This window comes from Amblyomma mixtum, chromosome 4, assembly GCF_055824585.1.
Source record: "Amblyomma mixtum isolate Tamu chromosome 4, ASM5582458v1, whole genome shotgun sequence".
NCBI lineage: Eukaryota > Metazoa > Arthropoda > Arachnida > Ixodida > Ixodidae > Amblyomma > Amblyomma mixtum.
The window spans coordinates 45,714,575-45,786,663 of record NC_143015.1 but is presented as its reverse complement, the minus strand read 5'-3'; the positions used below and the strand labels follow the sequence as shown (position 1 = coordinate 45,786,663).

The 72,089-nt window shown below is 46.9% G+C and overlaps 2 protein-coding genes across 2 annotated transcripts in view; one reads left to right on the top strand and one right to left on the bottom strand.

The window, feature by feature from the left end:
* Nucleotides 1-25,824: 25,824 nt before the first annotated feature.
* Nucleotides 25,825-57,645, top strand: LOC149346407 (b(0,+)-type amino acid transporter 1-like). Its single transcript, XM_089585394.1, has 7 exons — nt 25,825-26,094; nt 36,164-36,313; nt 38,464-38,565; nt 48,783-49,043; nt 51,345-51,470; nt 52,078-52,174; nt 55,812-57,645. Exons 1-7 carry the CDS (start codon nt 26,076-26,078, stop codon nt 56,704-56,706), a joined length of 1,650 nt encoding a protein of 549 aa, XP_089441520.1. The 5' UTR covers nt 25,825-26,075; the 3' UTR covers nt 56,707-57,645.
* An 8,327-nt stretch (nt 57,646-65,972) lies between these two features.
* LOC149346406 (uncharacterized) overlaps nt 65,973-72,089 on the bottom strand; it is a 17,434-nt gene continuing 11,317 nt past the window's right edge. The window contains exon 3 of the mRNA XM_089586405.1: nt 65,973-66,362. Coding sequence (XP_089442531.1) covers nt 66,056-66,362 — 307 coding nt within the window. The 3' untranslated portion in view covers nt 65,973-66,055. The remainder of the gene's footprint in view (nt 66,363-72,089) is intronic.

Below are 72,089 nucleotides of genomic sequence, written 5' to 3'. Positions count from 1 at the left end.
CGCTGAACGCTTCTTCTCTACAGGTCAGCCTGCGGCTGACGTACTGAACATGGTGCTCTTCGTGGCCGTCGCCAACTTGACTTAAAATAGCACCCAGTCCTCTATCACTGGCGTCACACTGAACTTCTTTAACAAAATAAGTGGCCCGAATCAAAGGTCTGGACACGAGCGCTTCCCCCAGACGAGTTTTCTTTTCGGTCATTTCAGTGTATGTCAGTGAGGCTCCCTTTGGTAAGGTGTCAGACAATTAAGGGATCAAATCTCCGTCTACGCGACTCTAAGCGTAGTTCTACGCGAGCTGCACTCCTGTGAGTGCCGTTATCTCTTGGTAGCATGGGAAATCGACACCTGTGATTTCTAAACCAGTGACGCCCTAGCCTTTCTATCTCAGTGACGCCATAGCCCTTGTCTAAGGTAAGGAAAAACCAGTAACCTCAGATCAACTCGTTTTAACTCAAAAAGTAGCCTTTCCCTGCCTGATTTCATAAACACAAAAAAAAAGAGGAATAAAAAAAACGAAACAGCCACTTCGAGTCGCCACGCGGGGGGGAAAGCTGACTCCCCGCCGCCGAGTTGAAAGGATTAGTCTTTCAGACGCGCCCGCCGGGGTCGCGCTTTGACTGATTGTACTGCGGTCAACTTGTGACAAAAGGCTGCAGAAAAAAACGATCCCCGACTCTCCCTGTCGTTTCCGCGCCCCCTCGAGGCTCTCCGAAAACCTTGGTCGCGCCTACAATGTCGATAACCGACTCTGGCTCTGGACAACGAGCGGTGACCAGCGCGAGAAGGTGCCTCTTTCTCTCGCTCCAAGCAGGAAGCTCGGCTACCCATTCGCCATGCACGCTTCCTAGAATGCGGTGCCAAATGTGAAGGACGATTCCTTTTCAAGTGCGCCCGCCGAACACGCCTGCATGTGTCGTCTCGGTTGTTCGACGCCTGCGTTCGCATGCGCTGAGTGCCGCGCAACCTTACGGTTTCTGATCTCTTGGGTCGCTTTGCCTTTTTCCTAACTGGCTTTTTGTCCGGACGGCGCGGTCTAGTCTTTCTTGCAGGCCGATGCCCCTTTATGCACTTCGCGCCTGTTTTGCTTGGAAGACGCGCTCTCCCCTTTTCATTACTGCGGTCAGCCTTTGACTTGCGTGCCGCCTGACCAGTAACTGCAAGCCTAAGTTTACGAGGCGCAACGCGGGAAGGCTTCGCCTTTCTTTCCACCGCATTTCTTTCTTTCGCACCTGTCTGCGCATCCAAATTTAGGGCTTTGAATTTGATCCGTTTCCTCTTGGTTCTTGCCCTTTCTCTTTTTCTGCGCCTAGACTGTACCGCGTGCGTCTCCTGATCACAACTAGCTATCTCTAGTTTTTCCGTCGCACTTTGGAAATTTTCCTCGAATTCAAAACTGGCCTCTGTGCCTTCGCAGCAGAGTGCCAGCTCCACGCAGCTGACAGACGGACCTGAAACTGCGCCTGAGATCCCCAGCTCATTCCTTTGGGGTTTGTCCTCTCCAGCTTGTCTGTCGCTTTGCGCTCCCTTCTCTGCATTGCAGTGCTCAGCTACAACTGAGCCCGCCTGGCTGTCGCTCTGCGTGCCATTCCCTGAACTGCAGTGCTTAGCTACAACTGAGCCCGCCTGGCTGTCGCTCTGCGCGCCATTCTCTCTACTGCAGTGCTCAGCCACAACTGAGCCCGCCTGGCTGTCCTTTTGCTCGGCAGTCTCGCCTTCTGCTTGCGCCAGCACTGCCAAGGTAGCCTCTCCGGAGCCTTTGTCACTGAAGCCACTGTGACATCCCAATTCGCTCTTACCGCGGTTGTTACTCTCAAAGGGGGTTTCCGCTGTTTCTACTTCGAAACCTTTTCCGATATTAAAATCTCCCTTTTCGCGGTCCTGCCGGTTTGACGCCTGTATCAGCTCTACTGAAAGTGTCGCGCTCGCAACTGTCCCGACAAAGTTGTCCGTTGCCACTCCTACCTCTCTCGGAGGAGAATCCTCGCACTCGTGTCGTTGAGACGCTATCTCGGAATGCTCTTTCTTAGCATTACGTCCAACTACACTGGACACGGTCTCGGATTCTGCGGCATTCCTTGGACTACCGCACCGGTTGAACGCGTTCTCTGCCACTTCCCTCGTGGTGTCGCGATTTACCAACGCGGCTACGTTCACAGACTTTTCGGGTCTTATCTGCGGACCTATTTCATAAGCATCGCTTGCTCTTTCAGGACTTCCGGCTCTCACACTACCGCCCTTTCTTCGTATTTCGTTTTGAAGTTCTAATATCTTTAGTTTCCTTGTTTCAATTTCAACCTTCCACTTTTGCCGTTGCCGTTCCTTCTCTTTTTCCCACTCCCGATCAGCTTGCTCTTTACGCGCTTTTTCCTCTGTGCGCGCTTTTTCCTCCTGTACCAAGTTCCACGTATCTACCAGCAGCTGATCGTTATTCTTGACCTGTTCATGAATGAATTCGCACAGTTCAATTTTGGTTATTTTGCTAGGCACTTCAAAAGACAGTTCCTCGCATATCAACAGCAAGTCCGACCTCCACAATTCCATTAGTTCCATGACAACGCCTTCTCCGCTTTGGCTCTGCTAACTCCACAATGCCTTGAGAATAACCCCTCTCAAACGACAAAGCCCTGATTCCCAGTCAAGATTATTCTCTGAATCTTACAGCCTGGTGAATCCCTTAGCAAAAGCCAAAACGCTCACCCGTGGAGAAAGTACGATGTCGCACGGTCCATCCCACCTGCTGCCAACCAGTGTTAAGAACGGGGCCACAGGCCCACCGCTGGAACCCGAGTTGAAGACGGAGGGGTCCTGGAGATGACTAACTCGTTTAGCCCCGCAGGTACCGGCTCCGAAAGACGATGTCGGACTGCGTTATCGAGGAAACTGTACAGAAGGGTTTATTCTACATATTTACAGATGAGAATCGGATCGAATGCAATGCAATGCAATGCTCCGATCACACAACAACATCCCGTTAAATACGGTTCGCGTTCCCCAGATCCCTGACTAGGGAACTTAGGTCGAATAACGTTGTCCAATCGGATGGGCCATTGATGACGCTGGCGGTACCACCCCCGGCACGGGGCGGTGCTGAAGCTCTCTCGCTCTATCACAGCTTGGGGGATGAGAAGGGGAAGACAGTCATCAAACACAGATGCGTCACCTTGACCACTGCCGCAAGTGTTCTGTGCGTTGCCTCCGTGGGAAAGCCGAATCCCGCAGTCTTCTCGCAGGTGGTTGAACCTTCTCGAACTCCCCCGCCGGATGGCCGAAGCACGAGACCCATTCGACACAGCGTCTTTCAATTAGCAGCCTCGCTCAGCGTGACCTTGCGTAGCATCATCCAGTCCGGTGACCCGAAGGCCGACTCGGCCAACGTATACCGCTGCTTCCGCCGTGCTGCTGTGCATCTCTGCTTTCACTGTTGCCGCTGCCGTCGCAAGCTGTCGCCGCATCTTTGCCTAACGACGACACTCGTCTGACAGTAATTTCTCCCAGGCCCGTGGTAGACAGCGTCCTGCGATCGGTTCGGTGATTTGGAGAGCAACAGCCCCGGCCGTCGTCGTCTATGCTTCTGCCGCCGGCGCCAGGCCTCGTCATATCCCTTGCTTTGCGATGAGTCACACCCGGCTCCAGGACCACGTTGTCCACTCTTAACACTCGTTTCCTGCCAGCCCCTGATGAGCAGGGGCCCATATAACGTAACGGTGTGCGGGGCATGCAATTTTGGTAGATTCGATAGGCTAGGAAGGGAGTGCAGCCTTGTTCGACGTTCCGACAGGGCCCTCGCGAGTCGTTGATTATGTATTTTGAATCGGAATGTGAGGCCGCGAGAGCAATCGCGATCTCTTCTGCTTGTGTTGCACTTCTGGCTCTGAAGGTGAAGCCGTTAACTGTGTTGCTCTTGTGAACTACCGCGACCGTGTACCATCCCCCGTGGTGAGGACCGGAGGCGGCCACGTAGTATACACCTGTTTTGTTGCCATAATGTCGGGCTAGCGGTTCCGCTCGTGCCCAGCGCCGACCATTATGGTCTTCGTTTGACATCATTGCTGGAAGTGGCCGCACGTGGAGGGCACGTCTCCACAGTTCCGGGATGCGAAACCTGTCTTCCATTGGAGGGGTGTGTTGGATATGGAGTCGAGCAAGAAGGCGGGGAGCCGACTCCGTTTGCGACAAACGCGTTTACTAATTTCTAAAGTGCGCCTCCCGGAGCTCTAAGAAAGTAATCACCACACCATGAGCCATAAGCCGGCTGTTTGAAGTAGTGATGGGGAGGCCAAGGGCACGCTTAATAATTTTGCGAAGGATGACCTCAAGCGCATCCTCCTATTGTTTCCGTAGGTGGAGATAAGGAGTCGAATAGAGAACTCGACTGGTTACAAAGGAGTTTGCCAGCCGCAAGGCATCCTTACTTCGTAACCCCCCGCGTTTTTTGGAAACCTAGCGGACCATACGGCCCACCTGGTTCCCCACCTTACGGAATTTGGCCAATTCAGTGTCTGGCCGCCTGTGTTTGTGGATGTAGAGTCCTAGTACCCGTATCTCGTCACTTTCGCGTAAGGGACCACTCTCAAGAGAAAGAGAGATTTTAGTTCTGCACTTTTGTGAGGGGCGGAGGTGCACAAATTCCGATTTTTGAGGGGAACATTGAAGACCGCAGCGGCGGATGTAGCTGTCTACTATCGTCGCCGCTGTTTGCAGACTGGTTTCAATGTCTCCTGTGCTGCCCTACGTGGCCCATAGGATGATGTCATCGGCGTACAGGGCGTGCTGCACGCCGGCGACACCATCCGGCCGTGCCGGCAGGTGCATCATAGCCAGATTGAAGAGCCGCGGGGAAAGTACCGCCCCTTGGCGGATTCCCCACGTGCCGAGTAGATAAAGACCACACTCTCTGTCTTGGATGCGGATGTGGGATTGAGAATCCATTAAAAATTGGCATATGTATCGGAATGTGTTGAGGCCACAGTCGGTCTGGCTTAGGTTAGTATTATCTCGTGTGTTACGTTGTCAAATACCCTTTAAGATCCAAGACGAGTACTACCCGGTTATTATGGAGGCATTCGAGGGAGTCAAGGACTTTCCGATTAAGTTGCAGGAGGACATCCTGTGTAGTGCACTGCACGGGCTCGGGCCGGTACATGATTTGTTTTGCCGGGCCTGGGCCGGGCCCGGGCCGGGCTCGGGCTTTAAACTGCGGACCCGAGCCGGGCTTGGGTCCCTATAGAAACGGCTAGCTGGTGTCCGACTATTCATTCACTACTGCAGAATGAAGTGCACAACTGCAGCATTGGAGCAGAGACACGAATGAGCTATGGGTTAGAGTACAGGCTGAGAAAAAAAAACTAAGCTTTATTCATTGACTTATTTATTTCCTTATATCCACGCCGCGGTGGCTTAGTGGTCAAGGCGCTTGATTACTGAGCCAGGGAACCAGGGTTTGCTCCTAGCCTCGGCGGCCGCATTTCTATTTAGGTTTGGTTTGGTTTATGGGGTTTAACGTCCCAAAGCGACTCAGGCTATGTGAGACGCCGTAGTGGAGGGCTCCGGAAATTTCGACCACCTGGGGTTCTTTAACGTGCACTGACATCGCACAGTACTCGGGCCTCTAGAATTTCTCCTCCAAAGAAATTTTAGCCGCCGTGGCCGGGATCGAACCCACGTCTTTCGGGTCAGCAGCCGAGCACCATAACCACTGAGCCATCGCGGCGGCGCATTTCCATTTAGGCGGCTGATGTGATCGGGGTGGTCAGGACCAGGGTCTTCACCGCATTAGGGCAAAGCAGGCAGACTACGGAGGGAAGCCTTCGGGAGGAATAGCGAGCTTGAAGGTTTATTTTACATTTTGGACAGTAGCAAGGAGGCCAAAGTCAGAAAATGAGGGAGGATGATCTGGCACCCCACAGATTGCTGCTTAAATGCAGTTCACATTCCCCAGGCACCCAGCTAGGGACTCTGATCTCTGGTTGAGCGTCCAATGGGCCGCTCGCGTCTTCTTAGGCTCCGCCTTCCCCACGTGGCACCGCACCCCGCACAGACACACACACACACACACGGCAAGGAGGAACTTGGCGTCTCTCAGTCGCGAACTGTTTGACCAGGCCCAAAGGTCGTTCCTGCTGTGTGGTGATCCTGATCGATGGGGACGCGTACGCTGACCGCTCACACCGGTGACCTCTTCAGTTCGGTGGAAGGGACAAATCAGCCGTGTCGCCCATCCGCTTTGTCTGCTGCCCAGGGTGCACGCGGGCAAAGAGTTAGCGGCGCCGCCGCCCCGCCGTCGTCGCCACTGGGTCTCGTCGGTCAGTCCACGGGCAGTCCGGGAGAAACACCGCGCTCAGCCTTCCCGGCGAAGGGGATTAGACGCCTTTGTGTACGCCGACGCCGTCGCCAGTAGCTGCCCCACGCAGTGTCTCTTTTGTCTCCCCCGAACAGCAGCGCTTTCCGTCGCAGTAGCCTGATGACGCCGGACTGGCTCGCCTGTTTCCGCTGCCAGTCCCCAGGAGCGCAGTTCGGCACCAGAGCCGCATACAGCATCGCCGGCGAAGGGGATTAGAGCCTTTGTCCACGCCAACGCCGTCGCCAGAAGCCGCCCCCAGGCCAGCTTTTCCTTGCGTCTTCTCCGAGAAACAGCAGCGCTTTTGGCCGCATACCTGATGGCGCCTGACTGTCTCGCCGTTCTCCGCTGGCTGGGCCTCCGATCATTACACGGCAAAAATGACAGCCATGTACATTGTAGTATCATTGCCCGTTGAAGAAACCCAGGTGGTCGAAATGATCCAGAGCCCTCTGCTTCGGTGTCTCTCACAACCTGACTCCCCTTGGGCCCTTAAGCCCCAGAAACATAGCTTTTATTTTATAGCTATATTTTTCTCATGTGAGAAAGTTCACAAACTAAAACGCGTTTGGTTTATTTCTTTTTGATCAGCTGACCGGAACGTCTCGTAAGTGAAATACCTACAAAAACTCACGCCAGTTTGTAAATCTCATCTCATAACCACATCTATCCCTCCTCGCTTCTTCAGCCTGGTTGTCATGGCAAGTGTTTTGTCCTGTAAGTTATCATGTGGTTCACGCGTTATCTTCTGCTCCACCAGCAAGAGTAAAATTTAACCGGTCTTAATTGGCCATTGATCGTTCGTCATCCCAAAACATGCCTATACACTATTAAAAATTCATTCGGGAAGGACATATTAGTTTAGGATGCTTATAGTCTTCAAAACACACCGTAAAATACTCAAGCCTTTTAGCTTTTCGTTACTGCTGAAAGGCGACCAGTTCGGCTATGAGTTCAACCTGTGAGATCGCGTTCGCTCAAAAAATGTCATCCTACTGCTTGCTAGGCAGCTTTAATGTTTATACTTCGTGGGTGGCAAAATATAACTGATTAAAATCATGGGAGAATGCAAAGTAGTCTATTACGCGCCTATGCAGCCCTTTTTATTTGGCTCTTGGAACTTCCGAGTTTATCTTTGCGCACCTATACATGAGATCACTGTCCAAAAGAGGGCCTGGCGAGCACTACTCTTAATCACTTCCTTCTGGTTTAAAAAGAACCAACTTTCTGCAAGCCAAACTGTGGTTGCAGAACCTTTGTCAGCCTGTTTCTTACCGGTCTAGTAACAGTCTACTTGCCCAGAGTGAGCAGTATACCTCAAGCGTTACTGTGAAACGGGCCGGGCCGGGCTCGGGCTGGGCTTCACTCCGGGATTCACGGGCTAGGCCGGGCTCGCTAGAGCGATAAGTTAGCGGGCCTGGGCCGGGCCCGGGCTTGATGTCGCGGGCCTGGGCCGGGCTCGGGCTTCAGGTCTCGGGTCCGGGCCGGGCTTGGGCCTCAGATCGAGGCCCGTGCAGTGCTCTAATCCTGTGCGGATCTGTGTGGGCGGAATCCGAACGTGGTGCTCGCAAAGACATGTTTGTGTTCAAGATATGCAGATAACCGATCCCGCACCATCGTCTCCATTAGTTTACCCACACAAGAGGTGAGAGATATGGGCCGAAGGTTCAATTGCTTGCCTGCTTTAGGAATAAAGGTGACCAGAGCCGTTTTCCAGTCATTTGGCAGGGGGTGTCCCCGCGCCAAATTGCATTGATGTAGTCGAGGACGGACTGGTATGCCAAGTCACGCAGGTTCGTCAAAAGCTTGACGGTGACCTTATCCTTTCCTGCCGCAGTGCCCCGTTTCTACCAAGAGGGCAGATACGCCGCCTACCACAAGGCGGTCTTCAGACACGTACGAACGTATGCCTAAAATTGGAAAATGCGCCTAGTAGTGCTAGCGCACTAGGACATTTTTACTGCCTAGAGAAAGTCAACGCGAGACACTAATGCTACGTCCTATTATTGCGTTTTTCGAAGCTGAAAAAAAGGCTGGTTGGTTGCACATTCTGTAGGAATGACGTGCGCTCTCCTAACGCGAGAAAGCTAACAGGAAATGCGCAGCACAGAGACAGGTAAAGATCCTCGTCGTCTCCTTTTCGCTCTTGTGCAAACGTACCGAGCGCCTCATACGTACAGAGCCCTATTACAGCCGAGTACGAAGATACGCACCCTACAGCCCCTAGAAAATCAGTTTTATTTCACGCTTAACATAAGGCTTAACATGTGACGCAAGAAGCGCTATTACAGAGTAAGCCTCAATTCAACGAGAGTTGTGTATTGAAACAAAGCGCTTTCTACCATGACTACACGTGCAGAGAGATAAGCATTTAGTTAAAGTAGGCCGTTATAATAACTGCACAGGTTGTCAGTGCTGACGCCTTCGCTGTACATGCTGCAACTGGTCCCTGACACGAAAACAGCGCCGTGTTCCCGTTGCCGTGCAGACGCGTTGCTGCCGCTTCCCGCCATCTTGCTACGGTGCCACATGCTGGGAGTATGTGAATACCATCTTTCGAACTGTAGCTTTTTTCTGCAGTCGGCGCAAATTTTTTACGACCCACATATAATATGTGCCTTAAAACTATGTCATATACAATCAACTAAAATAGATACTTGACCATACGTATCAAAATCTTAACCGAGGCAAACACGTTATAACCCTACAAGCACACTCTAAACTAGTTTTGATTCAATAATGACACTTTCAGGTATATGCGCTTAACCCATTTTTACCCATTCGAACCCATACTTTCCGCGGACTATACAGGAATAGAATGCGTTGAACGTGTGCATTGTTAATGCCTCATTACTAAATTTATTTATCGCGCTTGTTGAAAACGAAAGCTGCAATTTGAGCAATTCTTGTTTTAGTTTGTCGCTGTCAATTTCTTACTACCTTCTTTGGGCATTTTGTGGTATAATTATCTCTCGAGCCCAGTTCTTATAACATACACTTCATTATAGTTTTTAACTTTCCTCTCAAGTATGAACTTTATGTAGTGTATTAATGTGTATTTTAAATCTTTGATCACTGTCAGACTTGTATATCATTTTACTTTTAAATGTCTTTCTGATACGATGCCTAACGACAATGATAGTATGAAGTAAATAAATAAATATGAATTTCAAACTTTCAGCCCCGCCATTGATGTTTATACAAATGTTGATCCAGTAACAATAGGTACTGCGCAGTTAGCAACTGTACTAGGTAGCACTAATCCCTGCAACAACAAAGTGAAGTACGCACCCTGTTAGGCGTGCGAAATGCTTGAGTAAGGTACCATTGCATGCAGACACCGTTTTGACCAAGAATACAGCGGTTTAAGAGAATGAATATTGCCGCAAAGATCATGATATTGATCTGCCTTTTGACTCTTTGTCATACGTAGTGGTTCTACACTTTAGTTCCTTTATAAGCATTGGCCAAGGTGGTTTCACAATGAGGGAAGTGTAGTGGGAAAACAGGAATTGTGGGGTTGCTTTGAGAGCAATATGTTGCAATCAGCTCTTGTAATAAATGAAAGCATTGCGTAGACACCTTTACTGCTTATTTTGTCCCATCTTTCATTCCTAAATGGTGAAAATATCTCATCATCATCTTCATCATCTTCCGCCTGAATAAGCCCTCTGGAAGGCAAAGGCCTCTCCCGTTTCTCTCCAATTAACCCTGCCCTTCGCCAGCTGCAGCCATTGCATCCTCGGAAACTTCTTAATCTCATCCACGCACCTAACTCTCTGGCGCCCCTAGCTACGATTGCCTTCTCTTGCAATCCACTCCGTTGCTCTTAAGGACCAGCGGTTATCTTGCCTTCGCATTACATGCTCTGCCCAAGCCCATTTCTTCCTCTAGATTTCGACTAGGATGTCATTAACCCGCCTTTGTTTCGTCACCAACTTCACCCGCTTCCGGTCTCTAACGTTACACTTATCGTTTTACTTTGCTTGGCTCGCTTCGGTGTCCTTAACTTAAGCTGAACCCTTTTCGTTAGCCTTCACGTTTCTGCCCCGTAGATGATACCGGTAAGATACAGCTGTTGTATACTTTTCTCTTGAGGGATATTGCTGAACTATCATTCAGGATCTGAGAAAACGTGGTCGTTTCGCCTAGTCGTTTCCCTCTCACGATCCGGATCAGCAGCTACGACCTGCCCTAAGGGCACGTATTACCTTGCCACTTCCAGCATCTCGCTACCAGTTGTGAACTGCTGTTTCCTTGCGAGACTGTTGAACATTACTTTGGTCTTCTGCTTGTTAACTTTAAGACCTACTGTTCTGCTCTGTCTTTCTAACTCACTGATCACGCTTTTCAGATCATCTCGTGAGTGAATTAGCAAGGCAATGCCTTCAGCGAATCGCAGATTAGTTACGTATTCTCCGTTAACTCTTATCCCCAACTGTTCCCAATTCAGGCCTCGGAGTACCTCCTGTAAACAGACGGTCAATAGCATTGGCGAGATCGTGTCTCGCTGCCTGACACCCTTCCTGATTGGAATTTTATTGCTGTCTTTGTGCAGGACTACGATAGGTGTGCAGTCGTTTATAGACATCTTCCAGTATTTTCGCATAAGAGACTTCTACACACTGGATTCGCAATGCCTGCATTACAGTTGAGGCTTCCACTGAGTCAAATGCTTTCTCGTAATCAATGAATGCTATATATAGGGGTTGGTTATATTCTGCGCATTTCTCTATCACCTGATTGATAGTGTGAATGTGGTCTATTGTCGAGTATCCTTTACGAAAACCTTCCCGATCATTGGGCTGACTGAAGTGTAAAGTTGTCCTGATCATATTTGCGATTACTGCAGTAAATATCTTGTAGGCAACAGGCACTAAGCTGATCGGTCTGTAATTCTGCATGTCCTTCACGTCTGATTTTTTAAGAAATAAGGTAATGTCAGCTTTCTTCCAAGCTTCTAGTACTCTCGCGACCATAAGGTACCGCGCGTATAGGGCGGCTAGTTTTTTCTGGCCCAATCTCCGCTCCATCCTTCAATAATCTGCTATTACCTGATACTCATCACCTGATTTCCCTTTTACATTCCTCCTAAGGCTTGCTTTACTTCCTTTTTCGTTACTGCCGGGATTTCCCATTGGTGTGCTCTACTGCCTCTATCATTAACGTTCTGATTGCATTCGCAACTGTACAGATTTGTGTGCAACTCTTCGGCTGTTTTAACTGTCTTATCCATGTCGCTAACAACATTGTCCTATTTGCCTCTTAGCCCATACATTTGGTTTTTACCTATGCCTAGTTTTCTGTTCTCTGCTTTTAGGTTACCTCCGTTCTTTAGAGCATGCTCAATTTTCTCCATGTTAAACTTCCTTATGTCGGCTACCTTGCGATTATCTACTCACATTGACAACTCTGCCAGTTCTGTGCTGTCTGTAGGGTTAGACGCTTCCATGCTTCGCGTTTCGTAATCAGATTTATTGGCTCCTGAGATAGCTTGTCGGTATCCTGATGAACCATCCTACCGCCTACTTCTACTGCGCACTCCGCACTGACAGCTGTGACCTTATCGTTCATTCTTTAAACATTAAAATGTCTTCCTAAGTTAGAGTCGAATATCTGTTCTGCAGCGATATCCTGAATTCCTTTACTCTCCCTCTTACAGCTAATTCATTAATGGGCTTCCGCTTCACTAATTTCTTCCATTCCCTTCTCACGTCTAAGCTAATTTGGGACTTTACCGTACTGCATCGGTAAAAAGCGCAGCTGGCTTTGGTCACTCTATTTTAAAGCGGTATAGTCACCAAATTTTTCGTGGCCTATTTTTTTTTTCGTATTGATGCGTAACACATTAGTATACATGGATTACCGCGTAGTATTCACCTACGACTGCTAACTGATTTATAATTGAATTTCTTCACTCCCCTGTTTTGGTTTCGCTTTCAACAGCCGAGCGATGGCTCTGTCGACAGAGGTCAGTAACGTAATTGTAACTTAAAATCGTAACGTAATCGCTGCTTTGTCATTTTAATTCACTGCAATACTGCGTTGACTTCTGCTTGAACAGGAAAGTCACCATGCTGTCATCTTTTGTGAGCTCCGCTGATCCAACCAACTTGGAATCAAGAGAGGCGCGTCGCTGACGCCAGAGTACGTAACAGATGAAAAATTTCCCATTATGTAGGCCACCTACGCAGCTGTTGCACCTGCACGCTGAATGTTTACGCAGACGCTGCAAGGTCGGCATGTTTTGCGGCGTTCAAATGTAGGTGTCAAGGCCGTTACATCGAGATCCCGTGGAGACCAACAGAATGCTCTAACCGCACTGCTCGGCTCATAAGTTATGGGACTGCTTACAAAGATGACATCGAGAGAACCAAAGTACGAAGTGGCCTGTATATGTTTAGTGGTCTTTCAAGTCCGCCAGACGCATTGATCGTTATCGCTGTGGATTAAGAAGGACGCTGAAAGCGAGACGATAGGCTGCGGAAGAGGCACGGAAGTTTTCTTACAAATAGGACTAACCTCAACGGTTGCTCCAACGGCGCGAGAGAGGGATTCTGATTGTTTTGACATATGGACGTCGATCGCATCTACAGACACTACCATGGCCACCAAGAAAGACAGTAAGCTCTTTGCTTCTTCATCGACAAGGCCGAGATTTTAGATTACACACTGAAAAAGGAAAGTGCGGAAAAGAACTTTTGTACCACAACATCCTCTGCCTCTAGCACTACCTTGTTGGTTTTCATGACAAGGTCTTTCTTGCTCGTTTGACCTTTCATCGCTGTAAACATGTAAAAAGGAATCTACATAGACAGAGAGAGAGAGAAATGGCATTTATTGCCACCAGTTAAAACCGCACTCCAAAGAAGTCTTCTTCCGCAGCGTACCTATCCATCGGCCGGGATCGCGAAGGCCACGGCAGCAGACAGAGCTTTACTTTGTACTTAACTGTCCAGACTATTAAAGAGGCCTCCCAGGTTTCTGTCCTGTGTGTGCCGTCATACAATACTCCGCAAGACCACACCATGTGTACCATATGTGCTATCTAATTGCAAAAACAACAATGCGGGTTGGTTGCAGAAAGGGGGACCCCCTCGGTATGGTTTGTAATTGGGGTCAGGCTTAACTTGGACAATAAAGTACGACCAGCCTCTGAGTTAGATAGAGTGGATAGAGGGGATATTTGTGCAGTAAAGGTAGCTTCTTTGAGCTCCTGAAAGGTGTTGTGTACACCGAGTTTGAGGAGTCGGTCGTTGGATGTGCTGGGGGGGGGGGGGGGGGAGACGTAGAGCCGTTCAAATGCAGCTACGTAGGAGCGCATTTACCCGGTCTCTCTCCTTCTGTTTGAGGGGCATGTATGGAAGGCCACATGTGGTGCGGCGTATGATGTAAGCCTGGGTGAGGCCAGTCGTGTTTCCCTCGCGTAGGCCACCCCTGCGGTTCGCTATGTGGCGAATCAGTCGAGTGGTGTGTTGAGCGTGTGTTTCAAGTGTCTTCATGACTTCTCCGTGCGCACCGTAGGAGTGGAGAAGTAGGCCTAGCACGCGGATTTTGTGTACTAGTGGGATGGGATGGGTACCTAGGCTGAAGGAGATGGGTGCATTGACTGAATCGTGTTGCTTTGGCCGGTAGAGAAAGAGCTCCGATTTGGAAGGGGAGCAGGTCAGGCCACGCTCCCGTACATACGCGTCGATGGTGGTTAGTGCCAATTGTAGGTGTTCTATTTCGGCATCACTGCCATGGTTTGCCCAGACAGTGATGCCGTCGGTGTCGAGGCTGAAATGGATGTCGGGAATTTGAGCTAGCTGTTGAGATAAGTGGAGAAGTGATATGTTGAATAAAATAGGGGAGATGACGGCTCCCTGGGGCGTACCTCGTGCTCCCAGCGTGACCCTGGTAGGCTGGGGTCTCCGAAGGTAAGCGTGGCTGTGCGGTGGCTTAGGAAGTCTCGGATGTAGTTGTACATCCTGACGCCGACTCCCAGAGTCGTAAGGTTTTCTAAGATGGCTGAGTGTGTAACGTTATCAAATGTCTTATTGAGATCCACCCCTAGGATAGCTTTAGTGTCGGAGGTCTGTGAGTCGAGAATGTCATGTCTTAGCTGCAAGAAAACGTCCTATGTGGAAAGCCCTGGTCTAAATCCTAACATGCTAGTGGGCACGAGATTGTTGCTTTCTAGGTATTGGAAAAGCCTGCTCTGGAGTACATGCTCCATGAGTTTACCAACAGAAGGTGTGTGGGAGATGGGTCTGAGGTTAGAAGTGAGCAGAGGTTTTCCAGGTTTGGGTATGGAGATTACTCTCGCCTCTTTCCATTGTGGTGGGAGGCTGCCCAGTTGCCAGCACTCATTAAAGTATTCTGTAAGTGCAACAATGAATTGTGCGTCGAGATTCCTGAGAGCCTTGTTATGTACCCCGTCTGGGCCGGGGGCTGAGGACGTGTTAAGTGGCTGGAGTTCAGCCTGGACCTCTGCTTCTGCAATGGGTTGGTCAAGCTGGTCGTTAGGGAGGCCTGCATAATCAGGGTGGTTTGCAGGAGGGTATGTGGGGAAGTATTGATTTCGAAGTTCTTGGAGGAGGTCTGGTGGAGATATATCTGAAGTATGTATGAGTTTGGTGAGGGCGTGTCTCTTGTTAGTCTTAGACTGAGGGGAGTCTATTAAGTGCCTAAAGAGGTTCCAGGTCTGAGGCAGATTCATATTGCCATCAAGCTTGTTGCAGCTAGATTCCCAGTTTTAACGTGAAAGATTCGCTGCGTGTGTTTCTATCTCTTTGTTAAAGGGACACTGAGGAGAAATTGAAGTTGGCTTCTATCGATAAATTACCCGCTCCTGATTACAAAAACACCACTCATACTGACAACAAAGCTCTTGTAACGTAGGAAAGAGGAAGAACTAAAATACAGGTATCGCCGCCACAGGCCAAACTAGCAAGTACAAGCGTGATGACGTCATAGGACAAGACAGCGTGGCTATAACCAATGGTTCTAGCAAGACTGGGACACGAGAAGACACGAATCACTGAGGCTGACACACGAAGGTTGCGCTGTTGAATAATGAAGTAAGTTTTGATTTGAAACCAATAGTGCGCTTTTATCACACAAGGAAGACCGACAAAAGACAACCTGAATGTTGTAAGCGAAGAAAATCAATACTTAGCGGCGCCACAGGCGGCCAGATGAGTTTCGGTATATCATGGCGCTTCGCGTCTATGCGCTCTGCATGCCCGCGTGGTTTTGACGCGCCTCGATTTACAAGCGCGGAACAGCAGAGGCACTCTAAGTGCCGCTCTAAATGTTAGTTAACTTTCGAATGAGCCTGTTAAGGTTGGTCAGCTGATCTCCACGGCCGATGAAAGACTATGATGGCACGAATTTCGGTGACCGTACAAGGCAGTTTGCAGTGTAAAGACCACCTTGGGTCTTCGTACGCTCGCCCTGCGAAATGTTCCCGGTTGTGCAAGGCAACTTCCAACTATTTGACACTCTGTGGGGCTGAGGTCGCTGAAGTGCAGGCCGAAGTTATTAGACACTTTTAGCACACCGTGTTCCCCTTACCGGTACCTGAGTTCCGGAGCCCACGCGCAGCCAATGCATACGCAAATTTCCTTGACGTCGCCAGACGGCGCCACGTACCCGGCAGCTACGCGCTCGCCCGCAGCATCGGGACCAATCAGCGTCTGCTCACCAGTGGTAGGCGGGCTCCCGGTACTCCACCAACGGTAACAAGGTACACGGTATGCTAAAGGTGTCTATTTGCGAGAACTTCGTTGACGACTTGGAGAACGGGTACCATCGTAACGCTGGCAAAACGCCGGTGCAAATGTAAACGAAGCGACGGTAGCGACGGCCGCAATAGCCGATAAATGCCTTCAAGTCCGGCCGGCGGCAGCTTTCATTTCGGCTGCTGCTAGGCCGCACCGCTAGCGCCAAAAAATCACGAAGTCTGCGTTACGTCATGTTCACGTCATGTTTCACGTCACTTAGTCCTGTGTCGTCATAAGAGAGTCCCAAGTTTGAATCAGCGGCGGGAAAACTTTTTCAACTCAAAATCCGAATTTCTTAGAAATAAATGCATCTTTCGCTGCTGGCCAAGCGGCAACAAAGCCATGAAATGCCGAGCTATCGGATTTTGCTATAAAAAATATTAATAGAGCTCTCCTCACTGTCCCCTCAAGGCGGGCGAGACGACGCTTAAGTGTCCGGCTCCATCGCTGCCTTTGCCAGCGTCGCTCTAGGCCTGTTTTAGCCTCCCATAAATGTAGGAGGCGGTAGTCAATTGTGTCGCTTGGGCAGTCTTCTGGTAGCGGACGAGTTACGGATCGGATATCGCTTTTTAGCTGCTCGGTCCATTCGGTGATGTCCGTGATGGTGGTGAAGGTGCGCGCTGTTCCACATGAGCGGAAAGAGTCCCACTTTGTGAGTGAAGCGTCTGGGAGGCCTGCTGTGTCGCTGAATGTGGGGTCTGTGAGCAGTGAGAGACCGGTTTGTTGCGCGGCAAACCATACCCGACGTCCTTTCGGTGTGTCGTGTGGGTAACCCCAGGCTGTATGTGGGGCATTAAAGTCTCTCACGACGAGTAAGGGGCACTTGTTGGCTATGCGCTTCGCGAGGGTAAAGAGGCGCTCGAAGTTACCTTGAAGGCAATTAGGGTGGCTATAAACATTTACGATCAAGATACTGTTCGCTCGAGCGTGTTGCGGCACAAGCTCAATTAGAAGGGGATCAATGTCTTCAATCACTATGCAATGGGAGATGATGGTGATTGAACGACGAACCAGAAATGCTACCCGAGGGGGTGTGGTGGATGTGGGCATAACAGGAGCATAGCCGGGTAGGGTGAATAGGTTTGAGGGTTCCTGCAGGGCAAGGATGTCGGGTCCTGTAGCGCAGGACAGCACTTGGTGGATCACGTGACGCTTCTGGCCAGATCCCCGGCAGTTCCACTGCCAGGGTGTAAGATTACGGATTGGAACTCCCATCATGACAATCTATAGAGAGGGAGCTGTAACGTGGGGTTCGGAGCCCTGAACTATGGTATGCATAGGTTGGCCTGGTCCTGCGGTGCTTTGGGCTTCTTGCATCTGTTTGGTGAGGGGTCACGCTAGGGGAGCCGGGACTCAAGATCGTTACAGCGATCAGAGAATCCTTGCGTTAGCACGTCGAATCGGTGGTTAAGAACAGCGTTGTGTTGTGTTATGCGGATTACTGCGTCTTTGAGGGTGCGCATTCCTCGCCGATGCGCGTTATAGCGTCTTGCAATTTCGCCTCAAAGCGAGCTGCAAATTATTCAAGCAGGGTTGGTTTGTTGTTTAGTGAGATGGGTGTGGAGGGAGGGAGCGTTGTGCACGGAGGTGAAGTTGTAAAGGGATCAGTGTCAGCCTCCATTGCTAGCAAATCAGGAGAGGAATTAGGCTCGGAGTGAGTGGACGAGGTACTGGCGGTAGGTGGGTTGGGAGGCGGAGTTTGGGATGTGGTAGGAGCGGGGGCAAGTGGAATGGTAGAACCAGCGGCAAGAGCTCTTATCTGGGCTTCCAGCTTGGCGATATGTTGACGAAGGGCGGTGGCTTCTGCTCGGGCTGCTGTAGCTTCTGCTTTAGCCGCTTCTGCCTCCTCCTGAGATTTTGCCAGGACTTGTTGTAGACTGGGATGTGCTGCAAGGATGTCATGTGCCTGTGTCAAGAGGGGGAGGTGTCCCAGACTTGTTTCAACGGCACTGTCCAGGCTTGTTTGTTTTGGTTGGGCTGGGTGAGTCCGCACGACAACTGGGGAAAATTGTCTCTGGATAGGATCAAGTCTTCCTTCTGCGTTTGTGTGCGGTTTGGCTGTTTCCTTTGCTGGTGGAGGTTTCGTCCCTTGCAGGATCCCTTGCCTGTTAGGTGTGGGCCCTCGCACAGAATGCAATTGGGCGTGCAAAGAGTGTCTTGCTCGGAGTGCTGTATTCCACAACGGGGGCAAATATTATTGCGAAAGCAATACTGCTAACACTTTCAAGCCTTCGCGTGACCCGGCCGCAGTTACTTTTGACCTTTAGCGGAGTGAATATGGGCGACCAACTCGCTCCTTCAGATAGCCCGGCTGCAGTTACGCCGCGCCGCGCACCTGTGGTGCTACTGCCGCTGTGACGTCATACCAGCTGTAGATTATGGGCGACCAACTCGCTCCTTCAGAGAGCCCGGCTGCGGTTACGGTGTGCGTTTGCCGCGCTGCGCACCTGTGGAGCTACGGCCGCTGTGCCGTCATACGATCTGTAGATTATGTTTTCTTGCTTTCAGTCGCAACAAATTACCGAAGACGCTTTGAGTCGTCGCGCATCTGTGGCCGGTAGCCACGCGTGACCTGCAGACGCGGCGCACTGCGTTCCAAGACGCTTTCAGTCGTCGCGCAGCGGCGGCCTGTAGCCACGCGTGACCTGTAGACGCGGCGCACTGCGTTCCTTCAGCTGGAGGCGCTGCGCTTTTGCTTTCGCAACCTACCAGGCTTAACCAAAGCTAAGCCCCCGCCAATGTTTTGTCTTGGGACTCGGGCATGCGTCGTGGCGGAGACCCGGCTGTCTGCAGTTAGTAGAGGCATCCAGACTGCCACGGTATGGGGAGCAGCGGTGGACGGCTCCCATGTATATGATGGAGTGAGGGACTGTTCTTTTGTCGAAGGTAATCAGGATGGAGTGTGTCTTTCCCATGCGTCGTGCTGCTGGTATGATGTATTCCGGATTTCTTTTGACCAGGTCTTGGTAGAGTTGCGTTGGCGTCTCGTCGTCATAGGCGTTCGTGATGACTCCTCTGGTAGCCCCCGGTGGTGGTGCCACGTACGCCGCGCACGGATATGTTTCGTCTCCGATGGTGAGGGAGGTCAGCGCCTTGACAGTCTCGACTGTTGGGAAATGTGTTGTGTTTATGGTGAAAGTATTGTTGGTCGGGTGGATGCGCAGACAAAAATCGTCCGGTGGAATGATATCGAGCTGGGTCTGCACTGTCTTCAAGAGCCGGGGTGCTGGGACATCTTGGAGTCGTAGTTCACCTCGCGGGCGAACGACTACTCGAATAGCGTTAGGTGTGAGCGGTGGCAGCCGCTTGCTGCGCTGCACTGCGAGGCGAGCCTCCTCCTCAGTCGCAGGTGGTAGACGGGCTGGCGTCTTGCCGCTGCCGGTTACGGCTGCTGCGTCGCGCGACACGTTGTTGGCGTTCGGGTGAGCTGCGTCTGAGGTAGCGTTGTCGGAGCGGAAAGGTTTCGGCGAACTGGCTGGTCGGGAGGCGTAGGCTTTATACATAAGCGGTGTCCAGTCGCTTGAATTTTGCTATTCCGCGGTGATGGTGCGGCTTTCAACCGTTACCTCTACGACAACGGCTGCCGTCTCCGACGGAGTCGGCGTAGGGGAGGAATCCGAGTGCGGCCTAGCTCTGCGGCTTGGCGTCTCGGACTAATAATCGTTCTTTTATCATAAAAGGTCGGATGCTACGTCCTATCACTCCGTTTTCAAAGCTAAAAAAAAGATTGCTGGTTGGTTGTACTTTCTGTACGGGTGACGTGCGCTCTACTGACGCGCGAAAGCTAACAGGAAATGGCGCCGAACAGAAACAGGTAGCGTTCCTTCCCGTTTCCTTTTCACACTTGTGCAAACGTACAGAGCGTCTCATACGTACAGAGCACTATTACGGCCGACTACAAAGCTGCACATCCTACAGCCCCTAGAATATAAGTTTCATTTCACGCTTAAGATTAGGCTTAACATGTGATACAAGAAGCGAAGAAGCGCTAGTACAGAGTCAGCCTCAATTCAATGAGCATCGTGTACTAAAACGATGCGCTTTCTACCTTGACTACACGCGCAGAGAAAAAAAGCATTCAATTAAAGTAGGGCGTTATAATAACTGCACAGGTGGTCAATGCTGAAACCTTCGCTGCACATGCTGCAACTTATCGCTGACACGCAAACAGCGCCGTATTCCCTTTGCTGTGCAAGTGCGTGGCGGCAGCTTTGCGCCATCCTGCAACGGTGCCACATACTGGGAGTATGTGAATGGCATCTTTCGAACTATTTTTTTTTTCCTACAGTCAGCGCAAATTCTGTACGTCCCACATATAATATTCGCCTTAAAACAATGCCATACGCAATCAGTTAAACTGTATACTTCATTATACGTATCAAAATCTCAAACGAGGCAAACATGTTATAACCTTACCAACACACTCCTAATTTTTATTCCATACTGACTCTTTCAGGTATATGTGCTTAACCCATTCTTACCCATTCATACCCACTCTTTCCGCTGACTATACGCGACTGGAACGCTTTGAGCATGTGCACTGTTACCAGCTCATCATTAAATGTCTTTATCGCGCTTCTTGAAAACGAATACTGGAATTTCAGTAATTCTCGTTTTAGTTTGTCGTTGTGAATTTCTTACTACCTTCTTTGGGCATTTTGTGGTATAATTATCTGTCCAGCCCAACTCTTGTAACCTACACTTCATTGCAGTTTTTAACTTCCCTCCTAAGTATGAACTTTACGTAGTGTATTAATGTGTATTTTACATCTTTGATCACAGTCTCACTTGTATATAATTGTATTTTAAATGCATTTCTGATAGATCCCTGACGGCGTTGACAGTATCAAGCAAATAAATAAATATGAATATCAAAATTTCAGCCCCGCTATTGATTTGTGTACAAATGTTGATCCAGTAACAATATGTACTGCGCAGTTAGCGACTGTACCATGTGGCGCTATTCTTTGCAGCAACACAGGCACCCTGTTAAGTGTGGGAAATGCTTTAGTAAGGTACCATTGCATACACACACCATTTTGCTCAAGAATACAGCGATTTAAGAGAATGAATATTGCCACGAAGTTCATAATATTACTCTGTCATACGTAGTGGTTCTGTACTTCCTTTACGAGCATCGGCCAAGTTGGTTTTACAATGAGGGAAGTTTATTAGGAAAATAGGAATTGTGGGGTTCTTTTGAGAGCAATATGTTGCAATCAGCTTTGTAATAAATGAAAGTATTGTACATACTATAAGAAGAAGAGGAGGACGACTCCGCAGTGGCGCACTTCGTCGTCATCGCTGGTGGTTCGGGCGTGAGTCCCTTTCGTCCCAAATATTGTTTACTTGACTCTAGCACGCTTTCAGCGATTCCAGCGTTTCCACACCTTGAGCCATGAGCCTCTCCTCGCTGCAGCGGATTTTCAACACCTGGCATTTCCTTGGAGTGTGCGGATGTGCAGTTCGAGGCAATGTGAGGTGTCCATGACCCTTTTGCGCTGCCGGATACCGCGGCTAAATCTTTATTTATGCCGATCGGGCTTTCGATATCCAACCTTTGTGAGTCTTGTGGCGTAATTGAGTCTATAGAACATTTTTTTCCTCTCCTGCCGGCGGCTCGCTGCTCTCCGTAGAATTTACTTGGAGATCCCCCTCGCTCGGCTTGGGCTTCCTCTATCTATTCCGATTCTCTTATCCTTCGGGGCAAGCGCCAAGGGATATGCCCTGAAACCAGTGTTCGATTCTATTCATGATTACATAATTTCATCTGGTAGATTCCTCTGCTAGAATGTGTATTCACAACTTTTCTTTCTCCGTATTTTTTGTTTTGAACAAATTCTAGCTCTGCGTCCCAAAATTTTAAATTTAAATATACTCCATTCCCTGTACATGAGTGCGTTTGTATCCGCTGTGCGCCCTGGCCAATCCCCCGCCGTGGGTATGTGCCATTCAGCCTGAGGACATCATCATCATCATAATCGTCTCGTGCTGGAGCTGCTTCCTTCGGCTGGTTCTGCCGTCTTGCTACGACCTGACCGCTGCGTGCGTTGGTCGCCGTGACCCACTAATAAATCCACTGTTCACTTGGTGGAGAGTTCAACGATCCTAACCCCCGACGTCGCCCTAGAAATCCACAGTCGCACGGTGTCCGTTCCCATGGCGGAGCCAAGCCAGCAGCCCCCGACCCGCTTCCTGCGACCTGCTTCCACCTGTCACCTGTTCTGGCTCCTTATGTCAACGCGACCCTGCTATCTTTAGTGGCAGCTGCGACCTAGATGTGGAGGATTGGTTGTCAGCTTACGAACGGGTGAGCCGGCATAACAAGTGGTACGACGCTCTGAAACTTAACAACGTCGTATTTTATCTTACTGACGTCTCCAACCTCTGGTATCAGAATCACGAGTTGGACATCACCACCTGGTCCGCGTTCAAAACTACGTTTGCCGAAGTATTCGGCCGCCCTGCCGTTCGAAAACTTCGCGCTGAACAGCGTCTCCGTTCGCGAGCGCAGAGGACAGGTGAAACCTTCACCAGTTACATCGAGGACATCGTCGATTTATGTAAACGAGTGAACACGTGTATGACAGAGGAAGATAAAATTCGCCACGTCATGAAGGGAATCGTAGATGGCGCCTTCAAGATTCTTGTGGCTAAGAGTCCGACAACCATCGCAATGGTATATGAACCTTGCCAAAGCTTCGACGAGCTACAGAAGCAACGCGTTATGGTTCGCCACCCTGCTGACGCGTTGCTCGCTGACCCTGACTCCTCATGCCTGAACTCCGAAATCAAGGAATTTGTACGTGAGGAGGTTGCCCACCAGCTATCTCTTGTACCTTCTCTACCCGAACCATCATCTTGTCTGGCGCCGCAGCTCAAAAATGGAATCCAGCGACAGGTCTCGGAAGCTCTTCCTTCCGGCCATCCTCCAGCTCCTGTCGCTGCCCGGATGGCGCTTTCTGAGGCTGCCCTAACTCCACCTGCCCCCAGTGCTGCGCCGCTGAGTTATCCTGACGCCTTCGCGCCGCACCCCATTGTGGCGGCACCTCGCACCTATGCCGAAGTTGTGGCTCGCCCAGCACCTGCCACGGCGTATGCGTATCCTTCGGCCATGATGCGCTCCCCACGCACTATTGGCAGTGTTGCGCCGCCTACCTCTCCATTGCGCACATCGGACAACCACCCGATATGGTTTGCTTGCGGCATTCGTGGACACGTCGCCCGCCATTGTCGACGCCGGATGTCACTGTCGGTGCCAGAATATACTGGAATGTCCTATTCGGCGCCCTACTTCCGAGTTCCGCCGGGGCCGCCACCTGAACCTTCTGAACACCAGGCTTCCTCGTCTTGCCGCTCACCTGTGCCCCGTGCCCCGTGACGCTTGCCTTCCCTTGGAATCCACTCTGTTACCATTAGGACCAGCGGTTAACTTGCCTTCGCATTACATGCCCTGCCCGAGCCCATTTCTTCCTCTTGATTTCGACTAGAATGTCATTAATGCCAACTGACGTCCCCTTGCGAGACAGTTGAACATTGCGTGGTGTTCTGCATGTTAATTTTAAGACCTGCTGGTCTGCTCTGCCTGTCTAACTCACTGATCATGCTTTGCAGATCATCTCCTGAGTGAACAAGCACTGCGCTTTGTGTGTGTGTTTTCGTGCCTTCTTTTGTCCCGTCGTCTTCGCGCAGTTCTGTTTTGCTCTAACCATGAACCGACTATCCCAACCTCATGTCTTAAGGCAATTTCATCAGCAAATCGCGAATTAGTTACGTATTTTCTGTTAACTCTTATCCCCAACTGTTCACAATTCAGGTCTCGGAGTACCTCCTGTAAACAGACGGTGAAAAGCAATGGCGAGATCGTGTCTCCCTGCGTGACACCCTTCCTTATTGAAATTTTATTGCTGTCTTTATGGAGGACTATGGTAGCTGTGCAGTCGTTTATGGACATCTTCCAGTATTTTCACATCAGAGGCTTCTACACACTGGCTTCGCAATGCCGGCATTACTGTTTAGGTTTCCACTGAGTCAAATGTTTCCTCGTAATCAATCAAGGCTATATATAGGAGTTGGTCATACTCGGCGCAATTTTCTATCAGCTGATATAGACAATGAATACGGTCTATCGTCAAGTATCCTTTACGAAAACCTGCCTGATCATTGGGCTGATTCAAGATTAAAGTTGCCCTAATCCCATTTACGATTACTGCAGAAAATATCTTGTAGGCAACAGGCAGTAAACTCATCGGCCTGTAATTTTGCAAGTCCTTGACGTCCGTCTTCTTATCAATTAAGATAATGTTGGCGTTCTTCCAAGCTTCTGGTACTTTCGCGGCCATAAGATATTGCGTATACAGCGTGGCTAGTTTTTCTAGCACAATCTCCGCTCCATCCTTCAGGATATCTGCTATTACTGATACTCATGAGCTGTTTTGCCCTTTTGCATTGCTCCTTAGGCTTTCTTTACTTCCTCCTTCGTAACTGCCGTAAAGCCCCATTGCTGTTCTCTACTGCCTCTCTCATTAACGTTGTAATTGCATTCGCAACAGGGTAGGTTTGTGTAAAACTCTTCGGCTACTTTAACTATCTTATCCATATTGCTAACAACATTGCCCTCTTTGTTCTTAGCGCATACATTTGGTTTTTACCTATGCCTATTTTTCTGTTCGGTGCTTTCAGATTACCTCTGTTCTTTAGAGCGTGCTCAATTTTCTTCATGTTAAACTTCCTTATGTCGGCTACCTTGCGATTATTTACTCACTTTGATAGCTCTGCCAGTTCTGTGCTGTCCGTAGCGCTAGACCCTTTCATGCTTTGTGCTTCGCAATGAAATATTTTGTCTCCTGAGATAGCTTCCCGGTATCCTGTCGAACCATCCTACCGTCTACTTCTACTGCGCACTCTGCATTGACAGCTGTGACATTATCGTTCATTCTTTAAACATTAAGATCGTCTTCCTGAGTTGGAATCGAATATCTGTTCTGCAGCGATATCCTGAATTCCTCTACTCTCCCTCTTACAGCTAACTCATTAATGTGCTTCCGCTTCACTAATTCCTTCCATTCCCTTCTCAGTTCTAAGCTAATTCGAGACCTTAAAATACGGCAGCGGTCGAAAGCGCAGCTCGTTTGGCTGACTCTGTTTTAAAGAAATATAGTCACCAAATTTTTCGCTGTCTGTTTCCTTTTTCCGCATTAATGCGTAACACATTAATATACATGGATTACCGCGTAGTATTCACCTACGACTGATAACTGATTTATAATTGAATTTCTTCAGTCATCTGTTTTGGTTTCGCTTTCAAAAGCCGAGCGATGGCTCTGAGTACAGAGGTCAGTAACGTAATTGTAACTTAAAATTATAACGTATTCGCTGCTTCGTCATTTTAATTCACTACAATCCTGCGCTGACTTTTGTTTCAACAGCACAGTAACCATGCTGCCACCTTTTGTGGGCTCCACTGATCCAACCAACTGAGAATCAAGCGTGGCGCGTCGCTGACGCCAGTGCACGTACCAGAGGAAAAATTTTCCATTACGTAGGCCACTTACCCCGTTGTTGCACCTGCACGCTGAAATTTTGCGCATACGCTGGAAGGTCGACGTGCTTTGTGGCGTTCAAATGTAGGTGTCAAGGCCGTTACATCGAGATCCTGTGGAAACTAACAGGATGCTCTAACCGCACTGCTCGACTCATAAGTTATGGGACTGCGTACAAAGGTAACATCCAGAGTAAAAAAGTACCACGTGGCCTGCATATGTTTAGTAGTCTTTTAAGTCCGACAGACGCATTGATCGTCATCGCTGTGGGTTAAGAAGGACGCTGAAAGCGAGACGATAGGCTGCGGAAGAGGCACGGAAGTTTTCTTACAAATAGGGCTTAAATCAACGGTTGCAACCCCGGCGCGAGAGAGGTATTCTGATTGGTTTGACATCTGGACGTCGATCTCATCTACAGACACTACCATGGCCACCAAGAAAGACAGTAAGCTCTTTACTTCTCCATCCTGAAAGCCGAGGTTTTAGAGAGAGCGCCGGTCCTGTTGTACGCTTTTTCGTTGTCCTTTCGTTTAGCGCTGTTTTTTCCAAGGTATTAGATTATAAAGTGAAAAAGAAAAGTGCGGAAAAGAAAATTTTATACCAGAACAAAAAACGATAAATAGGACGAGCTGATCTTTTAAAAGGATCCTCTGCCACTAGCAGTACCTTATTGGTTTTTATGACAAGGTCTTTCTTGCTCGGTTGACCTTTCGTCGCTTTAAACATGTAAAGAGGAATCTGCATAGACAAAGAGAGAGAGAGAGAAATGGCATTTATTGCAACCAGATTAAACCGCCCTGCTAAAGAAGTCTTCGTCCGCAGCGTAGCTATCTATCAGCAGGGATCGCGATGGTCACGGCAGCAGACAGAGCTTCACAAATGATTTCACTTTGCACTTAAAGGTGCACTGAAGAGGAATCTGAACTTGTCTTTTTGCCGCGGGAACTCGATCTACACGTTCCTAGCATTCTTAAAAACTGCGACTTATTGCCCTGTATGGCCGATTTCCCAAATTAAATCGAATTAACGGCCGGCTCCCGCCCTTTTTTTTTTAATTCTGCCTCCTACGGTGGGCGGAGTCGACCAACGCGTGGAGTGCCTTTCACCCAGTCCCGTGGCGGCTAGCCGCTCTGCCATCGGCGGAGTAATACGTAGTAGTCCGTAGCAGCAAATAGTCCGCGCGTATTTTTATTTCTGTGGGGTTATTTTGCGGCTATATTATCTGCGAATGAAACTATTTATTCATGGAAACCTAAAAAACAAAATAAAGCGAAAGCAAAGCCTCCACGGAGCTGGCTGAAAGGAACTTCATGCGTTGGTCGACTCCGCCCATCGTACGAGGCAGAATTCAAAAAAAAGGGCGGGAGCCGGACGTTAATTCGATTTAATTAGGGAAATCGGCCATACAGGGCAATAAGTTGCAGTTTCTAAGAATGCTTGGAACGTGTAGATCGAGTTCCCGCGGCAAAAAGACAAGTTCAGAATCCTCTTCAGTGCACCTTTAACTCTTTCGCTACCGCGCCATAGGTCATCGATCGCATATGATCGATTTAAATCGCCCGCACAAAAAAGCTCATTTTGGAGAATCGTTTACGTGCTCCGCCATCTAGCTAGCAAGCTCAACAACTGCTCTTTCGATTGCAGCCTTGGTTTCAGTGTTTTGACATGAGGGGGCGCCGTGAAAAATAAAACTTTGAACGGCCGCAGCGGCGTCAGCCGGAGAAAATGGCGTCCGCGTCGCCGCGCACTCCTCGAAAACGAAAGCTGACACCGAGTGCGTCGGCTGGTTTCGGTTTCGTTTTTTGCGACGAAAGCAGCGGTTATTAGTCGGGCAACAATGTACAAACGTTGGATTTCGGTTTCGACAGCGAGACTTCGCCTCGGGAGCCTGGAATGTCAGCGCGTACTTGCATGTAAGTTCTGTTTTCGTTCGCTGTGAGTTTTCTGCGGTTCATACGGTTTGTAATTGATGAGAGTGGTTTATTTTTGTGCTTCAGGGTCTTGACAACGTATGGCGAAGGCAGTTTGCCAAATGCTCAAGGTCGCGTCGTGTTTTTCAACCAAGACGACAGCTAGGTGTCCATATCGGCACATCGCTGCGGAGCTGCGCTCGGAGATTAGCTCGACGTCTCGACTTTTTTTTGATGCTCTTCACGGCGGAAATGATGAAGACCGTGTGCGGAAACACTAATAAGTATGCATGGATGAAGATTTTCAGCAAGTTCGGCGTGACGGCTCATGGGAAGATGTGAATCTGTTGGAGATGCTGATGTTCATTGGAATCATCATATACATTGGAATTGTTGACCTGCCGCGACTATATTTCTACTGAAATACCAGAATAATCTATTCTAGCTATCAAAAATCATTTCTCAAAATTGGTTTTTCGCTTTTTTTGTTTGTTTTTTTGCACGTAACGGACCCGGATGATTCAGTGGCGGCAGCATCTATTGGCAAAACTTGGAAAGTGTCCTGGCTTTCGAACCACATCGCTAAAACTTATTTCATTGATTCTGATGTTTTAGAGCTTGCCTAAAATGCCAAATTTTATCAGCTGGCTTTCAGGGAGCAGCTCATTCGAGAAATCTTCGGGTATGATGAGGGAAATGAAGTCCACGCCCCCAATCCTCCCATAGAATCCATTCAACACCAACCGAAAAAAATTAAAAAGAAGAAACTGCAAGCTCGGCTATCAGAGAACAAGGGAGGAACAAAGATAAAGCCTTATGTGAAGCACCTGTCAGTCTACCTCTGCTTCACATCTTCACCCCTGATTGCTCTTCACAGTGGCACCACAGTCATGACCCCTGACTTGACAGGCCATGGAAAGTGCAGTAAATTTTTCTCATAGCTGAAACTGTGAATAATGACAGCTATAAACATGTGCAACAGTTTGTATATTCCAGTTTTTCTCTAATCAAGTTGTGGCTTAGTGCAGCCGGTAATTTTTGTTTTTGCTATATACTTTTTTTGTGTTTTTAGCTAATTTCACAAATAAATGTTCATTTACTTTCGCACACACAAGTTTTCTGTTTGTTTCATTCAGAAGTGTAACTAATAAGCTACAAATTCATGCATTGCAATATGTGCTTGGTGTATTAGTTCTTGTGAAAAAAAAAATTTCTTTCCGTACACTCCAAATCGTCCATTTTTCTGCGGTAGCGAAAGAGTTAACTGTCGAGGCTATTAAAGAGTCCTCCCAGGTTTCTGTTCTGCGTGTGCCGCCATACAATGATTCGCAAGTCCACACCATGTGTACCATATGTGCTATCTTATTGCAAAAACAACAATGCGGGTTGAAAACCTCCGATTGTAACTTTTTAAAGAGAGCCAGGTTAGGAAAAAAACTCCTGCCTGCGATTACCTCCACCAAACTTCCTTTACTGAACGTGTGGGCCGCCGCCGGGAATTCCATTCTGCCGAGCCTGTAATTTTCGGTGATTTCTGAGACTTTTGTTCTATCTCCCATTAGAGATGTTTGAGCCCCGGGGGTCGACCGGGAAGTAAGACCTCGGGTGACCCTATGGGCTTCCTCATACCCTAAGAGGCTGTCATGCGCGGGTGCCCAGATAAGCGAGATTCGCTCCTGAGGTCCCCGTGCTCCACTTATCAGATCTGAGGCAGCAGCCGTAAGCCTTACTGTTTCATGAATTGTAATCGCAGATTTGGAATCGCTTACGAACACCTTGTCCCCTGGATGTTATGCTGCGAGTGCCATATGGCCACCTTCCACGCCTCTACTATCGTGACACCCGCTACCGAACAGAACAACACGGGCGATCCGCCCTCTCGAACCGCAGCCGCCGTTGCCCGCCTCGTATTATGCTGCATCTACGTATAGAAACTCTTTCTTGCCCTGGTGCTTTGCCAGCAATAGAGCCGCTCTGTCCTTTCCTTTGTCCTCGTGAACACTGGGATTCATATTCTTGGGCAGCGGTGGGACCACTATTTTGTCCCTGACCTTCCTATTTATCGCTTACTTCGATTTCGGTTTGTTCTTGTCTAAGTTTGTGCCCTAGCTAGTGCGCAGTAATTTCCTTCCCAGTCATCCCGTCTTGTGTACTATGTAAGCCGATTTTCATTAAGCGCTCGGTGGATGCATTGTTTTAAAAGACATTCTCTGCCGACTAACATCCCCTATGAAAGCGTTATAATCCTTCCCTGTTCAATCCTGTGGTTTTTCTTTCTATTTTTTGTGGTCTTGCTACAACTTATCATATCACTTCTTGTTGCCACGAGTGCACAAAATCGCCGCCTGTTGGCGCCTGGGTTTCGGTGGTTCTGGTATGAAGCTGAAGTTCAGCGCCTGTGCCTACGTCTTTTCTGTTTCTGTCCCCTTTCCGTGTGTGTCCCCTGTCCATGTGTTATCGCTGTCAACCACAATCGATCAGCACCAACTAGCCCGACAGCTTGTCGTATCCAGACGCCCCGTCCTGAATTCATTTCATCTGGCCAATCGTTGCGTTCCCCCATCCGCCAAGAAGAAAGCGTTTTCATGTTCGATGCATATGGATATTTATTTTCTTAATTCAATTTGGGCAAGCTACAGGCTAAGTTAGCAGACGAAAGATTGGTTTCAACCAGAATACAAATTAATACAGTGAAAACAGTGCAAAAATACACTGCTGAAATCGAAATGAGAGCCAATGGCAAAGCATACAACCCAATTCGTTCTCAAAATGCAGAGGCTAAAAAACATTCTGTGGAAGACAGTTCAACACTGCTACTCCTTTCAGGAAAAAACTGCTCTTTTATGCATTTGCTACAGCACATACTGGAATTACAGAAAAATCGAGTGAGTGACATGTTGCATGCAAAAAGGCATAGTTAATTTGGTTTCCCCTGAAGGAAATTTTTTGCGTGCTTCAAGTGAGTAAAGTTTCGCCTCTTTGGTCTTCTACCAAAAAGCGAATAGGTTCTTTTTCTCTTCTTTCTTCTGCACCAGGGGTGCCCCGTCGGAGACGGCTTGTTATTACTTGAAGGCTGAAGGTCTATAGGAGATGATACTTGCAAACAACAGAGAACTTGCAGGGGATATAACTTGAAGCTTTATATACAATAGTTTACATATATATACAAGTTGAGCAGTGAGCACAACAACAACATGGAACTGGCTAACATTTAGGGGAGGCCCCTACTCGGCATAGCCGAAGATGCGTTGCATCTATCTCCGTAGCCCAGAACCTCCCTTCTTTGCCTTCCCTTTTTCCTGTGCTTCCTTCTGATAGCAACAGGATCCTGTCGACTGCGCCAGTAAAGTTTCGCCTCTTCTTTCTTCTACCAAAAAGCGAATAGGTTCTTTTTCTTTTCTTTCTTCTGCACCAGGGGTGCCCCGTCGGAGACGGCTTGTTATTACTTGAAGGCTGAAGGTCTATAGGAGATGATACTTGCAAACAACAGAGAACTTGCAGGGGATATAACTTGAAGCTTTATATACAATAGTTTACATATATATACAAGTTGAGCAGTGAGCGCCACAACAACATGGAACTGGCTAACATTTAGGGGAGGCCCCTACTCGGCGTAGCCGAAGATGCGTTACATCTATCTCCGTAGCCCAGAACCTCTTTTCCGGGCTCCGGGACCCAGTTTTAAAGACACATGGGCCCGACCCACATTCATCAGCACCCAATCGTGTCAAACTCTTAACACGATTGGTTATTAGCCGTGTGGCCCGCCCTCCAACTTCCTTAAGGCACATAACTCTCTCCCAAATGTACATATTGTAAAAAGGGCATCTTTTTCACTTAAAACATAGTACATTCCGAGAATTCACACACATACGGATTGGCCCCCTGGGTTACGTGCCCCGCCCCACACTTCCACCGTATTAAACAAACTCTCTCCCCTATGGAAAGAAAAGCAAAATACTTACAAACCACATAGCGAAACACTCCCACTATATCAGACCAACTCTCTCCCCTAAGGAGGAAGAAGCAAAACACTCAAAACAACATAGCAAGACACTTCCACGGGTGCGTCTGTCTCCCCAGTACCCGTGACCTTGACGCTTCCCGGCACTAGGGCAATTGTCGGCCCCAACCCAGCTGCGACTGTCGCAAACATCGCCCGGGAGCGCAGATCCACTTTCCGATAAGAGTCGGATCACAATGGACTGCCGAAGCCACCAGTTGTCCTCCGGGGTCGGGGCGGCGACATAAGTCGAGATGGCCGCCACTGTCCTCAATTAAGCAGGTGGCAGTGCTCGCTCTGTGCGGCGGCGTCTTCTGCGCGCGCCCGCTTCTTGAGCCCGCGTTGTCGAGCCTCGGGGCTATCCCGGACGCCAGCCAGCTGCACCGCCGCCCACAGCTCCCATTCATCCGGACGCACCGGACCCCGCTTCGTTCGGCAATGTTCTCTTCTCAAAAGAAAAGCGGTCGAACCTCCGAACGAAGCGTCCGAAACTTAATTGGGCCGCAAGTGGTGTTTGTGAAGCCGCGGTGAGCTGTCGGCGTAAGATGAAACGGCGGCTTGACCTTTTTATGCTCTTGGTTCTTTGTGCACTGGCACAAAGCGACCGAGCGGCGAGAAACACGCGTCCTTCCCCAAAAGGGGACAATGGGAGGCTTGGGTGAGCCCGCTCTGCGCTCTCCTCGCAGCCCCGCCGCCGGGGGCTCTCCGGGTTCTGCAGCGGCGACACCAAAGGCGACCGAAAGATGGGCGCTCCTAATGAGACCGCACGCATCCACATATCTCTCTGGGGCCCGCTCAACGACGAAGCCCCCCTACCTTAGCCGCTAAGAAAGGATGGGGAGGGGGGAATAAACACACATGGCGCATGCTAGCCCTCTACAAAGTGCTTCAGTACAATTTTGCTTCATTACTGAAGGGGGACTGTCATGCTGCCGATATTTTCAATAAATTCGTCTTACTGCCTTGAGCTGAACGAATTTATGTTGGCTCAAAGTTTTCTGGTGTAGGCGCTCTAACTGATTTAAGCATATTCTGCTTGGACTTAACGCTACCGTCATAAACTACGTTTGCTATTTATAGGCGCTGATGTGAGTTTTTTTTTAGAAAAATTAACTTTCTTAACATCAATGAGCAAATGTTAAAAATATGGTCACACTAAGAAAGCTAAGAGGGGTCACGCCAAGATTATTGTTCATCTTTTTTTGAACTTCCGAAATGACAGTGCTTTGTGACATAAGGACACACTACTTGGATTCCCTTTCTTTGTAATACGCATAAGAACAGATTATTTTTCAAAACTGGGTTTGTTTGCGGAGGAGGTTACTGAACTTTGGAACACGCCCATTCCATTGAGATCCATTAGGAGCAATTCTAGAGACCCGTGGTTTAAAAGAACACTCGGTCGCATTTCTAACGAGAAAAAGGGGCTCTCTCGCCTAGCTAAATCTCGGAACGCGCGCGAACGATGTGACGCGTACTTCTAAGTTTCAAAAAGAGTAGGCTGATGCAATCTTGGATGCAAAGGATAACTTCATTAACAGCACTTTTCAAAATATGATTATAGACAATTCAAAGAAATTCTGGCCCCCTGTAAGAACGAGATTACAGAGCAATTTTTCTTCAGGATGATTCCGGAAAGCCGATTCTGCCTGATGAATCCCCTCGTGTTCTCAATACTGTATTCTCGAATGCGTTTCCGTTTTCGTCCATGTCTGTAGAATCCGTTCCAGATGACTTTCCAGATTTAAAGTGTTCTCCGATGTTCCCCCTGATCATTTATCCTGGTGGCATCACAAAAGTAATTGATTCCTTGAAAATCTCATCACCTTCATGGCCTATATCATAAATACAAAATTTCTTAAGCAAACAAACATGTGGTCACACTCCCAAAAAGTTTTCAGCAATCTCTTGAATGCGGTGAACTACCAGTGCAATGGAAGATTGGGAATGCGGCTCCGTTGTACGAGGCCGCCGCGGTGGCTCAGTGGTTACGGCGCTCGGCTGCTGGCCCGAAAAACGCGGGTTGGATCCCGGCCGCGGAGGTCGAATATCAATGGAGGCGAAATTCTAGAGGCCCGTGTACTGTGCAACGTCAGTGCACGTTAAGGAAACCCAGGTGGTCGAAATTTCAGGAGCCCTTCAGTGCGGCGTCCCTCGTCGCCTGAGTCGATTTGGGACGTTCAATCCCATAAATCTTAACCGGCTGCGTTGTACAAATCAGGTAAAAGACACTCACCTCGAAACTACAGACCCGTTTCATAAACAAGCATTCCATGAAAAATATTGGAGTACGGGCTGCATTCGTAAATCTTAACTTCTTGAAAGAGAACTCATTTTTCACACATGCACAACATGGCTTCAGACGTCTATTTTCCTGTGAAATGCAGTTGCTGGTATTTACACATTATTTGCATGCCATTCTTTACAAACCATCCTATATCGATGCCATTTTCCTTGATTCTTCAAAACATTTTATAAGGTTAACTGTCAACAACTGATTTTTAAGCTGTCTTTTTTTTTTAATTTAGACCCTAGACTTCTTTTTTGGATTCAGTGCTTTAACAATCGCTGCCACTACGTAACACTTGACGGCTACGATTCAAACCTAACGAAAGCAACATCTGGTGTCCATCAGGGTTCTGTTTTAGGTCATTTTCTTTTCCTCATGTGTGTTAATGTCTTTCTTAATTATGAGACATCTTCGAGGCATCTTTACGCTGACGACAGCGTTGTTTATCGGCAAGTAAGCGACAAAAATGACAAGGAAATTTTACGTCGGACATTGACGAAATTGGTAATGGGTAAAAAATATGGAAAAATGAGCTTAACAGTAATGAATGCAAGGTATTGCGTATATCACGTCGCGGCACGCATCCCCCAAAAGTAACACCGGCAGAACACTGAAATGGAAGCCATATCATCCTACCGGTATTCAGGTCTGTTCATAAACTCGACATTACCGCGGCAGCCGCACCCTGATTCAATAATTTGCAAAGCTAACCACATGCTCGGGTATCTACGTCGAAATTTCAGCAAGGCCTGAGTGTCATTACATATGCTCCTTTATAAGAGACTTGTGCGATCCAAACTAGAATACGCCGCTTCCATGAACTTGCCGAGAACAATCCGACTCGTGAAAAACAGCATGAAGAACAAGCATGAACAGTTTTCCATTACCCTGTTTGTCTCTTCGTATAAATTTCTTTTATGTCCCTTTTACAAAGTATACTCTGATTCAACTTTAAGAAATCAGCTCATTCTAGAACCCTCTTATCGCTCATCACGAGTTGACCAAAAACACAAGGTTGGATACATTCGTTGTAACACACGCACAGTATTTTACTCGTATTTACTACCAACATGCGGCGACTTTAACCATCTCCCGGCTGATATCGCAAGATTACTCCCTTTTATGAAGAGCTTTATTTGTTTTTGTTTGTTGATAACGTGGCCTAAGTGGGGTAACGGCTTTTTATTGACATTGCTCAAACGTAGTCATGACGTTTTGATCTTGTTTGCAGTCTTGCTATGTCATAAAAATGATATGCTCTTTTTCTATGGCTGTGTCCCCTTATGTTTCCGAACTTGGGAAAGAACCAGTTTGAAATGCCTATTTTCTCATCTACATTTTTTCATTCTTATGCTAATATTGTTGCTAATATTATGTCGTTCTTTTTAATGGTTTCCTATTGTTTACTCTCATGTTGTTGGTTATTAATATTGTTTCTCCTAAAGTCTTCTATATACAACTTGCTACTCTTCGATCAAAATGCCTCACAATTGTTCACTGCTGCAGCAGATGTCACTGCGTATTCATTTTTTTTTTACACGCAATATCATTTCCACCCCACTCCCCTCTGCAATGCTTCACTGCAATGCACGGATGTTCCAGGCGGAAGTATCATTTCATAACCATGCGTTCGCATGTGAAGAACCTTGAACCTGATGCTGATGCCAACGTTGGTATAAGTGACCGGCATTGCTATCAACTCGAATATCAGGTGATCTAACAGTTGCACTTATGGTCCCAGCGCCGAACTGTTATCAACTGGAATATCGAGTGATGGTCCGAGCCGCAGCGCTGGCTCAGAGTTATGGTACTCGGCTGCTTACCCGAAAGACGCGGGTTCGATCCCGGCCTCGGTGGTCGCATTTCGATGGAGGCAGAATACTAGAGACACGTATAGTGAGCGATGTCAGTGCACTTCAGAGAATCCCCAGTGGTCGACCTTATCCGGAGTCCTACACTAAGGCATCCTCATGGACTGACCGTTTTAGGACGTTAAACCAGATAAAACCAAAACAACCTTATGATCCGCTTTGTTTAAAGACATCGTCGTGCAGCCTTCTTAGAGTAGAGGTTGAGCCACAACGACATCACTTGCTATGCACACCGATGCCACTCGATTTACATAGATTCCATTCCACTGTATAGGTCTGGCAATATTCTGTATCTGGCCCCAGTAGAAATGAAAGGAGTATGACGTGAGAGTCGCTCTTAGCGCGCCGGGCGGTATGTGTTTTCCATGCAGTGCATGCTTGCGCACTTGTGCAACAGAGCGGTCATTAAAGTTATATCTCCTATTTTATTTTCTTTGAAGGGCACCGCAAATTTGTAAACATACCGCTCAGCTCGTCAACGGGATATGCGCGAACCACTGCATTCAATGGAACTCCTCCCTGCGGGGCCACACTCAAGAGAGAAGTGGGACTCTTCAGCGCCACCGCAGTTGTCATCAGCAGTGTAATCGGTAAGGCACGAACGTTATTATCAAGTCGGCATGAAACAGCGCAACATAGAGGAAAGACAACGACTGACGATGGAGACGGGATACACGCTATTTAGACAAGGGGAAATATCCAGAGTACCGCATTCCTTTTTCACGTGCCGCCAGATTTGAAAGGAATATGCACACTATGGCCGAATGTTGCATAAACAGCGAGCAGAAAAATTTATTAATGTATTTATTTATTCAAAATACCTTACAGGGCCCAGAAGGGCATTGAGTAAGGGAGGCAAAAACAATAGAATAAGCAAATAGGAACAATAAGTTAAGAACAACACGTGATACAAGGCAAAAAGTGAAAAAGTGAACACAATTATAAATATATAGGGCAAAACGTAACTACAAGACATACATCACCGCGAGCAACAAAAATTTAAATAGTAGCAAGAATGCATCGCACGTGCCCGATACACATCTAAAGAAAAAGCGGTAGCCATAAAAAATATACTAATGGTTGAAATTGCACAAGAAACCAAAACTTAATACATTACCAACGCGAAGAAAAGGAAACTAAGAATCTCTCTTCTCTCTTCCATCTTCCTCTCTCCGGAGGAGAACGGGAGAGAGGGGAAGTTTTCTCTACCCTATGCCTCCTCTCGACCGAGGCCTCACATGGCAATGATGAATACTTTGGCAATACTGGACGCTAACGCATTAAATACAGAAGTTAGTGGCTCCAGGCCTTCATTTAGAGCTACGTTGGGGCTCCACGTGCCCTCTTATCTGCAATGCCATTGAGAATTTGGAACTCTATGTCGACTCAGTGTATGAAGACGTTGACAACTGCAAAATTCCTGTGAAGGCACCACAAATAATGGAAGTTCTGGAAACAGTGTGTAGTCTCAGCAATCGCACTCAGAGAAACGAAATCACCTTGTAAAATTTTTTCGAGAGAACAGCATTAAAAAATTATCCTCACAGTTCTCCGTAATATGTCACAGTCCTGAACATTGGAAGTTGGGGAACAATGCTTACAATAGGCCGCAGCTTAACATACCATAGAAAACGCTTCCAACAAACATTTCCCACCGACTGTAGATCTCACCATTGCTTAGCTACCTGGCGTGTGCAAGTGAAAATTAAATAAATGTTATTTTTTCATGGCTCTGTAAATTAGAAACGTTGACTGCCCTTCCCAGACAGATACCTTATTCTTTGTGCTGTAAAATATGAGGAAGCAGCCGAAGTTTCTTTAGTTTGACGTACATCCTGTACCGAGTAACTCTCCTGAAGCTGTAAATATAACGGCTGCTAATATACGTCGACATCAGTCAAGCAAGAGAAAGTATGAACAAAATTATCCAACATAAGTCAACCCTTACTATTGAGAGCAAAATGGATGTCTTAATGGCATTTGTATTTAACTGAGGAGTCAGAGACGAGGTTGAGTAGTTAACAACAGTGTAACAGTAATCTCTGATTGAATTTTGGATGGAGAGAAGCATGTTTGAAGACTGAGAAGCAGTATTTGGTCACATTTATCTTTGGTTGCAGTCATTAAAAGGAAACTGACGCCTGCAAAACGTACATTTTATCGGCTTGACCATTATAAAAAATGAAGCCCCCATTTGCGCGTGCAGACGCAGTCACATTTTCGTTTTTTTTTTTTACACCAAACAATAAGAGAACAGAATGTCCTCCCCTATTTTCTAGTTAACCCTATTGATTCTGATCAATATATCTAAGAACTGAAAGGTGGTCTTCCAGACTGGGTGTTCAAAATTTATCCTCTGTTTGCATCGTTTTGCCCTTTTGTATTTCCGTAGTTTTCACTTAAACCCTTTAATAGGATGTATAGTCTCGCATGTTTCAATGTTGTTATTGTATATTGGTGATGTTTTCATTGTCCACACCTTAAACCTTCTGTAATGATGTATTAATGCAGGCTCATTTAAGTGTTATTTTGTCCATTATTTTTTCTAGCATGATTTTTCCCACCGTGGCTCTTTAGTGTAATAAATGAGAAAAAAATTGCTCGACCTTATGCGTTTGACTGCTTTCTCTTAGAGCTGAGCAAGAACGTTCTTCAAAAAAAGGTGCTTACTCTATTCGACTGCGCATACTGCAATGTTTTGCAAGATCTCTCTGACGCAGCGACCTCACTTGGCACTCAGGATCCGGAATATTCGTGGCGCCTAGCCTGGTGTTCAGAAAGTCCGGTTCTGTGGGCGTCAGTCTCCTCACTTGGTTCGGCGCTGGGGTGATCGCCATAAGCTGTGAGTAGGATGGCGGACACCGTTGCAGAGGAAGCAGGAACACTTGACCCGATTCATTCGAACGTCAGGATGGAGTTACGCTTCCTTGTGAACTGTGTGGCGTAAACAACTGTAACCGCAACCGTAAACAACTTTTTCTAATCACTCTAAGCGAACAGAAAGGTCATCGTCCCCCTAGAAAAACAGCCCTAGTTACGTTAAACTGGGTGTCAATGGCGTCTTCTGGTTCGTTCGCACAGCCTCCTGTGCCTAAACTAAGAAGTTGGCAGGTTTTGGCTTCCTCTACTTGTTTTCTTCAAACGATCGCTAGCTGGTTTCTGGACGGCTGCGGCTGCTCATCCGATCATCTGTGCGCACCCCTGCCGATTTTGGACACTTTCGACGGTCGGGCCTGGCAACATGCTACATTATCAGCTGACGAGGACACCTACATAAAGCACTCGGATTTCACCGCCCCCTTGGGCCACGGCACTGCTCACGAAATGCCTCGCCACTCACCGTTCCTGCTGTTCCAGGTGCTGGTGCTCACTGGCTATCACCTGCCTGTTTCACCGACTTGCCGACCGGTTCCGCAATCTTGCGGCGCTAGCTGGTTTCTGGACGGCTGCGGCTGCTCATCCGATCATCTGTGCGCACCCCTGCCGATTTTGGACACTTTCGACGGTCGGGCCTGGCAACATGCTACATTATCAGCTGACGAGGGCACCTACATAAAGCACTCGGATTTCACCGCCCCCTTGGGCCACGGCACTGCTCACGAAATGCCTCGCCACTCACCGTTCCTGCTGTTCCAGGTGGTGGTGCTCACTGGCTATCACCTGCCTGTTTCACCGACTTGCCGACCGGTTCCGCAATCTTGCGGCGCTAGCTGGTTTCTGGACGGCTGCGGCTGCTCATCCGATCATCTGTGCGCACCCCTGCCGATTTTGGACACTTTCGACGGTCGGGCCTGGCAACATGCTACATTATCAGCTGACGAGGACACCTACATAAAGCACTCGGATTTCACCGCCCCCTTGGGCCACGGCACTGCTCACGAAATGCCTCGCCACTCACCGTTCCTGCTGTTCCAGGTTGGTTATTACGAGTGTTCTTGTTACCGCGATGATGATGTCTGCCTTGTAGCAGTGTCGTGGCCACCCCATATTCTGAAACGTTTCCGCTCGGCGGCAGTGTACATTTGGCGCATTTTGGTCCTGGGTGGGGACGTTGAAACAAACCCAGGCCCTATGACGAAGGGCCAAGAGGAAAAGCTCGAACTGGTATATGCAACTGTTCAAAGGCTTGAGATGAACCACACGAATATCCTCCAAAGTGTTAACAAGATTCTTACAATTCATATTGGCTTGCAAAATGAAATGAAGACTTTAAACGATCGTGTGCATGAACTTGAACTTAAAATCGAGTCTATTCCAGTTCTTCAAAGTGACTTACAGTCTTTAGCTACCCGTGTGCAGGAACTGGAACTTAAGAAACAGTCAGTGCCTACCACAGTATCTGCCACGAGTTGTACACACGATGTATCCAACATTCAAGTAAAGCTTGACGACCTGGAAAATCGTTCGCGCCGGTCTAACATTCTTTTTTATGGTGTTCAGGACACTGATGAGTCTGAAACTTGGGAAGACTCTGAGCGTCTTGTAAACGAATTCTGTTCTAGCAAACTTGGTATCACGTTGTCTTCCTTAGCCCGTGCTCACCGCATAGGCCGTTTTTCTCAGGAAAAAAAGAGACCCATTATTGCAAAGCTGTTCAACGAAAAAGAAGTCGAAACGCTTATGAGTAAGGGCTATAAACTCAAAAATACCGATTTCAGCATTTCGCGAGATTACTCGAAAACGGTTCGTGAGAAACGCAGCCAACTGTGGAAGTATGCCAAATCAGTAAAAAAAAGAAGGTGACAAGGTCCGTTTGTCTTTTGATAAACTGCTTATCAATGGTGTCTCGTATTTCTGGGATGATCAAACCAGTAGCGCAGTGCGCGTGTCCCTTGCCTGACGCATCCCTTCCAGTTTTCGTGAAGTGGCTGGCAAACCACCCGGGCGGCCAAACGCGCAGCGTTGCTCCAATTACGATGTCAGTTTTCTGTACACTAACATAAGGAGTGTTCTTTCTAAAAACGTAGCTCTTTCTTCTTTAATTGATTCATGCTGCTCCTCGGTCATCGCGCTTACCGAGACTTGGTTAAATGACATGGTTCCTGATTATGTCATTTTCGCCTGTGACTCCGAATTCAACATATTTCGTTGTGACCGCACGGCCCGTAGAGGTGGCGGTGTTCTTCTGGCTGTCAATAAAGTGCTCACTGCTGTGCCTATCGAGGTCACGTCGTACATAGAATCGGTATGGGTTCGGTTGAGTTGTGGTCCCACGGTCGCCATCATTGGCGTCATTTACCGCCCTCCGGACATGAATTCTTCATTCGCAAGTCAGTTTTCTAATTTACTAAGCGATCTTACTTGTCGTTTCCCGAATTCAAGCTTACTTTTACTTGGTGACTTTAACTTTCCGGCTATTAACTGGTCGTCTTTAACAGCTCCTGCCAATGATCCCGAAGCTCAGGCTTTCCTCCAGTCCTGTCTCGATTTCTCTTTGCAACAACTTATTTCTGAACCTACGCGTCGTTCCGCCACTACAGCCAATATTCTCGATCTTATCTTGACAAGTGATCCTTACCTTTGCTCCAACATTGCGCTCTTAGAAGGCCTTTCCGACCATTCCATAATCACGGGTAACCTGAATTTTGTGCCCCATAAAAAGGTAACTCGTACTAAACAAATAAGGTGCTACAACCGAGCAAACTTCGGCGAAATAAACGCTCAGTTGTCAGTCTTTGCTGATCATTTTCTTCACGATTTTTCGTCACGCTCCGTGGAAACGAACTGGAACCTGTTCAGCGTGAAACTGGCTACTCTCATTGACAGATTCATACCCGTCATCAGTATCTCTTGCACTAACACAGCGCCTTGGTTTAATAGGCATCTACGTCGCCTTAATAACAAGAAAAAGCGCCTTTACAGACAAGCCGACAAGAACAGACACTCCGAATCTTGGCAACGCTACAAAGTATGTGATAAGGAATATCAGTCTGAGCTGATATCTGCACGTAGGCACTTCTTCACACACGATCTACCGGCAATGCTAACAAACAATCCACGGAAGTTCTGGCAGATAATAAACCCCGCTAATCATCCTGGCATTACTCTTACCAACACGGAAGGCAGCAGTGTTCCAGTGGCCGAATGCGCCGAACTTTTCAATAACGCATTCACATCCGTTTTTACCCGTGAAGACTTCCCTCTACCTCCTATTTCTGTCAGCACTTCTATTACATCAATGTCCGAAATATTTATCAGTGAGACCGGTATCTTATCCTTACTAGGGAAGCTTAAAACAACATCAGCATCAGATCACCTTGGCTTTAATAACAAAATACTCAAAAATTCATCTGATGGTATTCATCGCATCTTGTCCGCTATTTTTTCACAATCTCTATCATCAGGCGTGATTCCGCTGGACTGGCGCCTAGCTAAAGTTGTGCCAATTTTCAAGTCTGGCGATCGTTCCTCACCACTAAATTACCGACCCATTTCATTAACCAGCACTGTCTGCAAACTTCTTGAACACGTAATTCACTCGCAGGTAATTAACTATCTTGAAGAACATAACATTATCTTTAAATATCAACATGGGTTCCGTAAAGGCTACTCTTGTGAAACGCAACTTGCCGGATTCATTCAAGACATACATTCATCGATTGATGCTGGCATTCAAGTAGACTCCATATTTCTTGATTTTTCTAAAGCTTTCGACAGAGTACCACACAACCGGTTATTAATGAAACTAGCACTGCTTAATATTAACCCCCTTGTCATTGCATGGGTTAAAGATTTTCTCTTTTCCAGGTCTCAATTTACAACTGTCAATAACCACAATTCGTCTTTCAGCCAAGTACACTCTGGCGTCCCACAAGGAAGTGTGCTTGGCCCCTTACTTTTCCTATTAGAGCATATAGTTGCACATTGTATGAACGAATTTTTAGAAAAAAATCGCGTGCTAACTAGCTTCCAGCACGGGTTCAGAAAAGGATTCTCGACGGTAACACAGCTAATTACAGTAATAAATTCATTTGCTTCTTGTATAGATAATAAAGGCCAAATCGATGCAATATTTTTGGATTTTAGCAAGGCATTTGATAAAGTTCCTCATGATAAACTAATTTTTAAAATGAAAGAAATTGGCATTCCTGATATTTTAGTGACATGGATTACTGCATACTTAAAAGACCGCAAACAGTTTGTTGAAGTGGGTGCACGACGTTCGGGCTCTCTTCCAATTTCATCCGGTGTTCCCCAAGGAAGTGTTCTGGGTCCTCTGCTTTTCCTTTTGTATGTCAGTGATATTGTTCAAGTTGTTAACCCACCAGTGCATATTCGATTGTTTGCTGACGATTGCATTCTATACCGAGAAGTTACAAATAAGGAGGATCAAAGTGACCTGGACAGTGCCTTGAACAACGTTTTTGAATGGTGCCACCGATGGGGCATGGTTCTGAATGCTGACAAAAGTGTATATATGCCGATAACCCGAAAAACCATACTTCATAGCTACACATATAAATTAGGCTCTCTCCCTTTTCAACAAGTATCCAACTACAAATACCTAGGAGTAACAATAAGTAGCAATCTATCGTGGAACTTGCACATAAAGAATATCTGCTCTGCGGCATTTAGGAAATTGTGCTGCTTAAGACATAAACTAAAAAATGCTCCTTCTAAAATTAAGCTACTTTGTTATTCTTCAATAATTAGACCTAAACTCGAATATGCATGTGTAGTGTGGGACCCGTATACTAAATCTAACGTAAAAAATCTGGAGAGAATACAGAGAAGAGCTGTCAGGTTTATCTTTAATAAATATGCAAGGTCTGACTCCCCCACCACTTTAATGGAGATTAATAAAATTGAACTACTTGAACATCGGCGAAGAAAGCTTAGGTTACAATTTATTTCTCTTTTATTACATAACAAACTTGGTTTGGATCCCTCATCATAATTAACGCCGGCACCAACCAGACAAACTCGTCAACACCATCCCAGTTCTCTAACCCCTATATTCGCTAGAACAGACACTTACAAGTTTTCGTTTTTTCCACGCACAATAACAGATTGGAATGAGCTAGTTAAACCATTATCCCAAGAGTTTTAACCAATTATTTTTTCTATATTGTGTTGTTCTTTTTTGAAATGTTGCGTTTTTTTTGTCTCTTGATTGACTTTGTTCGCCCACCCTGCTTGGACTCAGTGTCCGCAGTATTTTGTAAATAAATAAATAAATAAAATAATAAAATTTATCAACGATTTACCGGATTCCATTTCTTCCCATATCAGACTTTTTGCTGATGATTGTGTAATTTATCGCAAAATTTATTCTAACACCGATTGCCAATCCCTTCAATCTGACCTGGATTCAGTAACAGCATGGTGCTCAACCTGGCTTATGCAACTTAATCATTCAAAAACAAAATTGATGTATTTTACTAACCGAATGTCTCGAATTCAAACAGCATACTCCTTAAATAATACCTCACTCGAGCTAGTCACCACGTATAAGTACTTAGGACTTCACCTTCATTCAGACTTAGCATGGAACCACCATATTAACCTTATGCTTGCATCTGCTAATCGGTCATTAGGTCTCTTAAAACATAACCTAAAGCATGCTCCTCCTCACCTCCGTGCTCATGCCTATACCACTCTAATTCGACCTAAAATTGAATATGCCTCGGCTATTTGGGACCCTTACCAATCTTACCTAATAAATAACATTGAATCATTGCAGAACCGCGCCGTTCGTTTTATTTACTCCGATTATTCACGTAACACCAGCGTCACAGCCTTAAAGAAACGCGCAGGTCTCCAGGATTTATGTCTCCGCCGTAAAATTGCACGACTGTCACTTTTTCATAAACTTTATCATCATCCATCACTTCATAACGAGTTTTTTTCTTTGCCTACTTCGATCTTTGACCGCCGCGATCATCCCTTTAAAGTTAGACGTTTCACGTGCAGAACATTTATCTATGCGCATTCATTCTTACCACGCACAATATCTGACTGGAACACTCTGCCTTCACATATCGCAACCACCACTGATCCTGATAAATATTTTAAACTTATATCTTCAATAACTACTGCTTAACTTTTCGCATACATTGTTATTTTATTTGTTCATGGCTTCCTTTTTTGCAGGGTTTGTGACTAAAAAGATTCATTGTATTAGTGTTCTGTTTGTATAATTTTAATAATGCAGTAATCTTCGTTCTTTGCCGCGCTGCCATTCTTTTGATTCTTTTGCTTACTTATATGTCATGCAAAGTGTCTTATTTGTGCTTTTGATTGATTCTTTCGCTTACTTATTTCATCCAGTGTGTCTTATTTGTGCTTTTGTTGTTTGTTTTATATTTGTGGTTTTTCTTTTATTCTGTTAAATTGCCTGTGCCCCCCCCCCCCCCCATGTAATACCCTCTCGAGGGCCTTTAGGGGTATTCTGTATAAATATAAATAAATAAATAAGGGCTTTCAAGAGCCACGTCTTTCATTTTTAATGCGATGCCATTAAAGTTCATGTCAGGAGGAAAATCCGCCGCTCAATGTCACCAACATTCGCTTATTTGTTCAGGCAGGTCACGTGACCTAGACCTTGTGAGGCCTTCACAACCTGGTCACTATGGCAATAAATTGACGACTGGGGAAAGAGGACACGTGACCTTGTGATGTCATCAAGACCTGCCCCGCGGGTTATCAGCGCCGCACAACGGATGCGTGCTACTGCAGCCAGCAGTCCGATGTGACAGTTGATGGAAACCCACAGAAGTTGCAACAGAAGCTGCGACAGATGTAAGGACTAAAGCTATCGCATTCTACTTTTAAGGCGACTTAAGTAGCCCCATAGATTTTTTTATAAACTGAAGTAAAATGTAGTGCAATACAATAGAGCCAGTACCGCTGTCTGTCCTAAAAAAATGGCTTTTAGTCGGCACTGTGGGTAGTAGCATAGGCGGGAAATATATCAGGCGCATGGAAATTCCAAGCCAAAGGCGGTACAGTGACTGCATTTATTCTGTACCCTGAATGGATAGATAACTGAATAATTTAAACAGCAGTTTAAAGCACATAAAGAGGGTAAAAATCTTTTCTGTTCATTTTCGTTGGCTCGAACCTGTGTTTTTCTTTACGTCCTTGTTATTCATCGTTATGCGTTTAGTTTCCGCATTCACGTGGTACTATCGGTAGCAGACGTGACTTAGCCCCCTCCTCCGGGTTCCGAACCTTGCCGCACAGCATGCGAGTGCAACCTGGCGGTGCACTCAAGGTATCGAGACTGCTGCACTGCGCCAGTCTGGACGTCAAAATAGACTACACCGTGCATACGCGGGTTCGTTAGTTTAGATGACGCTGCACATGACACTGCACTAGAGTCACTGGAAGCTTTGCTAGACATTCCTCCTCTCCATGCCTCCGGATTTGGAAACCACATGTCTTTCACTGCTTATTTTCTTCTTTCAGTACAACAATCACCTTTGTGAACCCATGCATATCTGCCTTCAGAACGTGGTTATTTTTAGTGATAATTGAAATCATTGCGTAGCTGGTACGTTTGAAACCGACGATATAGTTAACACTTACACGAAACAGCAGCACCTTGGGCACATATGCAGGTCCGAGAAAACAGCCCAGAGGCGTTGGAAGGACACCACTCAATGCAGTTTACCTGCAAAGGCTCGTTCCATCTATCCTCGCAACGCAGGGCTTCAGCAGCCATATACGTTCCTCGATCGGCGGCAAAAGCGAAACGAATGCGGTACTCTGAATTTTTTTTCCCACACTCTGACCAAGCAGCCCTACAGCCAGTATTACTCTGCTACACCTTTCATACAGTACCCTCATTTGGAGTAACACGTTCTTTCCCGTACGTACGGTCCATAACCGGACAAAAAAAAGGGAAGTGAAATGAGCTGATATTGCACACGAGTTCTTTGCGCCAATAATTTTTTTTATACTCAGAGAGCACAACACAATGATCAGCAATTATTTTTGCTTTTCACAGATATCCAATTACTTCTAACAAGCATGCCCTACATTAGAGCTGACCTTTTCTGGAAACATGGACTGCAAGTGCGATCTTTGAAACGTGTTCAGAACCTTTTTGTGTTCCCACATGAGTAGTAACCGGCTGCAAGCGAATAAAAGAATTTTCTAGCAGCATAAATATGTGTCCTTACATAAGGTCCGCATGCATGAGACGATAAACGCTGGCAAATTACACTGAAGCTCATTCAAAAAGTTAACTCATGGTGCGTTCTTAAACTTAAAACTGAATGGTTTGGTTATTGGGGTTTAACGTCCCAAAGCGACTGAGGCTATGAGGGACGCCGTAGTGAAGGGCTCCGGAAAATTCGACCACCTGGGGTTCCTTAACGTGCTCTGACATCGCACAGCTGCACGGTAGCTGCAGTCACCGAAATATTCACTAATCACATTTTCAATTCCCGGCTTGTATTTCTTTCCAAATAGATGACTAAGTGTACAGCGTCTTCCTATAACATTGCCTATTGTCAGTGCACTTCTCGTTCAAGTGACGACGGTTTGAAGCCCACAGCACTGTAGTAAACTTATTTCTAAGAGACGTGAATGTACCCTTGGAGACTGAATTGTTAGGGAAACGTTTGCAGCAAGCCCATAGCGCATCCTTTTTTTTTTCATGGTTCTTATATAATTAACGTTGTAAGGCAACGATTACTATATTTTACACTTAAAACTTTCTGTAAGCATTTTCTAATGTTATCACACATTTTGACAAATTTGTCGCACAGGTTATGAGCAGAAACTTGTCTAAGAAAACTGCTACAAAGAAATCTTGCTAATGAGCTGTCAAATTTAGCAGTGTCGAGGACGATTATGTCTTCCACATTAAAAGTTATGCTATTAACATTTGGGGATCATTTAGGCCGTAGAGTTTCATTGGAGAATCTGTGAACCTAGCGAGTTTTGACTAGAGTTAGTCAAATTATATATATATATATCTTGTTTGTCTTAGCATTTGTTCGAGCTGTCGAAATAATTCAGAGGTTATGTCCCAGCGTTTCAGAACACTACCTGTTACCCCCTGAGACATTACGTTTCCGGAAACTACAGAACTATATATCGTCACGTTGTAATGACGGCAGTCCAGTGGTCAGGAACACACCAACAAGACCTGGAAAGCAAGCTCTTTATTTGGGCTGACTTGCGCCCGCAAAAGAACTGAATCACTCGGCGGCGGCGTAAGCAACAAACGTGCTCGTCAGTCGTCGAACTACGAATGCCCGCCGCTCGCGGCATCGCACAATTTAAAGCCGGCATGGAAACTTCGAGATAAGAAGACATGATCATCTACAATAATCTGGAAAAACGTAGATGGAGCTGTTCATGGCTGCGATCAATCGAGATTAGACCGGTCGCTTCTCGCGTCACGAACAAAAATGATAACAGCCCTTTGCTGCGGCCTTGAGCGCGAACTAACGGACACTACAATTATACGTGGCAATATGCCCACTCCATAGATGGGGATACCGAAAGGCTGCCTTCATTTTGTATCAGTATAAATACTGAAATCAGATAAACAAAGAAAATCGACATGCATGTCCTTTACCGACCAACTAATGTGCAATAAAAGGTCGCAACAACATCGATATTAAAAGTATTGGATCGCGGCTGGTGCACTCCTGCAATGCTTATTTCTGTCGCGTCGCTTTATAAGCGGCCCGGGACTTCACAATAATCTATGAACCAGCCCAGTGGTCACTGCTCGTTAGAGACTTCATGCACAAAGTGCGTGTTTGATACATCCTGTCTTTATTATAATCGACATATGTTACAACCATCATGCTCCACGCTCGCTGCCCTCCACTCATAAACGGCAAGCCAAACCAGACTAAGAGTGAGCTTTTTACCTTGCCTTTATGAAGATTACACTCTCTTCATTGTTTTTCTCAAAACTTGTTTGCTTGACTGCCTGCCTTTTGGGGTGACAGGGAGTCCGCGGGACGAAACTGCACAATATTCTGCAAAACACTGGCTGAAGCCTGCTCACAGCACTCTTCCTGTATGTATCGCGCCTGAAAACCTCAAATATTATCGCACCACTGCCTTTCTCCGGGTGTGTCCTTTTTGCAGATGCTCTCTGTATGGCTGAGCTGGGGGCGCTGCTGCCCACATCCGGCGGCGAATACGCGTACATCTGCGCAGCGGCCGACCGCCTCGGCAGACCCGGCGACTACGTGGTCTTCATGGTCGCCTGGATACGCGTCCTCGTCACAGACCCCCTGAGCGCGGCCCTGCAGGCACTGACCTTCGCCAGCTACACGCTCCGCCTTGTCTACAAAACGTGCGAGGCTCCCTACGGCGCGACTGTTCTGGTTGCTACAGCATTCTCCAGTGAGTGTGACGTGAGCTAAAGTTTGGTTTGGTTTACTGGGGTTTAACGTCCCAAAGTGTCTCAGGCTATGAGGCACGCCGTAGTGAAGGGCTCCGGAAATTTCGACCGCTTGGGGTTCTTTAATGTGTACTGGCATCGCACAGTACACCGGACTCTAGAATTTCGCCTCCATCGAAATGTGTCCACCGCGGCCGGTATCGAACCCGCGTCTTTTGGGCCAGCAGCCGGGCGCAATAACCACTGAGCCATCGCGGCGGCGTGAGGTTAAGTAATGCACGATAATGGTAAAGAGGCTAGTTCTCTCAAGTGGGTATTGCGACAAGGCGTTCGGCGAAGTCGCCAAAAACAGGACAACGCTTATGTAATGAACAGCCTTTGGCCTCTGATGTCCTCTGTACCCGGCAAAGCCGTCCTCCTGAATACGGTCATGCCTCGTTAAAATGGACGCCGTATGACAAAATGGACACTGTCCATAAAGCGAATCGTCCGCAATAACGAATCCGGAAGAGAACTAAATATTCAGAGAAAAACATTTTGTGGTTAAGGTCTGCTTCGCTGCACAGTGGTGGCTTTTCATGTGCAGAGAATGAGGAGAAAGAAAGGCAGGCCAGTTAACCGGATGCAAAAAAAAGCGGCCGTATGATGTGGTACCTTTCTGGCATGTTCCCAACATCTTCTTTGCGTGTGATATTATATGTCGTTAATCATCTAATGCTTCATGGGCGCTGTACCAACTTGAATGAATGAATGAATGAATGAATGAATGAATGAATGAATGAATGAATGAATGAATGAATGAATGAATGAATGAATGAATGAATGAATGAAGTTTTTACTACAAGGGATGGATCGCACTTGGCCGCTGTTGGGAAATGAGGAGGAGGAGTGGTGGCGTTGGTGCAGAGGCAACTTCTAGTCGGTCGTCTTCATAGCCTTCAGAGCGACGCGTCGTCAGTCCGTCAACTTCTCTTAGACTACTCCAAGCACATCGCTCCCACTACCGTATGCAGCGATGGCATGTTGCGCAGCGGTGCTTGATCGTATCTGGTCTGCTAGGGTGGCCACGTCATCATGTGGTACGCGCTGAATTTTGTGTCTTCCTGGCAGAAAAATATCTGCGCGTCCATAAAACATGTTGTAATGAATAAAAAGGCACAGTAAGTGTCTCACTACTTTCTGGACACCTCAACTGCGCCGAAGTTAACCAGAGGGGTGTTCCTGTTGCCTACTCTGCACTGGAGGAAAGGAAAGAGGGTGTATAAACGGGGAAAAGGAAGGGGTGAGAAGCACAACCACAATCGGTCACACAAGCACGATGCCTAGGTATGGAAACAGCTTAGTAGGGCTTGAAGGTCGTCCGCTGTTGCGGCCACGGACCGAGGATAGTACACTCCGTCAGAGGGCGATGATCGAGGCGATCTAGAGCACCGCACAACTTATGTCTTTCGGTTCAAAACATAATTAAGGTGGATAGTGTACAAACTGCTTGGCGCTACATGTGGACTATCAGGTCAAACTACCTTTAAAATAATTCAGTGCAGCTGAAAGCGTTTCGAGGTCGACACGCGTAATGGCATCTCGTGGCATGATGACCAATTTCGAAGGCTGCTCATATCCCCCGGGGCGCTGCTATACATCTGTGCTGAGTCGGCTGACAGCTGTGTAAATGTCACTTTTAACCTAGCACAAGCTGCAGAGAGAATTTTTTTCATAGCTATTCCTGCAATGCGGCAAATGGTATAGTAGCCTTGATGGTATTCAAGGCTGACTGCTAATTTACTCCTTGTTCGTTGGCCTGCGGCATCTTTTCAGTCAGTTTATGTAGTACTGCGGATCCAGGCACATTCGAAAATATATAGTCGTAAGTATATATACTCTGAAATATGTTTGGTAAGTACCGTCTTTGCCCAGGCAAGCAGGCGACAAAGTTTGCTGTGTCACTAGTATAGTGGAACCCTCACGGTTTCCTTAAATATCAAAGGGTCTTGAAAGGGGAGGACAAGGGCCTTAGCTACCGAGATTTAGAGTCGGGAGGGTGGCATAAGTGCTCCACTATGCAACCGAGAAGCCTAGAGTCTAGAAGCAAACCACGCTGAGTAGTAAATCAACGCAAAGACGGTACGCGGAGTGGAAAGCTCCTAAACAATTTCGGCGGCTGTCGGCTTTGAAGCTATTTGAAACCGAAGCATTTGGCTGCTCAGGCGCATTCTCGTACTTTTCCTTGTGTGACATTTGTTCCCTGAAATCTGAGTCGACAACTGCAACATATCGCGCCAGCCTCTTTCTCTATTTCGTCGCAGCACTGGCAACTGCTCTAAACGGCATATCGCTCGGCATTTCAACGAAGCTGCAGAACGTTCTCTTTCTAACGAAGGTACTGATGCTGCTATCTGTCATCGGCACAGGAATTGCAGCAGCTGCAACCGGTAAGCAGGACCCGAATAACCATTTTGCCATCAATCTATCAAAATTAACGCATGCATTTAAAGATAGCTACAATGAAGACGCACATACGGCTTTACCCGTAATGCTCTCGAAAAATATGAACAGTACTGCAGCACTCGGCATGAATAATTATATTGGTAGCGGAGGAAAGTCGTCTGTCAGGAGTGCGCGTCACTAATGGAAGCTGCTTTGCTAAATACAAACTGGGGAACTCAACAATAAAACGGTTTGAAATATAGTTCTCCTTTAACTAAACTACAGCGGAAACTTACACAGAGGGCGACATATGCAAGTGAAACTTTCTTCGGCTTTCAACTTTCAGCACATTGAAGTCATTATACTTTGATTCTGTTTAGTAACCCTGCCCTTATGCACAGTTCTGACATACCAAGATAAAAATCATGAACACACATGGTAATTATGTAAACACCTCGACTTTATTGGGAAAACTTGTAGCTTTATTTTCGATAATTAAAATTCTAAAAGAAACTTTCCGGTGAAGAGGCAAAAACTTTTTTCTTCTTCACGCTAAAGAGATCAGCGACCGTTAAGCTTGTTCTAGCTTTTTTTGTTTTGTTTTATTTTCAGGAGCGAATAATCTCAAAGGCCCGTTCTTCAGCACTGACTTCTCGATTAGAGGGCTGACCGAGGCCTTCCTTGCGGCCCTCATGACCATGAATGGAGGGTAGGTTCTTCAGAAGTTTCTAGTGCAACCAAACACATACTTTTTTTCGCAGATATGCCGATGCACGTTGAATTTGAGATCAACTTCGAAATGACGCAATGTAATTGCACAGAGATTTCGCGCACGTATATTGTGTGTTGGATGCTCGAAGTAATTAATCATTGATTTCATTTTTTGCCCTGCATGATACCAAGGAGCTGACTTACTAGCTACTAGCAAAACCAAATAAGTGCGTCCTCTTCAACCCACGCGTGAGTAATGCAAGAGCATAGCAATTCTACTCTAATTCAAATCCAATGATATGCCACTTCTGTTATTGCGTAAGCATTACTAGGCTACGTCGGCGGCTTTCTGACATCCAAAACCGTGTCCGCGGCGATTTTGGGAAACTATACAGAGATATCGTCTCAATGGTCATAATCGAAGGAGGATGATGTGAGGATGCTGCGCAAAAATTTTGGTGCTGGCCGAATCATTAGTTATACCCCTGCTACACGGGCGTTTCGAATGTCTTCCAACCGAATCTCATCCGACTCGACTGCCGAACTAACGCTGCTACGCGAAGTTTTTCAACGGCATTCGGTTCAGATGACATTCGAGTCGACGGAGCTCCGCGGAGACATTCCAGATTTTAGAATGCCTTCGAAACGCGGACAGAGCCGTAACAGACCAATAGCCGTCGCCGCTGCCATCGCTTCTCCCCGCCCACTGCCGAGCGACTGTTTTCGGCTCTGTGGCTGTTCATTACGAGACCTTCTGCTCGCTTTTTTCTGCTGTTTGTTTAGTAAATAGCTCGTGTTCTGTCTGAGGGTATGCTTGAAGATGAAGAATGAATATTAACCGCGTCAGCATGAAATTTCCCCAGGAGTGCGCCGATGAGAACGACTGTACTCATACTGTTGTTTACATCGCTGCGTACGAACAGCTAGTGCTCTTTTCATGACATAAAACGCAATGTGCGCTTTAGTTCTATTAAGCAAATCTGTTTTCTTTTTTGCCGGTTGTACCCGGGCTTGTTTGAGCAGTGCGACAATGTTTGCGAAGCGATGATGCGATCGCAAGCCTGAGAAACACTTCGCAGCCGGGTTGTTGGCATCGCGCAGGATCGACGCTTCTCGCTATTTGTCCCGGCTTTCTCCGACGTTACCAGTACTTTATTTTAAGCTACTTTATCCAGGAGTATGCCTGGCGACCGTTCGCTTTAACTGAAACGGCCTAACTTGTTACCCACAAGCTAGCGACGTCGACGACAGCTGCTGGCCGCAAAGCACAGCTCGGCAGTCTGGGTCACACCGGCGTTTCCCGTTCATCGTACGCGTGCCCTGCGATGTAAGCAATAGTTGATTTCAGGTCCCGAAACTACACTTGGCGACAGTTTGCATTCGATAAAGCTTGTGCTTCGCTCTTCACAACCGCCGCAGTCACTGATCCAACCTGGCGGATTCGCGAGGCCTAGTCGTCGCGGAAGAGATGGGAGTCGCCGTCGACTGAAATTGTTTTGGCAAGAGCTTATCGCTTGTGAGTGTTGGGCTGTGCACATTTGAAATATAGCCGCTCGTTTCACTGATTTAAAAGCGTGAACATATTCACGCCACCGCCTAATGACCGTGATTTCGCTCAGCCGCCGACAAGGCTGGCCGTCCGCCGATCGGATCCGTCGGTGTCGTTGGTCTGAAAAACTCATCCCACTACAATGATATTATAGTAAACTAGATATTTCACTATAATCACATCCTGCTGTTGTCATTGTCGGACTAGTGTGACCGCCGCCGTCGTTGTACACTGAAAACGAGCTGAGGCTTTCGAATGCGTTTGAAAAGTGTCGTGTAGCACCGCGGGAGTCCGTCGAGTCCGAATCTCACTCCAATTCTCGAATGTCATTCGAACGTTCCCGTTTAGCACAGGTATTAATTCATTACAGCCAAAAAGTGACCAAAAGTGGGCGTGGTCGGGCCGGGAGTGGCGCGATATTTTAATCGTCGGAAGTGCGGTGCCAGGTGACCACGTGATTGGCTCCCATGACCGGAAACGTGGGAGAAGCCAATGCGCGCCGCGAAATTTTATTGCCCGAAATGAATGCCGAGGTGAAACGATGGGGCTTTGGAGTTAATCGAAATCTAATCAATAATAACAAATTGTAGAAACGCCAGTAGTAAATGAAGATAAATTAAGGCGCATTGCAGTGAATTATGGTGAAGTAATTAAAAATTAGGGTGGATTAATGAGGGTATAATGTGACTTAATGATGCATTAGAATGAATTAGAGGTCAATTGGAGTGAGTCATTTCTGAATTAATTGCGAATTAGGCGTGGTATAACTGGATCGATTCAGAATTTAATTAATTAGGTGTGAATTAAATATATTAATTGTGTGAACATTGCGAATTAAATTAAGAGTGAATGAAACTTAATACAGTCGATCCCGGATATATCGAACTCGAAGGGGATCGCGAAAAAGTTCGATATATCAATAATTCGAAATATAAAATATGCCTATTAGACGCTTATTTTAAAATTGCGCAAATCTCGGACAATTTCCCGGGATCGTAGCAAGTGGGAACTTCCCGATTTACTCCTCTTAAGTCCACAAAAACGAAAGCACAACTCCGCGATCAGCGCGCTTTATTTCGCAAGAAAAAAGTCAGTGAGCTTTGCTTGCCTCTTCCTCTGCACCATGCAGTTCATTAAGCTGTCCTCAAGATTGTTGATAGTATCCAAATGAGAAAGTCCAGTGCCCTCCATTGCGCCACAACAGCGACGAATGACGCTGAATGCGGATGCAAGTTCAGCCGCAGTGCATGGCGGCTGGGCCTCTTCGCACAATCTTCGTCACTGCTCGGGTCCGCTTCCTCGGTATCGATGATGTCAGCCACGATGTGAGCATCAGAAATTAGGCGTCTGCGGGCCTGCGGCCAGCACGGTTTCCCTCTTCCCAGCTCCTTATGGCCATTCCCATTTCCTTTCACACCCCCCACAAAGTTCCCATCACGTGACTAAGAGCGCAGCTGTCCAAGGCCAGCGCCACGTGAACTCTTATTAGGAGAAGCCCATTTGCAGGAGCGCGCGCTAGTGGAAGAAGCCCACTTCCAGGGTGGCACATACTGGGAGAAGCGCACTTGCGGGGGCTCGGCATGGCACAGAGTTCGATATATCAAATATAGGGTGCACAGGAGTTCGATAAACGTAAACAAATTTGCTATACTTTTGCATGAGATTCCCAACGGGATTCTACATCTGTTCGATATAGGCAATAATTCGATATATCCGGGTTCTATATATCCGGGATCGACTGTAATTGGGAATTAAATGCGAATTAATCCTATAGTAAGGTGCATTAAATGTGGTTTCAGGTTGATTATGTGATTAGACTGTCAGACAAGACGTTACAATTCACATACAGCTATACGCAAAGAGGAGCAATCAGAGGCGGCGAGGAGGCGTCAGTGCTTCGCATTACTCATCATCAACTCATCATCAACAAATCTTGCATCAGCTATGTATGATTCCGCCATATGTCTTGAATTTTCGTGTGACGGTCGCTATGTATTGCTAACACTTTACATTTACGCGATAGTCCCGGTTTATCCTACTATTATGAGCTAAATATTTTTGCCCTTTTTTCCATTTTCCTCTGCAGGTACATGCTCTGTTGCATGGGCGAAGAAATCAAGAACCCATCGAAAAATATTCCCCGGGCGCTTATCGTCGGCGTCGTAACGGTTATGGTATTATTCATCCTCACCAACTTGGCCTACTTCGTGGTCCTAGAACCTGCAGCATTCTCAGCCTCCGATACTGCGGCCCTAACCTTCGCCATAGAGACCTGGGGCATGGCTGGATCTGTGATTATACCTCTTTTGGCCTCCGTGACCACGTTCGGAACGTTATCGGTTGGCTACTTCAGTCGCAGCAGGATTGGCTTCGCAGCCGCTAGAAAAGGCCATCTGCCTAAAGCCTTATCTATGGTCTCCATCAAGTCGTCGGTTCCAGTCATCTCGCTGCTGGTTCGAGGCATCTTAGGCACCGCTTTTACTGCGATTGGTTCCGTCGAATCGGTGGTGAACAGTATGATGCTTCTGGTAACCGCCACTAGCGTCTTGACTATTTTGGCCCTGCTTAGGCTTCGGTTCACAATGAAGAACGCTGCGAGACCCATAAAGGTTCCCTACCTCGTAATCTTCCTCACCTTCACTATGAACTTCGTCGCAATGGTGTTGAACATCCTGCAGGCTGCGGCCTATTCCATCCTGATATTCCTGGTTGTCGTCATCGTCACCGGTAGCGTGGCGTTCGTCTTATTCCGCGTCAACAGCTGCACTACTCCGAGAGTGATCCAAGTGTCGCCTTTCTTGCAGAAGCTCTTCCTTTGTGAACCCTGCCTACACGATGATGTTGATGTTAAGGTCTCTCTAATTATTGCGCAAGAGAAGCGAATGCAGCTCTTGGAAGGCAACGCAGAGAAAACTTCTCTGTCCCCGACAAGCACGGCGGACGCAAGGTTTCGAACGACTTCACCGTTTGCTAGTGCTTAGTGCTCGTCAGTCGTAATCCTCATATTTCCACTGGTTCCATTCAGAAAAAGGAACAGTGCAAATAGCCTGTGGTACCCAACAGTTTACTGTGAGTAGAACTGAGTGCGTGCATTTCGTTGTCTGTGTGCATCCAACAACCAAGGGATTTATAGACTGTTTGAGAAAAGTGTCGAATTCCGATGTGTATTATTCACCCAAGCCAAATCTCTTCTGTGGAGTAGCTGTTGTCCACGAGCGGCCGAGCGGACGGGTGCAGTAGCGCAGGCGAGGTCCACTGGGCAAGCTTAGGCTGCGTAGACTGCGCTTGTTTGCACGTGTGCCGCTGTGATTATTTTGACGCATGAAGTGCATGATATTGCGCTGTTCCTGTGTTGTGTACTAGATCGTCGTCTGGGCAAGCGTAGACGCTTATACTGCACTTGTTTACAAGCTCGGAAGTGTCGCATGTGTAGCACTGTTATTATTTGGCTCTTTCCTCTCAAGTTTGTGATATTGTGCTAATCCTGTGTTGTGTAGTAGATAACGCTGCGTGCTGCCATGGCGTCGAAAGCGCGAGCAAGTTTTGTACCTGGGTGCAGATCGAAGCGGGTACAGAACGTGCAAAGCCATGGCCTCCCTTTTCAGACCGCCTGAAGACGCAGCTCGACGCGAACTGTGGTCGCGAAATATCAAACGTGCTGACCAGGAGCTGACAACAGAGTGTGTCGTTTGCGAACGCCATTTCGAATCGAAGTACATCGAAAGGACTTTTCGACATGTGATAAATGGGGAACTTGTCGAGATTTCGCGTCATCGGCCGGAGCTGACTGTCTACGCGATTCCAACTGTTTTTGCTGAGTCAGGTAGAGGCCATTGTTTCGCTCGGTCTGATGCGTGCATCTGGATTACTGCACTATTTAATAAAAAACATCATTCATGCTCTTATGGATGTTGCGTGTATGTGGACTGCAACCTAATTCATTTTAAAAAAGCTACAGCTTCTATAAAAAGCATGCTGCTGGGCACGCGGACAGTGAACCCAAAAACGAATACGTGTCGTTACCGCGTGTTATCACGCGCGGCTTTGCTAGTACGTTTTTTTTTTTCTGTGGTCACTCACTATATTTGCGACAGATGGCCAAATCACATGTCAGCATTCCGAGTTGTTCGCTCTTCTCGTTCACATGCGCTAACACCAAGCCCTTAGCGAAAACCAGCGCGTACAGAGTGAAAATTCTGCTGTGCGTTCGAATTTAAAACGAGACCTTCCTCTTTTCTAAATCGCATGGCTAACCTTCTGCTGAGCGTTGCGATGCAGCAAATAAAGAATCTTTTCATTCACTGCTCTCCGCAAGTAGCTTCAATCTTCTTCTTAATGCATCTCTGAGCTGCAAACATTTCGTGATGTTGCTACTCCTACATCACATTCATCTTGTTTTAGCGCAAAACTAAAGGATGAAGGATAAGACGAAGACGAACACTGGCTCAAATGAATACTGATCGATTGAAGGTTGAACAGTGCACATCTCCAGGCCGGGGCAGGCGCAACCCCACTAGCAATATAGTAAACTATCAAGCAGGAATTTATCATACCAGATGCAAAATTAACATAAGTGTAGGGTAGCCTACTGGGCATCGCCTCGTTAACTTCCCTGCCTTTCCGTCCATTTCTCTCTCTCTCTGTCCCGCTTTTCCTCCAAGGCTCACGAGTGGTGTTTTCCTCACTTTTGCCTAGGCTTCTCCCGCCACACACACGCGGTTTACAATGCCTGCGTGTAATGCACTTGTAATAAGGCGCAAGCTCTTCTGCCTGCATTAGACATGCCTGAAATTCGATAATAAGGCATATCTATCGCTGTTTAATCTGAAACGGCCTCCTGACGTGCAATATTCCCTTCGGAACCGGGAATCATGGTTGGTTCCGTTTTCTAGGACGGGTCAGGAGTGGAACAGCATTGAAAATCGTATAAGCAGGCTTCTAAATGAGTTAATATCAAAAGATGTAAATGTATAAAGCATGAAACCGGCCGACCTTGAGGCGTATTTTCAATTCAATTCAAAACTTTATTTCCAACGACTCGTTGGGGGTCATCAGGCAAAAAAGCTGCCATTGGCAGCTTGAGGGTGCCTGATGCCCGTACAAGGCAGCAGCATATAGCCAACACAAAATTCTGAACACATGTTCAGTTACACTTTCACACAAATTGACTCATCGGAACACATTCGAAACACATCAAAACACAGCACAAGAAAGTATACAGTACGAAAAACATAAAGGCAATGAAAATACATTGAATACGATTAGCTGCACAAAAACTGGGATGAGAAAAAAATTTCACGCGTCTGTTTTCTATTACATGCGCTTACGTCAAAATTTGCAGACAGTAATTTGTTAAGCAAGCACGGCAAGTTGTGCGTGAGCGACTGTAGCATATAATTTGTACGTCTGCGTGGTATCAGCCATTTCTCAGATCCACGGGTGCGACAATCACTTTTCTGTTTCTGCAAATGCGAAAGGAATTTTATGAGGCTCTTAAACTTTTCATCGGAAAATAAGTATGAGTACAGTAGACGGAACTCGTAAATTTTTTCGACGCTTATTATGTTATACCGTGTGAACAATGGTGCAGATGAATGTAAATAGGACACATTTGCAATGCAACGAAGTGCTTTCTTTTGAAGAAGGAGCAGTGTTTGAATATTTGTTTGTGTGGTTGTGGCTTAAACCAATGTGCAGTAATTTATGTGAGAGGAAAACAGTGCATGATAAATTTGAAGTTTTGCTCTATCTGGAAGAAAATGACATTGAAAATGAAAATGAAAATTTGCTACATTTTGAATAAATGTGTCTGCAACCGATCCCTCCTCAAGGTCATAACAACTAAATCTTTGAAGCAATTCTTTTGTGTACCTAATTTCGTTTTGATTGGGATAATTATGTCATGTTGTTTCAGTCCTTAGCGATGCTTTTTGTTGCACTCTAGGCCAGCAATTTGTAATGACGCAGGGGCCTTGTCAATCTGTCTTGTGTCAAGCTTTTTTGTCCCTGTGCCCTGCATTTCTGTTTATGGAGTGCAAAATAAACACGTTTGATTTGATTTGATTTTATTAGTTAATTTTTGTGTGTTCAGTCAGTCATTGACACCACGCCCCGTCTGGCCGAGCTATGATTAGCCGCAGGAGATTGGATTTCGTACACGACGTTCGTGACACACTCAACGAAACACTTTCCAAGCATCTTTCGAAACCCCTGCATTTTGTATTCGCAAGTCACGCGACGGCTCAGCTGAGCAAGCTTCTTAGGCGCTTAGGGAGCCGCTGTTCGCCTTCATCTTTTCCTTAGTCCCGCCGTTTGCGCTAAGCAAAGTGAATGTGATGGCTTCTGGGAGATATTAACGCGATAGCGTGAAAGGCCCGTCACCCAAACAATCCGGCCTCGGCGCTGTGAGCGAAAAAATTAGCTGAGGTTTGGCTCTGGTTAAACCGGGCAAATTGCGCACGCAGCCTGGAGCCTGGTGGAGCGCGGCTGAAACGGTCGCTGCGGCTAAAGGTCCGCCGTGGCCACCGCCCGGAGCTACGCGACGGCTCGAAACCTGGCGCAGTATTGTTGTTTTTGTCTTATTTTTCATATTTTACTTTGTTTTAATTTTATTTTTTATTTCTTGTTTATCATTTTCATTTTTTTATTTGTTTGTTACTTTTCTGATTTCTATTTTTATTTAATTTTCTTAATGTCTTTTTTTAATTTCTTTTAGTTTATTTATGAGACCCATGCATTCACTATATGAGCCTTTATTCATGCTCAAGCCCTGAGCCTTCGTGGCGGAGTGGTAGCGTATACGCCTCAAATGCCAAAGGCCCTCGTTTGATTCCCAGCCTCGACACAGTTTTTTTTTTTTTTAAGTAGCAGTGGTCCTGCCGCCTGGTGGAGCACGGCCGAACCGGTTGCTATAGCAACGGCGCTCCATCTGTTTGACCTCGCTACGGCTAAAGGTCAACCGTGGCCGCCACCGGGAGCTACGCGACGGCTCAAAACCTGCGCAGTATTGCTTACGCAATAAAATCATGAGCATGTCTCTAGTAGGTGGTGCCCAGAGAGCAGCGTAGAAGGCAGGTGGGACGCCCAGGTCACGTGACCTTGCGTCGCCATCACAACCTGCCCACTGGATAGTGAGCAAACTGCCCACTGTGGCGCGTGGCAGCTAAGTTAGTGATCGGTCACTGGGGTGAGCAATCTGGGTCGCACAAGGCCGACCGCCGGGAGCAGGTGCCGTCGCAGGGCAATGGCGCATCGCTTAACCGCTGCACCACTGCGCCAGGAGAAGTATGAGGACCCCCAGGAATCTATGAATGTAAAGTAGCGAATAACATTGTACATACATGGGAGTTAGCCCATTACGCTATCACGTCATATCCTTAATGCGGAACTTAAGTGTGCCCTCAAATTTTCGTGCGAAGTCAGGGCTCCAAATGGACAGTGACTCAAAGGTCCCTGCCCCGTAGGAGTTCTGCATGGCTTAGTGAAAAATGAAAGAAATCTGGCAGTAGGTGTACAGGCCAGAAAGTCTTTATTATGAAAGTTTCATGAGCTGCGGTTTGTTTGAGGCATGCCTTTTTCAACGGCGATCATTGGCGTCCTTTTACATAACTCATTGCATTATAACGAGATCGAATTTAACTTACGTCCAGCATTCACACCGTTAAAGCGCCGTAAAGATTTCCGACGAAGTGCGCGGCTCGTATTTTCTCTCCGGCGTTCTTTCTGAACGCTGCGGTGCCCAGTTCTTCGGGCTTCGTCCTTGACTCACCCGGAAAGATATTTACCTACGTGACAATATGGCGTATTTTAAAGTGTCATTTCGCGGTGAATAGTGAAGATTTGCAAGGATGTAGCAAAAATGTTTTAATTCAGTCGTATCGTCGGTCCTTTCTACAAAGTGTTATCCGATAGCACTGAAACGATCAGCGGGAAAAGAATGTCATGTCGGTCATAGAATTCGCTGGGTGTCATCAAAGCGCCAAATTATTAAGAAGAAAGTTTACTTTTATAGTTTGTGTTTTAACGTCCCGAAGCTACTCAAGATATCAGGAACGCCGTAGTGGAGGGCTCCGGAAAATTTCAACCACCTGGGGTTCTTTCACCTGCACTGGCATCGCGCAGTACATGGGCCTCTAACATTTCGCCTCCATCGAAATGTGATCACCGCGACCATGATCGAACTCGCGTCTTTCGGTTCAGCAGCTGAGCACCATAACCACCCAGCGACCACAGCGGCTTACTGATAAAGGAGGATGAGTGCAAAACGAACAAGATATCTAATCGTGTATGTGTCTGTACGAATCCCGTTAATTCATTAACATGGATGCCCATAGTCTGGCAGCATGGGAGGCAAGCGTCACTTGTAGCAATGACGCCTATAGAAAAGGCCGCCGTGTAATTGTGGTTCTCGGAGAACATCCAGTCCGGCAGCCGATGGAGGTCGCTGTTAAGGTCTACCGTCGCCAGGATCATGATCAGAGCCGCGAGTTTCTTTGCGAAGCCATTGAGTAGCTGGAAGGAGGTCAAGGGCAAAGAAAAGACCATTTGCAAGCAAGCCTAAGCAGTACACCACTGTGTGCATCATGTGATTGAATACCCTCTTGTTCAGTATGGTATATGCAGCGACAAACAACCTAGCTACACCTGGATTACCATTACGCATCAAATACAGCAGGTTATTCCGTAATTCGATAGGATACCTTTACTCTGCGCTTCTCAAAATAGAGGTGTCATAGAAACACACGTATTCTCGAAGGCTATCATCTGAGCTTCTTAACAGATGGCTCTTTTTTTGCTATGCGGATGAGCTGAGAGCTGCTTTGATAAGCTGTACTCCCATTGAAGCAGGTATGTTAGTGTGGTAGCTGTATAAGGGATATTTTTCTGTTTTACGACGTCCGGCATCCGTACAGGTTCAAATCATAAGCAAAATTGCATAAGAGGGGTATTTTCTAGCACTCCATTCAAAAATAGGCCAGAGTTCAGCGTAACGAAGTAAACAGCTTTTGGTGAGGCAAACAAGTACTTAAAGACACAGTCGGTCTGTTCTCAGCGCCGCCGCCAGCATCACCCCTTCCACCGCATCTAGTCTGGATAAGCAACCCAGACCACGCTTCGCAAATTCTTCGCACAGCTGACGCTCAGTTTCTTTCTCCCCAAGGATGAGCTAGAGCCGATTAAGATCTCCAGGCGTATTAAACACATCATCGTGCCCCGTAATTCTACGTCGTCGGCCTGACAGGAAAAAATGGGCGCGGAACGTGTTTACGCAAATAAATAAATAGCGAAATTAGCGGTTTCTGTCACGGTCAGCGTGACGTCTTCTCCCGTGGCCTGCGTCAATGGGAGCAGCAAATATTGAACGAGGTCCAGAAGAACACAAAATGAAAGATATCTCTAGAAAATGCGGTCCCAGTGGCAGACTGACGTCTGTACTGACGTCTGTACTGACGTCTGTCAGTGATGTCTGCTCCTATGTGCAGTTAGGGAGAAGAAAAATTATCGAACAAGAAAGGCCGGAAGAGGAGCATATCACAAACAGAAGCCAGAATAGAGCTGTATAATGAATTCTGAACATTAAACCCTTCGCGAGCAGGCGCCAGACTTTCAACCTGCACCGTATTTATTACGCCAGCCTGCCTGCGTAAATATACGGACCTCAAATTCTCGCGTTTTCTTGGCATATCACGGCAGCGCTAGCATTGAGTCATGCGTTTGAGATGACGTGTAAGTCATACATGTCATCTCATACGCCATCTCATACGCCATACACTGATAATCGGTTCTTTGCCGCGTAGGACTGAATTGTAAGCCCATCAAAAAGCTCCCATTGAGGTTTCGAAATGCCAGGCGCTTTTTAGTCTTAGGCGATGAATGAGAGAATCAACGCCTCAGGAGCAGACGCTTTTAGGCCTAAAGATACGAAATTGAGCTGCTTCCTAATTTAGGCAAAAACCACTTCGCAAGGCCGAGGTCTAGAGGCATTATTTTTTCGAAGTGACTGTGTATCCCCTTACCTGTGAAGCTGAGCCTCCAGTAGGGTGACGTTTCAGATCCACAGGGGTACAGCCGTCACGCATCCGAGGACGTGAAGCTGGTGGGGCTTGTACGTTCACCGCCTTGCAGGTACGGAACGGCTCCTTCGTGATGGCGGCTTGCATGAGCTCTAGGATGATGATGATGAGGTCCTCAGGCTTAATGGCACATACCAACGGCGGGGGCTCGAGGACCAGCGCAGCTTCAGCTGCCTTGTCGTCTTCTTTCTCTACTGGCAATAGATTGCCAGCTACACTTGAAATATTACTTCACTTCAAGAATTCACTAGGCAGAAACAATCATGACCCATAACTAGTTTCAATCAATTAATCACTCACCTTTATTTCCTTTGAGAAGGAGGAGCACGGGACTAAATGCTCAGAGGGCTTGACGTAGTCCTGACGCCTTACTAGTCAGCAAACAGCAAGCTGACGGCCAGGATTGCATCAAAGTTATAAAATAGATAAGTATCAAAGAGTATGCAAAAATACACACTGAAAGTGGCAAACACGAAAGAAACACAAACAAAAATGCCGGTGCAAATAATTAACCACATAAAGAGAAGCTGTCGCAAACTAAATAGAATTCTTATTTTAGTCCTGAAAAAAAAAGTTGGAAAAAGCGTTTGACGATATCGTTTTCGTTACAGGTAGGATCAAACTCCACTGGGATTAGTAAATTTAGCAGTGAGGGTAACGTGTAAGATAAAGATTGTTCATCATATGGTATCCTAGGGGTGGGCACGGACCACATTTCTTTGTATCTGGTTTGACGAATATGAAATTTAACGAAAGCTTTATAGCGTACAATCAACCTATAATTGTATAAACAAAACACAGGAAGAATATGATACTATGAAAAAAAGAGGCTTCGTGGAGAAAGTATAATGTGCATCAGCATTACAACGCACGGCTCTTTTCTGCAGGAAAAGTTTACTCTGGATCTGCAAACTGTACTTATGATCCTTCCCAACTTACTCGCTCAAGCTCATCATCATTATCAGCCTGACTAAGCCGAATGCAGGGCAAAGGCCTGTCCCATGCCTCATTAATTCACCCTGTCCTTTGCCTGTTGCGGCCACCGTATCCACGCCGACTTCTTACTCTCATCCGCACACCTACTTTCTGCCGCCCCCTGCTACGCTTGCCTTCTCTTGGAACCCACTCTATTACCTTTAAGGACCAGCGGTGATCTTCACTTCCCACTGCATTCCCGGCCCAAGCTCATTTATTCCTCTTGATTTCCACTTGAATATGGAAGCTACAAGGCTTTTATTCGCTGCCCAAAAATATTCTCAAAGCTTTATGACATCCAGCAATTAGTGCATTTCTTAATGTAATCGACTTGTTTCACGAGAAGCATTGTGTAACGACTTGCGAACTTGATATCGGGCGTCCATTTTTTACCGCTAGTCATCTTACTGGCAAAAGTTCTGTGATGCCACGAATGAACAAGTAGTCCCCCACCTGGACCCATGGATGCCTGCCTTGCCACCTGTTCAACATTCAACTTTCTCATTCCTCTTCGGTTTGCATCTACGCCTATCAGAAACTGTCGACAATGACCACATTGATATCTTGGGCACATGGACACCATTTGATGGACATTACTTTGCCGGTCCGATGAGCAGTTCACCAGTTTCACCTCCTCACTCAAAAGGCATCCTAAAATTAGAATAGGAGCCGCATTTTCTCAAGAGTCATTTCATTTTCTATTAACTTTTGTCCCATTCATTCTAGATTTCGACTACGACGTCACTAATCCGCTTTTGTTCCCTGACCCACTCTGCACTGCCTGCAAGGAAGATATAGTCAATTCAATTCATTTTCCAGAGCGGTACAAATACAAACTCTGAATGGTCCCCTGGACTAAAAGTTGCACAGAGCAACTTGACGAAGGCCCAGGGGCCACTTACAAGCCAGCAGTCGAGATAGATTAACAAAAGAAACTGCACTCATCAAAAAGCACATTGAAAATATACGGGTAATTAAGCACGTCTCAAAAGCGTACATGCACATAAACAAACAGTGAGACAATAAATAAAAAGAAAAGTCATTTGTTGATTTGGAAGCAGACGACCAAATGACAATTAGTTTAAAACTAAGACAACACACAACAAATCAGGGTTACACGTATGAGTTCAGTTGAGGTTATAGAAATAATTTTTACATTCTTTCTTAGATGAAAAAAAAAACAAAAATGCACGCTGAAATCGAGCTTTCAAATTTATTTCTGCAGGCTCATGCGCACTCTCTCATAGCCTCAGTGCACCAAATGCGGGCAAGGCCTATGTCGTCACGTCTGCGCGCACTTGGGCACAACTTCGGGGTCCCTGATGTCGTCGAGCATCAGGTACCGCCTGACTACTGCCCAGCAATCCCCCAGGTTGTCCAGCTGCGCGAGCCCGTCTTCCCGGGGGTGGCACTCCACACGCTCCCTGACGACACCGGCCAGCCTCATGAAGTCGTGCATGTCCTGGAAGCTCCTCAGGGCATCCCGAATCAAAAGGACGGCTTCGACCTCGCTGACAGCAGCGAGCTGTCTGATGCGTTCGGGCAACTCTACATGTCCAGACACCCGTTCCAGAGCTTGGCCGCCGTACCTGCAGGCGTTGGCAAGCGCGTTTACTGTGTTGGAGTTTCAGGCGCGCAAGCAACAAGCGCTTTCATACTAGAAAAAATACCTATATCTGCCTGTGTGCACTCTTTTTATTGCGTAAGCAATGCTGCGCCAGGTTTCGAGCCGTCGCGTAGCTCCCGGCGGTGGCCACGTTTGACCTTTAGCCGCAGCGAGGTCAAACAGATGAAGCGCCGTTGCCATAGCAACTTTTTAAGCCGCGCTCCACCAGGCTCCACGCTGCTTACGCAACTGGCCCGGTTTAACCAGAGATAAACCTCAGCTAATTTTTTAGTGCACTCCTTTGAAGCATTATCATACCTCAAAACAAGTTCACGGACTTTTCAGGCGATGGATGGAGGCGAAGTGCGAGTTGTAGAAACGGAAATACCGCGAAAACCTCGTCGTTAAAGGCCAGCCGTAAATGACTGATGTCTAGTCTTTATCTTTTCCGGGTCATTCGTCAACACAGAAATTTACAGAAACCGTGCAGATTACTTTCTAAACTGAACAAATGCTTACGCCGCGGACTTGCGGCTCCGAAACAAGGAGTTCAAAAAAAAAAGTGCCACTAGCGAGAGCATATCACAACTGTCACACTAAATTTGAAAGCACGCAATCCGCATCTTTTGGGGAGAAGCATTGCTACCCACCCTCTTGTGCGACGTGATATACGGCAATGATGACTGTATGAAAACATGAACGTAATACCGCGAATCTTTTATGTTCGTTTTGTGAATGTTTTTCGTTTCTTCCTACCGACAACCTTTTCGTCAATTTGTTCGCTGCGCACAGCTCGTTGTCTTCGTGCGAGTGGACGCTGGTAGTCCGGTGCCTCGAAAGTTGCCTAGTCGTCTTCTGTCCGAGAAGCGATGGTTATTTAGGCGAAAGCCTTCTAGGGCTCATCAGCTACGAAACCGGGCGTTGTCGAAGTTGACCGCTGAAATGATCCCGAAAATTCGGTGTGACGTAACCATGGTACCGGAGAGTAGAAGGGACACCATGAGACCGAATGTGACGTCAACCATACCGGAGGTGACGTCATCAGACCAGGAGTGAAGTCAGCTAGACTGAAGTGAAGGGCCGGAAATGAGGTGACGGCTCAGTTAAAGTGGAGCTTTATATATACCAGGAGGTCGAGCGATATTTTCCTAAAGGACTTCACCCTACGGTCTTTCACCCAAAAAGTTTTTACTGGAAGGGTCTTTTAGACATTAGTGCTAGTTGCTAACTATAAAAAAATAGTTAACAAGTGGTCCACGATAATACACAAATGCTTTCGCATTCACAGAACGTAAGTATATAGCCTTCAGTGCCCTTCGGAATTTGTGCGACTTCAGTGACTGACGGATGCACGTAACGCAGTCACTGATCTTCTAATTCGAGTGGACAAGCTAAGAAGAATAAAATCTCACTTCGCCTTTGTGAACGCGTGATCGTGCTGCCCCCAAAAAATCTGTTTTCTGTAATGCAACAACGGAGTTTTGTTTCTCTGAGAAGTTTTCTGCGGATGCATTCTTTTGGGCTTTTTTCTTAGGAGTTTGTAGCGAAGTAGCGAAGCCGTTCTTGTTTTGTAGCGAAGCCGTTTCCGATGCACACGATCGGCATTGAATGCTCTGTAAAGACGAGTAATTTGAGTTTGCATTTATGTTTACAAATATTTCTAGAGCCTGTGCGCCGAACAGCACACTGAGCAAAGCCCTTTGTCAGGATTCCTGTCTTTTGGCTCTGCTTCGGTTTCTGCAGGTAACCGGAATAAAAAAAATTGAAATCAATAAGTACTTGTCATGGCAGATCTTAATCTGCTTTCCTATTATCATCAGCAGGCGCGGTATCCTTACATACACTTTCAGCCCGAACACAGAGTTTTCTTAAAACGATGCCACGTATCTCGGCAACGTTGACAGACTAAGACCGCTTCACCTGAAACCGCCATGCTCTCCCGTGCATCCTCCTCTCATAGTATCAGCGGCAGGTGTCACCCAGTAGTCACTCATAGTCATGCAGAGCTAGATGATTTCCCGCCCCAATCATTAGTGGGCTTTCTTCTTTTAGACACCACTAGTATCGTGGACGATTTGGCAAGCGGCCCCACAGTGACTGTCCGCTACAACTTTGAACTGAACTGTTTATTGCAGCTATTCTAGGCTACCCGCACCACAATTTCAAGCGTTCAGCTAAATTTTCTCCTTGCAGCAGCCAGATTGGTTTTGTGTGACGCTCCTACTTAATGTTCACTCATTGTGGCCGGGTATGCAGCCGGTCAAGGAAAAATACCTAGGTTTTTGTCCTCCCCATTATTTATGGTTTATGGTTTACGGGGTTTAACGTACCAAAGCAACTCAGGCTATGAAGGACGCCGTAGTGAAGGGCTCCGGATAATTTCGACCTTCAAGCGTTGTTTACCGTACACTGACATCGCACAATGCTCGAGCCTCTAGAATCTCGCCTCCATCTAAATTCGACCGCCGTGGCCGGGATCAAATACACATCTTTCGGGTAAGCAGCCGAACGCAATAACCACTGCGCTACCACGGTGGCTTGCCCATTCTCTATCCATACTAGCAATGATTAATGCCTTGCCTACGTTAATTTCTGTAATGAAAACTTTAATGCTTCAAACTGAAAGCCTAAAAGAACCCATTCAAGGTCTGCCTGAAGGGCATGTGTTTCTGCCGGGCGTGAGCTTTCCGTCTAGTGTTAAATTAACAAGTTTGCGTGGATATGGTGGCCGCAGCTGGCAAAGGACAGGGTTCATTGGAAAGGCATGAGAGAGGCGTTTGCCCTGCAGTGGGCGTAAGTCATGTTGATGATGATGACGATGATGATGATGGATTACTTTCTCGATATTGCGGCGGGTGCACGGTACAACCAAGCGCCTGAATGCACGGACGATTTTAAGTGTGATATCATGCGCAGTTCTTGAGCCGGTTGTGGAAGGGGAGGGCATCACGTGTTCCAGAGGAAACGAAAAGAAATAGAACACAACATACAAGCAGCATTTAATGTGGCCCTTGTAAAACATTCTTCACTGCATGTGGTGTTGAGTTGGGTTTCATGGTCCGTAACTGGTTAACGCTATCCGGCGCCGGAGACCATGCACTGATGTATGTACTCCGCTAAAAGAAATCAACCAAACTACGGCCACTGCAAGAGGAAGGTCTCTCCCATATCTCTCAGACTGACCCTGTCCATTGCCAGCCGCAACCACCTTACCTCTGCAAAATTCCTAATCTGGCGCTCCCATATGACATTCGCCGGCATTTCCTACGTTTGCACTCTCTTCTAAACAAATAACGCGTCTAAGCTTAACCTTTCTCAGACATTTTCTTCCTTCAAGTTCGTAAAGGCCCATGGAAAGAGAAAACATCCGTTTTACCTTAAGAAGAAACAAAGGTGGAAACATATGTGTTTTCTCACAAAACAGTGTAAAAATATGTTTCAATTTGATATGCTTGACACAGAAATTTGTCTTATTTGATAAGCGTGAAGCCACGTTTAATATTGGGGTCAAGAATGCGAAGACAGCACATTGCAATTCTAACGAAACACCCTTCATGCCTATATGGCCAATTCGCACAACATCGACATTATCAAGTGGAGTTGGTTCGTCAGTTGAGTGTTCCACTCAGTTTGCAATTGGCTGCAAAGTTTGCTTTCTACTGGCTTTATGCATTCTTTATCAACCATGTTTATTTTACCAAAACTTTTATCTCATGTACACGAAGTCCGATAAGGAACCTGGAGAGCAATACAAAAACCAACTACGTGAACCTGCGAGAATCTACCTGACACATCAGCGTTAGCACTGCGACGGAGCCCAGGATGTTGGAAGTTTGATCATTTCAATTACTTGATTTAATAAATACAATAACGTGCGGAACATTTTTGGTTGAAATCATTAGAAAAAGTTTCGCGGGCTCACAGCCAGGATTTAGTGAAGCTAAACGTGTGATCATTGGTTTCATGTTAAACTGCCCTTTAGCACGTAAACAATGCTCGAGGACGAATAGTAGGTGGCAGAAGGATGCGATTCCTACTCCGCAAGAAAGAATGTGTGCACAGGGCTCTCGGATTAGAGCAGTGGGTTCGGGGCTTTCACATTCGTTCAGCTTCAATTAGTAGGGTTCTTTGCTACTCCTCATGCCATTCGGAGTATTGAAGAGTTGCGCTTGCAAGGGGATGCTGACCTGGAAGAGTTGGAGGAGCTCCATACTGAATCGGCAAATAAACTAAAACGCGCCCCTCTGTTAACTATCTATAGAATCCACCTGTTCGCGCTGAGGAGCGGTTCTTACAGCTGCGAAAGATGACAAGGGAACTGCCTGCATTCTACGAATGCAATATGCGCACGCATTTTTTTCTCTATTCTGACTGAAGAGTTTTCTATTGTTCGCGAATATATTGAATAACGCCTCCAATTTCACCTCTCACAATGGCACCAGTATGTCCACATTTAAACTCTAATTAGCCGCCACCTTCATTTCTGTCGGAAGTCCCCCAGGGCTTCGTGCTTGTTTTGCTATTGTTTATAATTTATTTAAATCACTTGACTTTTTAATCCCCGGTGCGGAGTCGTTTTTCATAGAAAACTTCATTCCATACCCGCTGCTTCAAAAATCGGAGTATCATCCCTGAGAGAGTATTTCTCATAAATTACCAAGTGTTTTCAGGCCTGGCAGATGTTTTCAATCACCTCTAAGTGTTCAGGAATGACAAAAAACCCGCAAAAAGTGCTTCCTTATTGCGCATACAAAATTAACGGTAAAGATCTACAAAGGAGCACATATACTTTGGGATTGTATTTGACAGCAACTTAAGTTGGAGCCCAGATTTGTTTGGAAGGAACAGACTTTGTTAAGAAATCATTTCAACCACTGCAAAACTTAAACTGCACCTGTACGTCCATTGCTGGAATATTCTGACGTAGTTTGGGACACACCAAAGTAGATATAAATTGTATTGATTTATGGTTTATGGTGTTTATTTTCTCAAAGCGACTCATGATATGAGGGACGCCGCAGTGGAGGGCTCCGGATAATATTGACCACCTGGGGTTATTTAACGTACACTGACTTCGCACAGTACACGGGGCTTTAGCATTGCGCCTCCATGGAAATGTGACCGCAGCGGCCGGGAGGATCGCATTAGAGACATGCAAAAGAAGTCACTAGGATTTATTAAAACGCATATGAAAGACAAGCAACATCATTAGTTTACTGAGGCGATCTGAACTCCAAGAGCGCCCGGCTGCTGACTCGAAAGACGCGGGTTCGATCCCGGCCGCGGCGGCCGAATTTCGATGGAGGAGAAATTCAAGAGGCCCGTGTACTGTGCGATGTCAGTGCACGTAAAAGAACCGCAGGTGGTCGGAATTTCCGGAGCCCTTCACTACGGCGTCCCTCATAGGCTGAATCGCTTTGGGACGTTAAACCCCCATAAACCAACCATAAACCAAACCTGAACTCCAAGACACTTGAATTCCGCTGCTAGCTGCATCGCTTAAACATGTTCACATACGATCATCGCTCTTCAAAGAAAAATAGATCTTTAGATCCAGATGCAATATTCCACATCGCGTCCAACGCTCAGCAAGCACAGCTCGACAATCGTGGTACCACAGGGCCGAAGGAAAGCTTTCTCTTTTTTCCTCGAAGAAGATATCGGAATGGAGTGGGCTGCCGCGTGACGTGGCCTCTTGACAAACTGCGAG

Coding starts and splice junctions, on each gene's coding strand:
- LOC149346407 (XM_089585394.1), top strand. Junction 51,471..52,077: donor AATTGCAGCAGCTGCAACCG/GTAAGCAGGACC, acceptor TTTTATTTTCAG/GAGCGAATAATCTCAAAGGC. Junction 52,175..55,811: donor CTCATGACCATGAATGGAGG/GTAGGTTCTTCA, acceptor TTTCCTCTGCAG/GTACATGCTCTGTTGCATGG.